Genomic DNA, 72,089 nt, shown 5'->3' on the forward strand with positions numbered 1-72,089 from the left:
TAACCGTGAAGAAATTGAAGCAGTGATCAAAAATCTCCCAAAAAACAAGAGTCCAGGGCCTGATGGATTCCCTGGGGAATTCTACCAAACATTCAAAGAAGAAATAATACCCATTCTCCTGAAGCTGTTTCAAAAAATAGAAACAGAAGGAAAACTACCAAAGTCATTTTATGAGGCCGGTATTACCTTAATCCCCAAACCAGGCAAAGACCCCACCAAAAAGGAGAATTACAGACCGATATTCCTGATGAATATGGATGCCAAAATTCTCAACAAGATCCTAGCTAATAGGATCCAACAGTACATTAAAAGGATTATCCATCACGAAGAAGTGGGATTCATCCCTGGGCTGCAAGGGTGGTTCAATATTCGCAAATCAACCAGTGTGATACAACACATTAATAAGAGAAGGGACAAGAACCATATGATCCTCTCAACTGATGCAGAAAAAACATTTGACAACATGCAGCATCCTTTCCTGATTAAAACGCTTCAGAGTGTAGGGATAGAGGGTACATTCCTCAATTTCATAACAAACCATCTATTAAAAGCCTACAGCGAATATCATTCTCAATGGGGAAGAGCTGAGAGCCTTTCCCTTAAAATCAGGAACATGACAAGGATGCCCATTCTTGCCATTACTGTTCAACATAGTACCAGAAGTCCTAGCAACAGCAATCAGACAACAAAAAAGAATAAAAGGTATTCAAATTGACAAAGAAGAAGTCAAACTCTCTCTCTTCACAGATGACATGATACTTTATACGGAAAACCCAAAAGACTCCACCCCCAAATTACTAGAACTCATACAACAATTCAGTAATGTGGCAGGATACAAAATCAATCCTCAGAAATCTGTTGGATTTCAATACACTAACAATGAGACTGAAGAAAGAGAAATTAGGGAATCGATTCCATTTACAATAGCACCAAAAACCATAAGATATCTCAGAATAACTTAACCAGAAAGGTAAAGGATCTATACTCTAGAAACTACAGAACACTGATGAAAGACATTGAAGAAGACACAAAAAGATGGAAAAACATTCCATGCTCATGGATCGAAAAATAAACATAGTTAAAATGTCTATGCTACCCAGAGCAATCTACACTTTCAGTGCTGTCCTGATCAAAATACCAATGACATTTTCAAAGTGCTGGAATAAACAATCCTAAAATTTGTGTGGAATCAGAAAAGACCCCAAATCGCCAAGGAAATGTTGAAAAAGAGAAACAAAGCTGGGGGCACCACGTTGCCTGATTTCAAGCTATACCACAAAGCTGTGATCACCAAGACAGCATGGTACTGGCACAAAAACAGACACATAGACCAATGGAACAGAATACAGACTCCAAAAATGAACCCTCGGCTCTATGGTCAACTAATCTTTGACAAAGCAGGAAAAAACATGCAGTGGAAAAAAGACAGTCTCTTCAATAAATGGTGCTGGGAAAATTGGACAGCTATATAAAGAAGAATGAAACTTGACCACTCTTTCACCATCCATAAAGATAAACTCCAAATGGATGAAAGACCTCGATGTGAGACAGGAATCCAACAAAATCATAGAGGAGAACATAGGCTATAACCTCTTTGACATTGGCCATAGAAACTTCTTTCATGACACGTCTCCAAAGGCAAGGGAAACAAAAGCAAAAATGAACTTTTGGTACTTCATCAAGATAAAAAGCTTCTGCATAGCAGAGGAAACAGTCCACAAAACAAAGAGGCAGCCCACGGAATGGGAGAAGATATTTGCAAATGACACTACAGATAAAAGGCTGGTATTCAAGATCGATAAAGAACTTCTCAAACTCAATACCCAAGAAACAAATAATCAAATCAAAAAATGGGCAGAAGATATGAACAGACACTTTTCCAATAAAGACATATGAATGGCTAACAGACACATGAAAAAATGTTCAACATCATTAGCCATCAGGGAAATTCAAATCAAAACCACATTGAGATATCACCTTATGACAGTCAGAATGGCAAAAACTGACAAGGCAAGAAACAACAAATATTGGAGAGGATGTGGAGAAAGGGGAACCCTCTTACACTGTTGGTGGGAATGCAAGTTGGTACAGCCACTTTGGAAAACAGTGTGGAGTTCTCTCAAAAAGTTAAAAATAGAGCTACCCTATGACCCAGCAATTGCACTACACGGTATTTACCCCAAAGATAACAGCCGTAGTGAAGAGAAGGGCCATATGCACCCCAAGGTTCATAGCAGCATTGTCCACAATAGCCAAACTGTGGAAGGAGCCGAGATGCTCTTCAACAGATGACTGGATAAGAAGATGTGGTCCATATATACAATGGAATATTATTCAGCCATCAGAAAGAATGATTACCCAACATATGCATCAACATGGATGGGACTGGAGGAAATCATGCTAAGTGAAATAAGTGAAGCAGAGAAAGACAATTATCATATGGTTTTACTCATTTGTGGAACATGAGGAATAGCAGGGAGATTGGTAGGAAAAGGAAGCGGAAAATGAAGGATGGGAAAACAGAGGGGGAAATGAACCATGAGAGCCTATGGACTCTGGGAAACAAACTGAGGGTTTTAGAGGGGATGGGGGGGATGGGCTAGCCCAGTGATGGGTATTAAGGAGGGCACGTATTGCATGGAGCACTGGGTGTTACACGCAAACAATGAATCATGGAACACTACATCAAAAACTAATGATGAATGGTGAATAACATATCATAATAAAAAAAATTTACTCTTTATAATTTAATTATCCTTTTGAATAGATAAGTCACAAATATACTCATGAATGAGGAGCTAATTATGAAAAAAACAATGTGGTGCAGTAAAAAGGCCATGATTTGATGCTAGTCACTCACCCTTTCTTCAATCCATCTACCTATCAACCCTCCACTTATCTTCCTATTTAACAAACACATCAAGTGTTTACTAAATACAGGCATACTTTGTACTATTTGTTTGCTGGATTTGAATAGATAAAATGCTATACACTAATGAAGTCCCCTGGGCAACACTGCTTAATATCCTCAGTATCCTCATCCACACACTTATTCTTCAGGATTGTAAGGAAGAGAGATAGTATCACTAAAGCACAGTGCCTGACACTCAAAGGCTATGAGCATATGGGACCAATTATTAGTTTTAAAGAATGACTTTTATTCTATGATGACATTGTAGAACCTATATTTGAAGCATTCCAAAACTGAAACATTTGTTTGAAATTTTAAAAATTTATCTACAGAACCAGTATTTACAAACTAATAACACCATAATTTGATGACTAGAGAACTAAAGAGTTTATAATTCTGATGATAATTCACATCAGGAACCGTAAATATTACATCTGTCTAAGCTGCCATTTTTGTTACAAAGGCATAAATTAAAATAATATTGAATAAGAAATGTACAGAATAAACATAGCTAGTTTTCTCCATCTCTGGTTAGGCTGCCAGAGAATGGAAGAGTTTTGCCTTGTTAGAGAGGATTTTACCTTTTGCTGCCACTTTTTCTCAGCTGTTCACTTTTCCTGTTACTTGAAATTTGGTTACTCCTGCTTTGTACTTATTTCCAGAATTTTATGGAAGTAATCTGCAAAAGGCATCTAATCCTGATTATGGCATTGAAGAAAGTTTCTCAATATGAACAGCTCTTTTCAAGCATATAAACAGTTAAAATGCAGCACATATTCTTGCCATTCAAAACTATATATTATTTCCCTTTGGAGTAGCCAAATGAACTGTGAAACAAATTTTCCTTCCTTTTAAAAAAATTTCAATTTTATTCTGAAATATTTCAAACAAAAAGAAAACTACTAGGAGTTATACAACAGATATCTATACCAAGATTCTGCCATATCTGTCATATTCACTTTAGCTTTTTTAAAATAAAAAAAAAAAAAGAGATAAAGGGACACAAAAAGTTACAGCCCTCTTCTCTCCCATTCTCTCCCCTTCTCCCTCCATAAGAGAGAAACACTGTCTTAAAACTAATCACTCCAAGACATTTAAAAAATATTTTTTGTACATATATGTATTTCTAAACCATATAGTCTAATGTTTTTGTTTAATATTATTCATAAGTGGTATCAATCTGAATTTACAATTTCATTATTTATATTGTATTGTTTTTTGCTTGTTCATTTTTTTACATTGCATTGTTGAGGGGTATTCATGTTCCCAGGCACAGATAAAGTTCATTCATCTAAACTTCCAGATTCTACTATCTTACTGTATGCATAAATCTAGGGCAATAAGGCTGTTTCTAGTCCATCACTTTATTTATTTATTTTTAAAGATTTTATTTATTTATTTATCTGAGGGAGAGAGAGAGAGAGAGAAAGAGCACAAGCAGGGAGAGGGGCAGAAGGAGCGACAGAGGGAGAAGCAGAGTCCCCGCTGAGTGGAGCTAGATACTACAACCCCTGGGATCATGTCTGGAGTCCAGGGCAGACACTTAACTGACTGAGCCACCCAGGTGCCCCTCTATCATTTACAAACAGGGTGCAATGAACACCACTGGATTTGTCTTTATGTACATGTGTGGGAGCTTCTCAAGGAAGACACTTAGTATTGGTTGCTGGGTCTACAGTCTTTACATCTTAGACTATGCCAATTAACATTTCCATCAGTATACATAAGAGATCCATTTTCCATTTTCCTCATATCTTTCAAATAATTCATGTGGTAGGATATTAATTGTGAATTATCTCCTATTTTCATCTGACTTAGCATTTTTCTAAATACTGGTGAGATGTAGCAAATTTTTATAGTTTTTGCCATATTCTACTCTGATTCTGTGAATTTTCTGATGTCTCCAACTGGAATGTTCTTTTTAATTTCTAAGAATTTTTTTTGTTGTTGGCTATAACACTTGGTCAGTCATATGTGTTAAAAATATAACTCTCAGTTTGTGGCTGGTCTTTTCACTTTTATTATGATGGCCTTGTCATACAGAAGTTATTTAATTTTAATGTGAAACTGTTTCTTTTCTTTTATGATTTTTGGGGTTTTTTGTGGCTATTTAAGATAATTCTTGCCAACCCCAAGATTCAAAGTAAAACAGCTCATTCTAATTTCAATTCTTAGCAGAAAATATGTGCCTTCATTGGATCGAACTGTTTAAATTTTCTCTCATTTTCCATTATTTAATAATTCCCTTGAATTAGTTATTTTCTAAAGTGCTTTAAAGTAATTTGTAAGAAAGATTCAATATAAAATAAAATTGTCCTGTTTTCAATGACAGTAAGTAGAATATAATCGTTTACTGCTGGACTCCATCCAAGTTTTTCTTAATTTTGTATATAAATTGTCTAAATGCAACTCAGCTATATTAATGACAAAAGCATTTCTTCATTAAGATTTAATAAGTGTTTATAGAATAATAAAGAACTTTTGTTGACATTTTGTTACCATATATGTAAAACATCTGGCAATTATAGACATTTCAGAGTATATCTAAAGAGTTTACCTTGAGCAAAGCAAAATATTTAAAAAATATTTTAATTAAGATTTGGAAAGTGTGGTGCCCAGGAGAATGACAAAAACTGGACAGAACACAAATATCAGAGGTATACATATGTCCCCAAATAACCTAATTAATTTACTAACTCTGACTGAACCCACATCCTTCTTTGGAGTACCACAAGATGAGATTTATAACTGGACATTTGTTAAGTGTGTAGATCTTTTGGGTTCCTGGACCCAATTCCAACATGTGGGGGGATGGGGCCTCCCACACAGCACCAAGCAATTCTCAGGCACCCTGAGAATTCAATCTATTTCTGACACTATCCACAGATAGAAGCAGAGTCCACAGGTTAAGAGCATAGTTCCACAGGACTGACAACACACTCCCACCTTACCTCGGACCCCAGTTGCAAGCCTTGGTTGTTTTCTGTACTTCTGACTGACTAGTTATAAAGCAGAGGTTCCCACAACCTACTTCTCAGGTCCAAGTAATTTTTAGAGTGGCTCACAGATACCAGGAAAACATTTACTTACTAGATGACCAGTTTATTTTTCAAGGATATAATTCAGGAGTAGTCAGATGGAAGAGATGCATGAGGCAAGGTATGGGGAAAGGGTATTGAGTTCCCATGCCCTCTCTAGATGTGCCACCCCTCCGGCACCTTCATGTGTTCGCCAACCTAGAAGCTCTCCAACCCGTCCTTTGGGATTTTGCGGAGGCTTTGTTACATAGTCAGGGTTGATTAAATTATTGGTCATTGGCAATCGATTCAACCTCCAGGCTCCTTTCCTCCCAGAAGGTGGGGGAGGGGACTGAGAGTTCCAGCCCTCCAATCACATGTTCTGGCAACCAGCCCCCATCTGTAGGTGGAGTACAAAAGTCACCTCATTAACCTAACAAAAACACCTTTATAACTCTTATCACAGGAAATCCCAAGGGTTTTATGAACTGTGAGCCAGAAACCTTGGACATAGGCCAAACCCGTATCAATACATATAAATCACAATATCACAGTAGGGACAGAATAGATGATCTTAGTGTGAAAATATGAGATATATCTTCTCTGATATGCTAACACGTATTGCTAAAAACCAAACAGGCCTAAAATTGAGTTGCTTATGCTAAGCTCCACATAACCAAATCAAGACTCAATTTAATGATATTTTTGGCTCTCCTAGAAATGGAATCTTAAACCAGTGAAGGGGCTAAGGGTAAGCTGCCTCAAGATGGGCCACTTTGGCATGAAGATTATTTTGAGTTAAAAGCAATCAAAACCCAGCAGAATCATGAAAATCTATTTACCTCTACCTCAACTGCCTAAAAAGAATTTAGACAGAGGACCTACTCCAGGCAGAGAACTATCTCCACAGGTAACGACATTGTACTATGAACTAGTCATGGTAGATAGGGAGGAACATGGCAAGGCCCGCTTGATGGAAGTCCTCTATATCCCCTTGTTTCTGGGTGGCCCAGCAAACATTTGTTCATCAAACATTTATCTTTTTTCATATTCCTATGGATTGTATTCCTTCCCTTTGAAGTCCCAGACCCATATCCCCTACTCCTTAGCTCAAGATGTCATATATAATATACCTCATTTTGCCTGACTATCTTTGGAATTTCCATGTCTACGTGGATTCCCTGTAAGTACAACATTAAATTTGATTTTCTATTGATCTGTCTCATGATACTTAGTCCAGCTAGAAAGACCCTGAAGGGCAGAGGATATTCTTCCTATCCAATACAGGTCTATCAGGAATTGATTGATCAGTGCTAGTTAGGTCATAGGTTACCTGATAGATCACTGCCATCCTGTAAAGGAAAGTGACCTTGCAATAACCAGTTCACTTTTTTGGTCCAATATAACTCTTCCTTATTTCTGCTCCCTTCTCATTATAAAAGTCTTACATTTTGTACAGCTCCTCAGAGATTCTATCGACCAAATTGGATGTTGATCAATTCACGAATCATTGAATAAAGCCAGTAAGATCTTTAAACTCTACTCAGTTGAATTTTGTTTTCTAACAATATCATTCATTCATAAAAAACCATTTAGAACAGGGTCTAGCAATGTAAGAATTTTTCTCTTTAAAGATTTACAACTTATCAAGAATAAATCTGATCAATGTATGTGGTTTACTCCAAGTAAAGAAGCCCAGGATACTCATTTTCTGCTGAGGGTCCTCTTTTTAAAAATCTGTTATTCACATCTTACTCTTTTGAATAAGATATGATGACCACTAAAATTAACTATTATAGTTGTAAATACAGTGGCAAGATATAGAATGATCTATTAAAATATTTTCTGAAACTTAGCAGTGAAGTGATACATTTACTAGGTATTATTTACATTGTTAAACTCTAACAGTTCTTCAACATTTGAATAACTAAATAATGATACGGTTCGCCATATGTTTCCATTTAATGAAGACTTGTATTGATACTTAAATGCTTCATTAAGTCATAAGCTGCCAAAATAAGTAGTTTTTCTCTTGTCATAAATGTGACATGGTTTAACTAAGAAGTCTTGTCATTTTAAAAATTAAGAATGCTTTTATTCTGCATATGTTATAAGCAACATCTCAATATTTCAGGTTTAGATACAAAACATTTTTAGGAGGCTGACATTGTAGTTTGGGAATTTTTGTGCACAATTTTCTTGTCAGTAGAAGGTTGTATGAGTTGTTAAAACTATCATTTCATCATAAACTAAACAAAGTTTATATGCAATTTTCAAAAGCTTCTTGAAGTGACACCTGTTTCATTAATAATAATAAGCTAAAAAAAAGTCCTAGTCTGAGCTGTAAACACCAAATAAAAAACTGTAATTTCACCAAAATCATATTTTTTCAAGGCAGCAAGTTACCTTGAAAATGACAAGTTCAGTAAATGACGAGTTCAGATATTCTGAAAACACATGTGGCTTGGAACAGTAATATCGGATTTTGCCTCTCTCCCTTTTCAATGAAATACCTAAGACTGACTTGATGATACAATCCTAATGCTTAATTGGTATGTAAAGTCTAACTGGTGTTTATTTTGAGCAAAAATAAAGCTTTTAGATCTTGATATATTATTTTCTAGGAGATTAGTTTGGATGAGATAAAGTTCAGGAATGAATAAGTGATTATTTCAAGGTTGATTCATTAGATATGACTGCTCTTAAAGAAAACTGAAGGACAGTTGAATATATATAACAATGGACAAAGCAGTGTGTTTTTGCAAACCTCGGTTTGCAAAAGAAATGAGGCACTACTATGTTTCTATACTTGAGTACTAATACATTTGTATTATAACGAATATATTTGAACATGTGGAAAATGTTACTTGAGTGGCGCCTGAGTGGCTCAGTATGTTAAGTGTCCAACTCTTGCTTTTGGCTCAAGTCATGATCACAGGGTTGTAGGATGGAGCCCTGCATCAGGCTCTGTGCTCAGCTCAGAGTCTGCTTGTCCCTTTCCTTCTGCTCTTCCTCCCTCCCTCCCACTGCCACCCCCCCTCCCACATGCACATAGGAGCTCATGCTCTCTTTCTCTGTCTCTCTAAAATAAATAAAAATCTTTCAAAAATATGATGGAATATTACTCAGCCATCAGAAAGGATGAATATCTACCATTTACATCAACATGGATGGAACTGGAGGGGATTCTGCTAAGTGAAATAAGTCAATCAGAGAAAGACAATTATCATATGGTTTCACTCATATGTGGAACATAAGGAATAGTGCAGAGGACAACAGGAGAAGGGGGAAACTGAATGGGAAGAAATCAGAGAGGAAGACAAACCATCTGAGACTTTTGAATCCTGGAAACAAACTGAGGGTTGCAGAAAGGGCAGTGGGAGGGGGTATGGGGTTACTGGGTGATGGGCATTAAGGAGGGCACGTGATGTGACGAGCACTGGGTGTTATATGGAACTCATGAATCACTGACCATTATATTAAAAACTAATGATGTACTATACATTGGCTAATTGAATTTAAATTTTAAAAAGTTACATTCAAAACAAAAAGCAGAACAACAAAAAAAGAAAATGATATTTGAAATTTAAAAAATACAGAATCTGTAAACATTCAGGAATCTGAACTTGGATCATATCTTTTTCAAGTGGAATTAATGTAGCTTATTTTATTTCAGATCCAAAAAAATGTTTTAAAAAATATAGAAGTAAATATTTGTATTTAGATATAGGGGTCACATTTATCTTTTTTTTCTTGTTCATTTCTCCATTATTATAAATGATTCTTATATATCTGCTAATGTGATAAGAAAATACAGTGTTTGCTTGCAGAAAAAAATAGAAAAAAATAGAAATAGAAATAAAAAAATAAAAAAATAGAAAAAATAGAAATCTATCTATCTATCATCTATCCATCTATGCATATACATGGAACAAAAACTGGGATGCTTATTAGATAGTCAGAATATGAAAACGAGTATAAGATGAGAAAATATAGTAGGATATGTGGCTGAATGCATACTCTGCCGGAATGTATACAAATCAAAACAGGACATCAAACAAACAACACAACAGCCACAATATGTAAGCCAAACAAAACATACTTACAGTTTAAATTTAGGCCTAAGTCCACCGATTTTTAACCCCTGCCATAGAGGTTTCCAATTAATACAACTAGAATTTAATAAACAATTTATCATTATAATTCTATATCTAATGCTCTTTTCAATATACACTATTCATTTACATTATATTAAATACTTCATTTTTTCCTACTTTTTTTTCTCTCTTTTTCAGTTTCCTCTCTTTCTATACCCCAGGTCTAAAAGACCCATGAACTATAAAAATAAATGACAAACCATGGTAGAAAAAAAGCAACATTCTTTTGAATAGATACTAACATGTTTCTCAGTAAGTCAAATAGCATTCTTATGAAAAGATCTCAGAATGGTATCTCAAGAACTTCAGTTTTTTTTGTTTGTTTCATTTGTAGAAACTGAAGAAGGTTTGTCCGCAAAGCCACTTAAGACAGTGAATTCTGAATCTGGCTGTCCATTAGATCCATTAGAATTACCTGGGTTTTAAAACTATGGCTCCACCTTTGTTGATTCCAGTTCAGTACATAGGAAGTAATTCCTAGAATACGTACTTTAAGATGTTGTTAGGTAACTCTAATTTAGAACCACTGGCCTAAGGCCTTGGCTATTCACAAGGTGGTCCATGCATGAGCTACCTGACAGCTCAGAAATGCATAATCTGAAGCCTCACCATAGATTTACTGAATCAGAATCTGATTTTCACAAGGTTTCCAGGTGATTCATGTGAACATTAAAGTGTCAGGTACTCTGGATTAAAAATCAAGAAACCCTTTTGGAGCTAGATAGCCTCTTACTAGGACTATAAATGAGACTTGCTCTTGTTAGATTCCAAAGGTGACCAGAGACTGATTAACGAGGACTAAAAGAAACCATGTCTTGAGACTGACACTGACCCCAGAATGCTGATGCATTAGTTTACAATGAGAAATGACACCTGTCACAAAGTCCAGATTATTCAAATCAATACAGTTAACATCTTCTCTTTCAATGGAGACAACTATATGAGAAGTCAAATCATAATCAGAAGAAATTTAGCGGATCTCACCCAAAGTTATTAGGGAGGATAGCTAGAGGAATTCTTCTAATGTAGCCACTGAATGAGAATAATTCTTCCAATGAAAATTCCTCCTCTGGACATTGTAGACTGTGTAGCAGCAAAGTTCTTTAACTCTCCCCCCACCCCCGGCCGTCTGTATACTATCCTGTTTATCTTCTGTGGATATTTTCATTTCGATGTCTTTACCTGTAAAATTTAATACTCTTTTCTGGATCATATATTTAATACTGATGGTTCTGCTTGTTAAAGATGCTTAGAATTTACTGACTGCTTCTCAACTGTCAGGCATTATTTCATTTAATATTACTATTCCCAGGTTTTGGATGAGAAAATAAAAAAATATATAGAGATAAGTAAATAGCCTGTTTTTCACAGCTAGTAAATGATGGAGCTCAGCATTCAAGCACAGGCTTTTGAGTCTAAGCCCATAAAGCATAGCTTGGGGCGAACTCCTATATTACCAAGTGTAGAATTATCCCAGATCTTCTGATTGAAAGAAACACTTACTTATTTTGCATTATACATTTAACTCAGTGCTTTGGGGGCTAGCCACATTTCATCTAGGTGTTGTCTCCATAGTTTAAATTACATTTTTCATCATTCCAACATTTTGGGGAAATTCTTCAGTGTAATTCTCAAGTACTAACAATTATCTTTTCCAAGGTTATTAAATGCTTACAAAATATTTATTTAGTAATGCTTTAGGTTGGATGAAGACATAGTTAAAGAATCTCAATAATTGGGCAAAATGAAAAGAATGAGATTAAGTTACTTCAGATTTATTTTTATTACTCTCTCCTTTGTGCTGTTGAGTTTAGCAATGAGGAATTTTAAAGAAGAGATCAGTGATGGATAATTAACTATTCTCTATTTTCTTGATTCTGGGGTTTAAAAAATATGTTCTCAGCAACACAAATATTAATTAGATGCTAATTAATAATTTCACCCATGAAACATTTACAAAACAAATATGCAAATCCTCATAAACCAACCTGCACTCTAGTGATGATTAGGCTATCATTATATTCAGGAGCAATTCTGATGAATGCATAAGATTTTAAGAGTATGACCTAATGCTAATATAGTGAAAACTTAAAACATTTTTTTCCTGTTTTTGTTTCTCTCTGTAGTTCATAAGGATGACAATACATTTCTAAGACTCGTATTTAAACTACCTTTATACTTTATGATTTCATTTAATCTTTAAAATTGTAGTTACCAATTTGATTTAGATCAATAATTCTTTACATTTTTGGTTCATGAACTGCTTTCAGAATATAGTGAGAGTTGTAAACTATTCAACAATAAGTAATGTACTATCCATGTAAACAGAATTTTCCACACAATATAGTTAGTTCAGAAGCTTCTCTAAACTCATACATGGATTTCACATGGATAGCCTCTGATATAGATGGGAACTAGGAGATTGGTTCTAGTCTTATTTTTACCACTAATAAGATATGTGATCATCAACAATTTACATTATATCTTAGGGTATATGATTCTTGACCCATAAAATTAGAGAGCTGATTGTTAAGGTACTCTCCACCTCTGAGAAAATGAATACTAACTTTACTCTTAAATGTGGATATAATGATTGCTTTTTTAAAAAAATAAATTTATCAGCTTAGATTCCAGATGAATATTAACTTTTGAAGTGCTCACCTTGGGTGGCCATCTGCTTACTCTAGGGATAATGCAACATCATTCAAAAGAGGAAATAGTGCTCAAAATATTTTAAAAATCATCTTTTGAAAGTGCCAGCCACAGAAGCTTTTTACAACCCAGTATCATGAAAACACTTTGTAGAAAGACTGCTGAGCAACTGTTGGGATTCTCTGAATCACCACTAAAAATCAGGAAGCTCCAGAAAATTGATGCTGGGCAAGATTCCCAATATTGTCGCAATAATAAAGATGTATGCATGACAGAATATGGACCCATGCATTTGATATCAATCACAGGTGAAATCTGAATTGTATTATAAGCACAGAATTTCTAAACAATCATATGCTAGTAGTCAGAGGAAGTTAACTTAAAAGAAATTATGCCAAACAAGTTTCATTTCCTTTCCTGATAGGGTTACTAGGTTAATCGATCAAAATTGCATTTTATCACGGTGTTGGATAATCTCTGCTGTACCAGGCTTGATAAGAGGAGGAGGATATTTGGGTAAAATGATAATGTAGTAAGTGGATTCATAACTAGAAAAAAGTATCTTGTGTAACATGTTATTGGGCTCTGTATTTGTGCCTTCCTTAGCTATACATTGATGAGTTAGATGGTAATATAGATAACAATGAACTCTGCAGAAGAGCAAATTCAACAAATGATAGAAACAACATATCTTAACACTTTAATAAGGGAAAAATCAATTTTAGCATAGTATATATTTTTAGAGAATCAGTGTGCTACTTTGTACTTGAATCTAGACACCCATACAAAATTCAGTCATCCATCAAATATTCACTGGACAACTATTAAACACCAAGAGCTGTGTCCCATGCTGTGTAATATCTTGGTACTTCCCAGCATGGAATGCAAAAAATGGCATATAGTATCATCCCTCAGGAAATTCAAAGTTCTACGTTGGAGGCTAAGTAATAAACAGTAATAATACAAAAAATGGTAAGAGCCATTAATAACAGCATGCACATAGTACAAGGGAAGAAAGAGCAAAGGAATTCTAACTCTGACTTGACGGCTGAATCAGAAGATGCTTCACATAGGATGTACTATTTCAGCTCTGGTTAAATAGAAGTTTCACAAATGGATAGGATACGAGGTCCAGGAGTCTGATAGGGATGGCATTCCCGGCAGAGAAGACAACACCTACCAAGGTGTGGAAGCACGCTGTACTTAGGGGAATTGCAAGTAGCTCCAAATAAATTCAAGGGAGTAGAGAAAGTTTAAACTGGAAAGGGCCGATAACAGTCAAGTAATGGAAGGATTTTTGTACGTTCTATTAAAAAGTAGTGATTTTTTAAGTGGGAAAAGGAGAAGAGAACTAAACTTTAACTTATTCCTGTCTTATGGCAGGCATTCAACTAGATGCTCTTCACTCACTCAAACCACTATAACTATTAATGGGAAAGCCCCTTATTAATGGGAATTATTCTTATCCCCATTTGCAGACAAGAAAACTAAAGCTCAAAAGATTAAATAAATTGCTAACGTTTATTTTTTTTTGTTTGAAAGATCACTATAGGGAATACTGGAAGAAGATGTATACTGCATGGAAACACAAGAAAATTATGAGCTTCGTGTTGGATATGTTGTTCAGACATCCAAACATTTCCAACTAACTATGGGATATCTTATGTGGGATGTGTTGACATACACGGCTGTGATGGCTATTGTTTTTGTCTAGTCAACCTCTTCTCCCCCTCCCAGTAACAGAGCCTACGTTTCTGCTTATTGAGTAAGAACACAATAATTTGAAATAACAAAACAAAACAAAACAATCACTCACGCTCCTACCCCCAAATATTGGTGCAAAAATGGACACCGATCCAGGCAGAACCAGTCAGCTCCTTCCTCACTAATTTTTCTGCTGTAGCCAAGAGGAAAGAGTGCCTTTTCCCTACTTTATCATTGAAGCAAAAAAGTCACCATCACAAAACTGCCTGTAGCCATGTCTCCAATCCATGAAAAAAGTCAGAAAATGAAGATGACTACCATAAAGGTCCCACTGTAAATCCCAAAGTCCCCCAAATTGATGTGATTCTAGAAGGTTTTCCTTTGAGTCTTTGCTGTGCTTCAGTATTTTCCAATAAATTCCCTTTGTTGTTTAAGTCAATTTCTACTCTGCTTCTGTCACTTGCAGTCAAAGGTGTCCTAACTAAACACTAAACTCCAGAGTTTCTTCTTCCATTTCCAAGTGGAGATTAGCTAGATGATTTCCAAAGACACAGTGCCTCCTTGCCTTAAGCTAACTTTGAAGTCATTTCATTGTTTTCAAAATCCAAACCCACCCTCAATGGAAACAGTTTGATACTAACCAGCTATCCCAGGAAAGAGGAGGTCTTTTTTTTTTTTTTAATTTGTTTAGGCTGGGCCTTTTATTCCTGTGACTTATTCATCTTTATTTAAAAGCAACACAGATAACATAACTGGAATAACTATAGTGTGCCAGGTGACTACATTCAAAGGAGTAGAATTCATTTCACTTGATTGATTTGCTATCTTGTTGATTAGACTTAAAACTGAAGATCCTGAAATCAGTATTACCCTATATATTAACTGACTAGAATTTAAATAAAACCTTGAAACAAAAAAAAATTAAAAAATTAAATTGAAGAAAAAAAGACACATAAATCAGACAACACATCAGGCGCATTTTATATTTTATTCTCTTCCATCCCTCTTCTTTCTGTGTATGTACCTGCATGTATATATCTGTGCGTATTTATAAGTATGTACGTATGTATATAATTTTTACATTTTTCTTACTTTAGGTTTATACTCTTTTACTTTAAACTTGGAAATATTTAACCTTTAAGCATCTCTCCAGAAATCACTCAACTAAAATTAACTATCCCTATTTAAACCTTTTCAAGTTCTTATGAAACAAATTATCTCTAGATTAAAAATATTTTTCTAGTTTCTTCTCTTTAGTTATTGAAAAGTGTTTATTCTATTGTATACGTTGAACTTCGGAACAGATTTTTTAAATTATGATAGAAGTTTAACATTGTCAGCTTTATCACTCATACTTTGATAAAAATGTCCTTTTGGGTTTCACATTTCTAAAATTTCCCTTAATATGCTTTAACTTCATTATAAGACTCTTCTATCATCAACGCTATTTCATGACCACTCTGTCTCAGATACTAACTATAACAACAGGTTCTAATTATCCTTGTTAACACTTGTTTCTTTGCCTTCCAGGGACACTGCCATAATGTGGGTGGAGTGCATTTTGCTTGCAATGCATCTCAACTTTCAGACTGTCATGCATGCATGCTGCATCTACTTCTATCAATCTCCTATTTATTTATTTATTTATTTGAATTATATATGACTTCCATTTGAAAAACACAAGGTACTAAATATAAATACTTTTTTCTCACTATGAATGTTAATCCACCTCCGTAGCATAAATAGAAAATTATTAAATGTGATTTGGTTAAAACGAATCAAGAGTGAAATTCAGTAAAGGGGGGCTAAATAAATAAAAGGAGAGTTAACAGTATACTTAGAGGCCTATCTAGCCTAGATCTCTGCCTTTTGAAATAAAAAATAATTCATAGGCTCCTTACACCTTGCCTAATGAAGTCAAACTTTTAAGCAAGGTACTGAGTCACTGACATAAGCTTCCTTTCTAGTTCAATCTCCTATTGAACCCAATCTCAGTCAGTCTCCTTAAACATGCTTTACGCTTTCTTACCTGTTTATCTTTGTTAATGTAGCTCCATTTTCCAGAAAAATTTCACTCTGCCAAACTGCCAGACTATAGAAATATCTGTAAGTTTATCTTTACGGTATTTTGATACTTTCTCTATATTCAAACATGCTTTCCTTAGATTAAAAAACAAATGAGATTGAAATGGAGAGTAAGAGAAGTGAAATTTTAACACTAGTAACACTTGGTGACTTTCTTACTGAATTAGATACATTCTGCTTTGTAGTTGAAGTTGGTATATAAGCCTTATCTCTGATCATAGGGTCTATTCATTATTTGTCTTTCTTTTTTCCAAAGACATTTAAGATAACTTATAAAACAAATGACTTTTATTTTATCTTATTTTGAGTTCGTTCTTTCTTTCTTTCTTTCTTTCTTTCTTTCTTTCTTTCTTTCTTTCTTTCTTTCTACTAAATAGATGAGAGCTTTTCAGGGGACGTACAGAGATGAAAGCCCAAGTCTTTTCCCTCTTTTTCCACTGAAATTATCCAGAGTATTAACATGGGAGAAAATCGATGAAGAGGATTGTCATAGGTGGGAAAGGATACCATCTCTATGACCCAAATATTCCTAAGAAATTCTTTCAGATCTAATACATGTGGGTCTAGTTAAATTGTGATTATCAAGTATATTTAAGACCTCTCCTTGCTAAAATTTATCTAGTTCATTAGACAAACAGAAAAGGCTGCCTTGAGAAAAAGAAAATAAAATCTATTGATCAGGAGGAACAAGGATTGGGGACAACAGTGGGTATGACTATTCCATCTGGATTCTTTGCTTCCCAAATCAGCTCTTATAAACCCAGCACTAAAGCAGACCTGTGTTTACACAGCAGGTATCTGCATCATAAAAGCAGCAAAGGGATATGTACTAGCATATGTCTAGATTGTTGTAATGCATATAAACAGGTAGGGCTTAGAAATGGGAGTGGGGATGGGGCCCCTGGGTGGCACAGTTGGCTGAGTGTCCACTTGGGTTTTGGCTCAGATCATGATCTCATGGGTCCTGAGATTGAGCCCTATATGGGGCTTTGTGCTCAGCAGGGAGTCTGCTTAAGTTTCTCTCTGCCGGGGCGCCTGGGTAGCGCAGTCGTTAAAGCGTCTGCCTTCGGCTCAGGGCGTGATCCCGGCGTGCCGGGATCGAGTCCCACATCGGGCTCCTCCGCTGTGAGCCTGCTTCTTCCTCTCCCACTCCCCCTGCTGTGTTCCCTCTCTCGCTGGCTGTCTCTCTGTTAAATAAATAAATAAAATCTTAAAAAAAAAAAAAAAAAAAAAAAAAGTTTCTCTCTGCCACTTGGTTGGTTCTCTCTCCTTCTCAGATAAATAAACAAATGTTAACGGAAAAAAAGAAGAAGTGAGAGTGGGCACTGAGGCAGAAGGAGACCACACTATTTAGGTAAATAATTTATGCTGCTATGTATCAGTAGCATATCAAAGATCTTCTTCAATATCTATACATTAGTGAATAGTGTTGTGAATAGCAAAAACAGAAAGGACTGTGAAAAGCCACTTAGTGGGCCTGTTTTGGAGGGCCAGGCCAGCTATAAATATGGGTAGAAATAAGGATATGTAGCAGACTCAACACTATCATCAATGAGACAAAACAGAAGCAACAGGCTGACGAGCCCTGCTGGTAATGCCCACTTTTGTACTGCTTGGTGGTTGTAGGCTGGTTTCCAAGGTAGCAGACTTAGTCATGCCAATTGTGTCGTGCAGATTCATGGCCAACATCAAGTGAAAATATTTCCATTGGCCATGAAGGTAATAAAGGAAACTGCTCCTACTTGATACCAAACATCAAGACTGTATATACTTCTACTCTAATAAAAGTGAGTAAACAAAAACAATAAACAACTTGGTGCCTATACCAAAAATCTGCAAAATACGTGAAGGTAAATATAGCACTCAGGTTACAGTAGGAACATATTTCTAAAAATACTTAGTATAGGAAGGAGAAGAACATATGGTATTAAAAACTTTGCTTTATGTAAAAAAATATCAATAAAACATAGCCCTCTGAAATAAGATAAAGTTGAGAGGACAAGGAAATAGAGTTGAAGTGAACTGCACACTTGCTTCTCCTGCAGCCATCCATTCTTTGCAGCTATACTTTGCATTTCTGTCTCCATCTTCCTTCACTCTCACCTCCACTCAGCCACTTACTTTCAGGGAAGCTAATTCTATCCTTGAGTATAGGCCTGTGGCTGATGCTTCAGGCCTAGCTTTACCAAAGCAATTTTATATCCAGGTTATAGATGCTGATTTGGGTGGGCTCAAGGCTGGCTTCATAGGGCAACCTGTGCAGTTACACTAGGTCCCTGTATTCAGAAGGGACTTGCACCAGGCTTAATGCTCTGTTGTTGCCATCTTGAAATTCTTAATTCATTACTTGAACTTGTGTTTTGCAAGTCAAGTCAATGAGACAACGAAGCATGTGTGGGAGAAGAGGACGTACCTGCTCTTGTATGGCTCCCACTAGTCGCATATAGCATTTGCAGTGTCTCATGAGCTGAGCACAGAATGCCAGTGGCCCCATGATGTGTGGGAGTTCAGCAAGTCTCAAAGTTAGTACAAGGTGTTTTGTATCTATGACTGAGTGAGAGCACTGACAGCCCCAAGAGGTCATGCCTTCCATTTAAACCAGACTTTGCTCCAAACAGAAAGAAGGCAGAGTTCTAAGAAATGATTAAGGAACCCATCATATCTTTTCTCACTTATGTAACTTCTCTTATTAGCCAACCACTTACATTAAAAATGATGATATAGAAAAATAAATTAGAAAGATAGAAAAAGCCTTTCTTCATCATGAATACACTGAAGGTAGAGTGATAGTAGAGCATATGCAGAGCAAGGGAAAAAAATAGAGAGAGAGACTAACCAAGAAACAGACTCTTTTTTTTTTAAAGATTTTATTTATTTGACAGAGAGAGACACAGTGAGAGAGGGAACACAAGCAGAAGGAGAGGGAGAAGCAGGCTTCCCGCTGAGCAGGGAGCCCAACGCGGGGCTCAATCCCAGGACCCTGGGATCATGACCTGAGCTGAAGGAAGACACTTCATGACTGAGGCACCCAGGCGCCCCAAGAAACAGACTCTTAACTAGGGTCTGGGAACAAACTGATGGTTACCAGAGGGGAGGTGGGTGGGGGGATGAATGAAATAGGTGATGGGGATTAAGGCCTGCACTTGTGATCAGCACTGGATGATGTATGGAAATGCTGAATCATTATATCATACACCTGAAACTAACATAACACTGTATGTTAACTATACTGGAATTAAAATAAAATAAATTTTTAAAAAGATAAAAAAAGAACTAAAATAAAAGCATTGGTTTTGTACAGGTTTTGACAGTACTGGTAGGAATAAAATATGTATGCAAATACCACCTATAAATTGTGCAACTTTGATGATTCTGCATAGATGTATATACTGCTCTATTTGCATTAAAGACTGGCATTCCACAATATAAAGATGATTGGTAAAAATGCTTACTAATAATTTAAAATTTTTGTTTTTGTTTACTTAGAATCACATTCAATAGCAAATATAAAACATTGTGACAAATCAAGTAAAGACTACAGGAAAAATGAAAAAGCTTTATATTTTACCATACTTGATAGCATTTTTTAAATGACTTTTGAGCTCTCCATTTTCATTTTGCACTGAGCCACACAAATTACATATCCAGCACTGGGTAGGGAAGCAAATAATCCAATTTGGGCCAAGAAGACTGTAGATGATGTTTGCTGAGAGCCACCAGGAAAAATGTTTATTTGCCTTCTGCATGTTTCTAGAAGAGACACAACTTCTCTTTCCTTGGACATGTAGCTGCAGAAATACTGGGAAGTACTGAAACCCTAATTAGGATTCACCTTTGGATGAAGGTGACACTATTGGACGGCAAGAAAGAAATAAGGCTCTTGAGTCTTGCAATAACACCAATAAATACCCGTTGAATGGAAGACTAAATGAAGTCAACAGATCTTAAAAAGTTTGGGTAGGGTTTTTTTTAAATATAATTTGTTAACTGCTATTTGTATAAGACTTAGATGAAAAAAGAGCTAGAAAGTCAGAGATCATTTAAATATAGAACTAGGAAAAAATTAGAAAATATTGTACAGAAGATGAAATGTTATAACAGAATCAGAAGCTGCATTAAAATAATAAGAAAAATCCACAAGCTGGATAAAGCAAATCAATAATGCAAAACTTGAAGTGCTATCTGCAGATGCAGAGAATGGCACAAGTTTAAAACAATGAGAGAAGGTTGATATAGAGGGTAGGTAACAGTTATCCAACATATTTATGATACATTTTCTAACAATAATCTAAAATATTCTGAGTACAAGAAAGATTCAAATCCTTTCAAAAGAATTAATCAAGTTATAAGCAAAATTAGTAAAATAGACTAGAACTTGAAATAACCCAGTGATATTTTGTATCTCAAGAATAAAGAAAGAATGTACAAGCATCGAAGCAGAGAAAAACAGATTATCTTCAAAAGAAGTAAAATCCAGCTACTCAGATTTCCCTCGCCAATAGTAAATGTCAGAAAACAGTGGGGCAATATAAAAATAGTTTTGAGGAAAAGAGTTATGGTTCAAGATTCCTAAACCCAGCCAAGTTGTGATTAGTATGTGAAGTCAACACAAACATACACTGCCATATATAACACTCAGAAAACTTTCTATCCATAGACTTCCTAAAAAATAATTTTCAAAGATGCAATTCAGCCAACCTAACAATGAATCAATATAATCAGCATCCCCAAGTCCTCTAAACTTTAGAATTACCTTCCTATTAATGCACAACTAAGTATTTTTGGAGATTCAATCCAAAGAATGTGGAGGGAAGATAATGTTCTCCCAAATATTTCTCAGGCTCCAAAGGATCTGTTTTATTAACTTAACTCCCTTTGAACTATAGCTCTTGCCATCTCTTTCCCATATCTACACGGTATCTCAGATTTTTGCAGTCTGATTTGTTTCAAAATATGAATATAATTTTTTTTATTTCCCAAGCTTTTGCCAACACAAGGTTATTACTCAAATGCAGTGACTAATAAAATTTACTAAGGACTTGAGGGCTTCATAAAAGAATGACAACACAAAAAAGAAAACCTACAATCCACATAGATATCTGTTCCTAAATTCCATTGTCCAGTCCCCACAGGATCTGTGCCCAAGGTCTGCCCCTATGTTGCTGGGAATCTTCTCATCACAAATATTAGCCTAAAATTTGTTCTCATTCTGCAAGTCGTAAGGCTCACTTTATAGATCAGTCTAGGAAACCAAAATATCAGTTAACAGTAATTTCAGTACCTAAGGACATATACTCTTTAGTGTTTATTATTCATTCCTTCAATCATAAAACAATTTTTATTTTTACTTTTCAATATTGCCTTTAAAAACAGCCTTTTGTCTCCCACTGCCTTCTTTTGGCCTAGGTAATGACTCAATATTTTTTCCCCAAACAGTAAAAGTGTCCTTACCAATTAGGTATATTTGTATTTAGACCTGTAGAAATAACACACACACACACACACACACACACACAAAACCTGCAGGCTCCTAATTAGATTTTCTTTACTGAGCTCAAAGTTACCTGTAGAATTCTTTGTTGTGGCTCATGTTCAAAACACCTCTGCTTTTATAGTCTTTCAAGATAGTACATAAATTAAAAAAAAACAAACAAAACCCAAACAAACCTATTTGGAATTCTACTCTACTTTGGCAATGTGATCCAAAGAAGATATTTCTTCCCTCCCTTAATAAACTACAGGAATAAAGGCTCTTCTTTTTCATCCACTATAAAGAATTCAAGAAACTTTACAGTATTTCAACTATTTTTGTCATTATAAGTAATGCTGGCACAAAGAAATTATTTTCTTTCTTTGCATTGATAAATACAGAACATAGATTTAAGTCTGTAGTTTTAGAACTGCTAGGAAAAAGGATGTATATTTTTCAGTAGAGTGAAACAAAGTGTGATCCTTATTAGCAAATACAGAAACATCAAGAGACCATTATAAACAAAAAGGACAAGAGAAGATGACATATCGACTATAACAAAAATCTTTCAAATAGGGTAAAAATTAAAACCCAATCTGGGCTGTCTGTGTCCATTATATTAATATTCAGTAATGGACAAAAAACAAAAACAAAGCCCAAAAAACTGAAGAAAAACAAGTAGGAGAAGACCTAAACTACAATGTATCCACATTAGAAAATATGTAGCAGTTAAAAAGAATTTGGTTATGTTACATATTCTATGCATTCAAACATGGAATGTTCTTCAAGACAATAAATTAAAAATCAAAGTATAATATCTAAGGCATATTTTCACTTATTTAAAACAAAATAAAACTCTGTATTTCATATGTACAAATATATGTAGGCAAATGTATATAGAGTTTACATCCCATTCAGAGAGATGACAGGTGTTATGTCTAAAGAGGGAACTAGAACTGAGTGGGATTCAAGGGGACTTTCGTTGGATACATACTGTTTCTATTTTTTTACAGAGAGAATTTACTTACCTCTTAAACTTAAACTTACAAACACATTAAAAAATTTTAAATAGGAACAACAATGCCTATTATTACTTGAATTAGGAGACTTGTTATTTTAAAGTTATTGTTTCTTCCAAATTAATTTATAAATTAATTTAATTCCAACCTGAATAGTAACATGATTTTTTGTTTTACATTTACGTTGTTTCTTTCTTTTTTTTTTTTTTTTCCACAGTTAAAAACATCTGTAAATTATTCTCATTGACCCTTGACTCTGGAGAGGGGACTCGGTGATGAATTCCCTAACATGGAACTTCTAGCTTAATATTACCCCAAAAGGAAATCTTCCTTTGATGCTCAAACAATAGTTCCTCCTGTGACAAATGGAGGAGGTGGCTTTCCCCAAACTCTCTATTGTTAGAGATGGAACTTTGTGCTAAGAGAGCATCTTTATCTCTATGGTACAAATTCTGTGCCTTTCACCAGTAGTTGCTTTGTTTTGTTTTTTAATTCTGTCTGTATTGTTCTCAACAATTCAAAGGGTATATTTTCTCTTCCCACATCAATTTTTCATCTCTGTTTTCATTTAGAGGCAAAAGAATATATTTTATATATTCTGGATATTTTATATCCAGTAATTTTTGGGATATAAGGCAATAAAGTATATTCTCTCACTTACTACTTCTAAGAAATATAGGCAATATAATTGAATCAAAAGAGAGTTGATGAAACAAGCAGTAGGTCTTACCTTTCTATTAAATAAGAAGTAGAATGACCGTTTGATGAACTGGGGAGAACTGATCCTGTGTCACCATATCCAGGCAATGTTAAGAAGCAGATTAAGGAGCAGACGTGGGTTCAGGTCCGAGATGGCGATGTAGGAAGATCCTGAACCTACCTCCTTCCAGGAACACATCTACAGCTACATATGGAACAACGTCCTCTAGAAAAACAAACAAACAAAATAAACCTTAAAAACTAGCAGAGTGACTCCTTCACTCAGAGGTTAACATGAAGAAAACCACATTTAAACAGATAGGAAAGGCTGAGAAACAATCTTACCATAATTTCCCCCACCCTGCCCTGTGGCCTTTAAGTCCTGCACCTGAGAGGCAGTCCCCAAAATCTCTGGCTTCGAAGACCAACAGGGCTTGCACCCCAGAGATCCATAGTCTTTGGTGAACTGAGAAGAGGGACAGCTATTAAAGGGCCATGCGTAGGCTCACTGGCCCCAGGGCTGAGCGCAAAAGCAGCCCTTTGAAAACCACCCAGACTTTATGTGAAAGAGGCTCACTTGCTAATTTTAAGCCATCAGACAGAGGGAGAGGGGATACTCTCTGGGGAAGGAGGCTGGTGGATGCCAGCTTCGCACTCCCTGTCTGCCTTGTTAAAGCTGGCGGGTGCCATCTCTTTTCCCCTTTTCTCTTTTTTGGCAGGTGCTATCTTTGCAGTCCCCATCTACATCCCTCCAGCTGGAGGGCACCATCCTAACACTCTCCCTTGCCACACTACAGATTGCCAGTGTCTCTCAGAAAGGAGCTTATATACTCATCTGGAGCCCCAATTTTTATAACTGCTGCCCAGGGCATACCTTCAGATTTCCTGGTTCTGGTGGCCATTGGAGCTTACACTTGTGGTCCCACAGGATTGCATGTATTTGCATTCTTTAAATAAATTTTTTATTCAAGTATAATTAACATTTAGTTTATATTAGTTTCAGGTATACAATATAATGATACAACAATTCTGTACATTTCTCAGAGTTCATCAAGTATGCTCTTTAACTTTTTTTGAGAGAGAGAGAGAGTGGGGGAGGGGGAGAGGGAGAGAGAGAATCGTAAGAAGGCTCCACCCCTAGCACAGAGCCCAACATGGCGCTCGATCTTATAACCCTGAGATCATGACCTGAGCAAAAATTAAGAGTCAATGCTTAACTGACTGAGCCACCCAGGCTCCCCAAGGTAAGTGCACTCTTAATTATATTTGCATTCTTTAAAAACTGCCCTGAGAGTCTGGCTTCCAATCGGCCTGAATCTAGACACTGACTGAGATCCTCCTCTTTGAGACACTGACTGGTCTTGGCATACCTTCAACTTCTGGGAGCTATTAAAAATAAAATAGGCTGCTTTGACAATTACAAAGGCTTGAGGGACAACCAAGAGCTATGACAGGGTTGAACCGTAAGGTTCATCTCCTACACAAGGCCACTTTAAGACTGGGAGAGATGGCCTTTTCATCTAATGTATAAAAACCAACACAGAGAGCCAAGCAAACTGAAGGAACAAAGGAGAATATTCCAAACAAAACAACAAGATAAAACCTTAAGGGTGGCGGGGGTGGGGGGTCTTAATGAAACGGATAGGTGATTTACCTAAGAAAGAGATTCTCTCGTGCTCTTGCAGTCAAATCTTGGTTGGAATTTAGTCATCTGAAAGACTAACCTGTCCAAAATGGCCAATGATTTGATGGTTGATACTGGATTTTCGCTGGGGTGTCAGCTCAATTGTCAACAGGAGGATCTATGTGGCCCTCTCCAGTATGGCGGTCTCAGAGTAATTGGGATTCTTCCATAGTGACTCAGGGATCCAAGCACAATTCTTCTAGCAACCAAGGTGAAAGCTGCCTCATCTTTTCTGACATAGCCTTGGAAGTCATGCAACATCACTTCTGCTGTAACCTTGTAGTTTCTATCTCATAGTTTGTAATTTTATAATCTTTGTATCTAGATTCAATGTTAGGAGACATAAATTCCACCTTTCCATGAGGAAAGTGTCAAGGTTACAATGTAGAAGAGCACCTGTCACAGGAGATACTTAGTCCTCTTGGAATATGTGATCTAAAGAGACTATGGACTCTAAGAAACAAACTGAGGGCTTCGGGGGGGGATGGGATAGACTGGTGATGGGTAGTAAGGAGGGCACGTATTGCATGGTGCACTGGGTGTTATACGCAACTAATGAATCATCGAGCCTTACATCGGAAACCGGGGATGTACTGTATGGTGACTAACATAATAAAAAAACATTAAAGAAAAATAAATAAAATGTAAATCATGTGGCTACAAAAAGTCACATATTTCACATGTCATATGTGAATGAAGGCAATTTTACTTCCTTTCCTATCTGGATGTCTTTTATTTCTTTTCCTAGGTTAATTGCACTAGCTAGAGTCAATAGTACAATGTTGAATGGCAGTGATGAGTGTAATATCTTTGTCTTGTTCCTGATCTAAGGGGGAAAAGTAGTCATTCTTTCACCATCAAGTATGATGTTTATTTTATTTTATTTTTAAAAGATTTTAGTTATTTGTTTGTCAGAGAATGAGAGTGATCACAAGTAGGGGAAACGGCAGACAGAAGGAGAGGCAGGCAGGCTCCCTGTCAAGCAACGAGCCCGATGGGGGACTCGATCCCAGGACTCTGGGATCATGACCTGAGCCAAAGGCAGATGCTTAACTGACTGAGCCACCCAGGTGCCCCAACTTAAATATTCTTTACTGAATTTAATTTAGAATAGTAATAGCAATAGATGCTATTGGCTATCGGTCTGCTACATGCTACATGCTGCATACTCTGCTGGAGCTGGCCTGTGCTCTACCTCACATATTCACAAAGAAACTGCATTATAGCTTTGCTTCATTTTGCAAAGGAGGAGCTGAAGATCAAAGGAGTCATGTAAAGATAGAATGCTGCATAACCAGGCTTGGAATTCAGGTCTTTTCCTTCCAGAATTCCTCTTCACTGCAGTTTCTTTCTTTCTTTTTTCTTTTTCTTTCTTTTCTTGTTTTTCCCCCCTAATTTATTTATTTAAATCATCTTACAGTTATTCCAAACTACAGGCATCGAGCAACTGAAGACCAGAAAATTGGGAGCTAGAGTTCAGGTAGATGCTTAACCGAATGAGCCACCCAGGAGTCCCAACTATGATGTTTATTAAACACAGATTATCAGGTTGAAAAAATTTCTATTTCATTTGCTGAGAGATTTTGTTGTGGCTTTTAATCAGTAATCGATGAGAGATTTTTGTCAAACACTTCTAATATTCTTCTTTTAAGATTATCACATGATGTTCCTTTTTTAATGTGCTGTAGTAAATTACATTAATTGATTTTCGAATCAATACCAACCTGATTTTCCTAAGATAAACTCACTAGGTCATGTATAATCCTTTATGTATATTGTTGGATTCCATTTGCTAAGATTTTATAAATAGTTGTGTCTATATTCATGAAGAACAATGGAATGTAGTCTTTTTTCTTGTAATATATTTTTTTTGTTTTTGGAATAAGCCTAATGTTCCCTGTGGAATGAGTTGGAAAGTATTTATTCTTTTACAATTTTCTGGAAGAGTTTGTGTAGACTTGGTTTTATTTCTTCCTTGTTAGAATTAAAAAGTAAAGCCATTTGGGCTTGGACCTTTCTTTTCTTTCTTTTCTTTTCTTGGAAGGGTTTTATCTACAAATTTTTAAAAATAGATGTCTATTGGGGCAACCTATTTCTTGAAAGAACTTTGGTAGTGTATCTTTAAACAATTTTTTCATTTCATATAACTTTTAAAATTAATTAACATAAAGTTGTTCACAATATTTTATTATCGTTTTAATATCTGTAGTGATATCTGTCACTTTTCTCATTCCTGATAATTGGTAATTTCCATTTTCTCTATTCTTTTTTTCTGGGGTTTTAAGGCTTATGATTTTATTAATCATTTCAAAGAAGCAGCTTTTGATCTCATGAGTTTTTCTTTGTCTTTTCTATTTTCTGTTTCATTCACATCACCTCTTAGTTTGTTTACTTTCTTTCATTTGCTTATCTGGAGTTTAATTTGCTCTTCTTTTTCTAGTTCCAAAAGGTAGGATTGAGGTCATTGTTTTTAGACCATTGTTTTTTTCTTCTGAGAATTATCTTACCTATATCCCACCAATTTTGACAGACTGTTTTCATTTTCATTTAGTTCCAAACATTTTATAATTTTCCTTTGACCAATGAGTTATGTTGAAGTGTTTAGTTTTCAAATATTTGAGGATTTTCCAGATATCTTTTTAATATTGACTTCTAATTTGATAACACTGTGGTCACAGAACAAACTTTGTATGATTTGACTCCTCTTAAATGTAATGAAACTTATTTTACGGCCCAGAATTATGACTTAGTAAATGTTCCACATGTATTTGAAAAAGTTCTGTTGTTGAGTGTATTGTTCTACACATGCCAGCTACTTTTGGTTGGTTGATAGCATGTTTCTGGTTGGTTGGTCAAGTCTTCTTTAAACTTGTTGATTTTCTTTCTATTTATCTCAATTACTGAGTGAGATTTGTTATGTTTATAATGGCAGATTTGTCTATTTCTGTTTCCACATCCGTTAGTTTTGGCTTCATGCATTTTGAAGATCAGTTATTAGATATATACACTAAGGATTGTTACATTGTCTAAGTGAATCAGTCACTTACCATTATTACTCTCTTTACCCTTGCTCATATTCATGTTCTGACATCTACCTTGGCTGATGTTAATATAGCCACTTCAGGTTTCCTTTGTTCAGTGATAGCATAGTATGTATATGTCCACCCTTCTATTTTTTGTCTATGTGTGCCTTCATATTTAAAGTGAATTGTAGATTCACAGTAAACACCTAAGGGTTTTTTAGGGTAGGGGCATAGGAAAATATGTGTGGAGTGCCTCCCAACTTTTTAAAATCATGGTAAATTAAAGGGAAAATGCTTGTTTTATTGATTCCTTCATCCTCTGGGCCAGTAGGGAATTGATAACATACTGTAACCCAGAAAAGGAACATGGGTTAAAAACTCTTGAACCAAGAAACTGTGTGATTTCCATCTTAAATTATGAGAAGTCTGTTGGTTCCATTTCCTGAAACAAAGAAATCCGGAGGCAAGGTTGTCAGGGAGAGGTAAGAGAAATTGTGGCATCTTTTGTTTTGACACCTGCAAGAGTCAGTAGGTTTGGTTTTTTTTCCATACAGGACTAGATAATAAATATTTTAGGCTTTGCAAGCCATGCAGTCTCTGTAGCAACTACTCCACTCTGCCACTGTAACATAAAATCCATAAACAACACCTAAAGGAATGAGCATGGCTGTGTTCCAATTAAACTTTATATATGGTCACTGACATTCAAATTTTACATAATTTTCACATGCCACAAGACATTAATCTTGTTTTGAGTTTTTCAACCTAAAGTATTGAACTCATTCTTAGCTCAAAAAGATAGTGGGTCAGATTTGCTGAGTTGGCCAGATTTGCGGACTCTTGCACTAGAATGGCAAGTTAATAGCTTCATATAATGATAAGGAATGACCATATCCGGAGGACTACAGGTAGAGTCAGAATCAAAGAGATAGGAAGATTACGACAACATGGCTGTGAGGAGAGAGAGATGACATGGAAAGGAATGGAGTCACAGGGAAGATTTACTTGCAAATTTATAGTCTTCCCTATAAAACAGTGACTCAGAGTATCATATAGGTCTCCATGGCATTCTACTTTACTTGCTTCCCAGAAGTCTTCACCTCTGCTCAGAGAAGCACTACCTCATGTACTCGAGTGATCCGCTAGACCACCCTTTGTGACATGCAGACCAAATATCATAGTTGGCTTCATATTTTCTCTCAGCAACCTCTTAGGTACAAAAATGAACTAGAGATAGTTCTTCTAAAAGCTATGAATCCTAGCTCTCAAAAGATGGCAGGGATCATTCTTTTTTCCCCAAAGGACTTAGATGTTTAACATCATATTTAAAAAAAATTTAAGTTAGAGATTAAAACAGAATTTTCTTTTAAATATCAATTTAAATGTTTCTTTCTATCTAACCCCTCAATTCCCATGCACTCTTCTTTCCCCTGCTATCACTTGGCCTTAAGGGAAACTAAAGAAGAAAAAAATAGTTGAAGAAAACAGATTTGGAGTGTTGTATCTAACAGGTGGCAGCGAGTAGAAATAAAGAGACCAAAATTACCAGATCCTTCTCTATCTTTGCCCCCCACCCATACCCCCCAATTTTGTCTCATGATAAAGGCTAGTACATTAAAAAAAAGATGGAGTGCTTTGGCCTTTAGGTTTGATGGGACAATGTGTTCAGGTTTTTCAAATTAACAGCTGAACTCATGGCCCTAGAGGTTTTTTCAAAATTATTAAATCAATTTTTTAGAAATACTGTAAATTTATTTAAATTTTTGTGTGTGCTGTGTGATATTTCTGGTTCTCTTTCACACTTAAAGCTCTCATTGAGAATAAAACAGTTTTCTGCATTAAACTGTAACATGATTTGGCATTTATATATCCTGTAGGAGAGAGTGAAACACTACCTGCTTTAAATTGTGATTTCTAGGAGGATTTCTGGATATAGTAAAGCCTCAGATACCAGAAAAAATAAAGACTTTGAAATTGCCTTGCCAAGGCTAAGATTCATAGGTCTATTTTTACTCAACACCAAATAAAGGTACCATTTCTAATCCAAGAACTTCACTCTGCTGTCTTCTAGCACATTGACATTTTCCACAGGCATTTCTTGTTTTACTTGATGTATTTTTTCTAGCTTTTCTTAATATGATATATGAGAATTTTGGTTGATAAGCATTGATATCAAAAATTTTAAATTATGGTTAAATTGTGGCTAGTCAGCACATTGTCAAAGGTGATTTACTATTTTCAAAGCTTTACTGTACTTGACTTTGATTAAAAAAACAATCTAAATTTCAAGAAGAATTCAGAGAATTTTTTAAAGTTGTACAATAAAGCAGTGCTCTGAATGTAATATTAAACAGAACTTTTCCAATACTGCAAGAGATCTCCATTGCCTTCCATATGTAGCTGGAAAAAGAATAGTTTTGGTCAAAAGATTTAATTTTCCTATAGCTAAAACATGCTGAAGGATAGTATGATTTCTCTAAGTGCTAAGTTTACTTAACTATTTTGAGGTATTTTGCACATTATAATTCAACTCCAAATTAAACTAATTCATCCCATTGTGTTTTCAACCATATGAGGTCAAATTACATCTTTCATAATTATTTTGTATTCATAGGTTACTACTTTCTAAGATTACTTACTTGGTTTCAAAACAGAAAACATTCAAAACAGACATGATTACTATGAAAAGAAGATTTTTAAATATTTGATTTCACAAATTCATGAGAAGGCAAAATTTTCATTTTGTTTTGGTTTTCCATTTGCTTCACTTAAATTTTCCCAAATTATGCCAAAAATACTTTCTGGTATTATAATAAATGTCATTCCTGATATTTTAGTGATATCTGTGGTGTAATCTTTACTTTACCCTACATTTTTTTTTCATGAAATATAAGCAAGAGGAATTCTCACTTTATGGGTAACATATACTTTACCCAGTGAAACAGTCAACTGAAGCCAATAGCTCTGAAAGTTTAGGAGAAAATGATTAGAAACCGATATGAGCAAAACTAACAATATCAGAGCAATAAATTAGGATAAAATAACCAGATCTATCCATGCTTATTTTGCAGAACATCATCTCTTAACATTTACAAAAGCACTCAAGCTCTATTCTTGGATTAAGTGACATGTCTGCATTTTACCACTTGTTTAGAATGGCCCGTTGGTTATATCATTTTCCCAGTATGATTAGACTAAAACCCCCAAATCCAGTCTCAATAACAGCCCTGTTATTCTTATACATCCCATAATCCTAAAAGGAAACACAGAGGTAAAGGTTACAAAAGTGTTTTCTCTGCCACACCATGAAATCTGTCCTACTTGCAAGTGAAAAGGCTCCTGTAGGACCCTTTCTTGCCATCAAGAATCCAAATTAGCAACAGCTTGCAATGATAATCAGTTCATTTCAGTGTACTCAAAATGGGCTCATTATTATTAATTTTTGCCAACTCCCAAGCAATTCATGAACCATTTTTAGATTTTCAAAAAGCAGTTCATGAATCAGACAAAAAAAATTTAAAAGGAACCCATCCCACAATGAGATGATGACTCAGAGTCCTTTGCTGTAGCTGTGTCAACTGCCGAGCATCTGAAATCTGATGAGGATGGGGCTGATGGAGAAAAGGCCATGATGAGCATGAAACAATGTGTTGAATTTACATGTTAAAACTTCTTGTTGGTTTTGGCAATTTTTGCTGAGGATTATTGAGAAATCCATAACATCTGGATGTGGGGGAGAAGCTCCACTAAAATGATGAAGTTTATATTGGTCGACAAGACTATAAATGGAAAAGAAAGTAGTTTCTTAACACAGCTGTTTCCAATTTTGTTAACATTTTAGGCCAAATTCATTTGAAAAAAAAAAAGAAATAACATAAAACTCTAATGTTTGAGATATACTTTACAAGTCTGATTTAATGTACACATGCTGAAGACATTCTTGACTCAAACTAATATATCCAGAGGATGGACAAATGAACCAGTGGTCTAAGTCTAGGCCCTAAACCTGCCTTTGAAATGGACACTAGCAAGCCATTTTGCCAAGAAATTTGGATTTCAAAGTCAAATAATCCCTGTAGGTTAATTTGTTTTTAAGTGAAATAAAACCATCAGATTCCTGGCACTGTCTTATGTTTCAATACATATCATATCTCTCATGTCTTAAAATAATTGAATGGACAGATCATTAACTGATTTTCAAATGAATTAGATATTCTCCATTCTTGCCACTGACTGGGTGACTTCTTATTCATCACTTATTTTTCTACACTTTATTTTCTCCCTCTGTAAGATGGGAATTACATAAAAAGACAAATAAAATACATGCAAACATATTTTCTTGTGTTCTTGAAAGGAACACGGCGTAAGTCAAATACAGTAATATATGTACACAAATGTACACATTCCTACACATACAAATATATATATTTATATTTATTTATGTATTTAAATCAATACTCTCTCTGGCTTCCAAATTCCCATTTTCTTATCATTAGTTTTCTGACATCTCTTTTTTCATATTTTAGCAGAAAACCCATGGCAAACATTAAAAAATTCTCTATTTCATTTTCTCTTTGCCTCTTATTTCCTTCTTTTCCTTTCCTTTCACTTTTCTTCTATTGCAGCCTTCAAACAATCTTTCTCGTCTCTTACACAAAGAACAAAAACAAAATAGGAAGCACAAAAACAAGTAGGCTTTCCTATGATTTTCACTTATGAACCTCTGAAGTCATTATGCAGTTGAATAAAATGGGAGCAGCATCTCTGTAAAATGTTCTATTAGCTTGTTGATGCTTTTTGGCTAAAGATGACTCTTAAATATTGATGACAATTCAAGATTTGGTAGCGGCATGAACATACCAGTATCAGATAGATTTGTTAATTCTCCTTGACATAAGTAAAGTCTGGGATAGCAAGATGTTTTAAAGATCATCAACAATATGATCAATACAGATTGCCAAAATCAATTCTGGAGTCTGACTCTGCCTGCTGTGAGCAGTTGTCACAATGTTCTTTGAGAAAATTGGCAAGAAATGATAAGGATTCTGTCAACAGACACCCATCAATAGAAAATAATCCCCCTGAAGAAATATTGTACTCTTTTTGCCTTTTCCTTACAAATAGGTCATAAATAAGGAAAGTCTGGTTGAACCTTGTAATTAATCAAGTTGATATAAAAGAACTTATATAAGATCTTTGTTATAAATAGATTAAAAACAGTAAGTGGGAAAATGTATTTCTCAATTTATAGAGAACTTAAGGACTCAGAAGCAGTACCTACTGTATGAAATGCATTTGAAGTCTCTATAAGTAATTTTTGAATTCAGTGAGATCCCTTCTATAGGTATGAAGTTTAACACTTTGGGTAGCTATTGATTGACTTTGGTATCATTTTTTTTCTTAATTTTCATAGGTTTACCACACCTAAAAGCAGCTAGATATTTGGTTTCACAGTTTTCCTAAAATTTTCAGTTGAGACCTAAGGATCCTAGGAGTTTATGAGTGTCTCCAGGATACCGGTGAATTCCCCAAACTGAATAAAATTTGTGTGTGTGTGTAATACTTATACTGCTTACAGAGACAGAAATCCTAACAACTGGCTGACACACCAAGGCATCTATGAATTTTTTTTTTAAAGTATGGAAGGAAGGAGAGAAGAAAGGAATGAAGGAAAGAACAGAAAACAGTTATCTGGAACAAAATGATTTTTTAAAAATTGTAACTTAACCCTACCTAGGCATTTATTTATTTAAAAAAAGAAATGCTTATTGAGTGCCTATTATGTGCCATCACTGAACTATATCAATAATAAAAAGCTCCACACTTAAAGAGCTTATATTCAAGTGACAGGAGAAAGACAATAAAGTATGTCAAGCTTTATGTGGTGCAAGTCTAACACATAACCCACCAATAACTATCCATTTTGCAACTATGGTATTAGGAAACAGTATAAAATTGTTATACACATAAAGAGGCTTTCTTTTTTAGCAACTACTTTCTAATATCCTCTAACAATTTCATAAGAATAGAATCAATGCTGTGTTTTAAAGAGTTGCCTCTTTTCCTGGGCACTACTGACATTTGAGCCAGATAATTCTGTTAATGAGGAGCTATCCTATGTATTGGCTTAGCAGCAATCCTCGCCTGTACCCACTAGATGCCAGTAGCGTCCCCATCCCCAGTTGTTATAACTAAAAATGTCTCTAGAAATTGACAAATGTCCCCTGGGGGGCAAAAATCACTCCTGTTGAGAACCATTACTCTGAAGGATGCATCTGTCAATAGTTCAAGCCAATGGCAAGGTATGTAGTGATAAATGCAGTGTTTTAATTGTCATGGAGAACTTCACATGTTTCAGAAAGAACTTAGTCTTGAGGGAATCAAATCTGGAATCCATCAGTCTATCAAACATATACTAAAAATACATACCTTCTCCTTGAAGGAAGATTTCTCTCTCTTTCCCATTTTCTTTTTCTTCCTATTTGCTTACTTAACTTTTGCCTGCTTTTCTTCCACACCCAAGTTATTACAGGGCCACAGGCATTCATTCTCTTACTTAAACAAATTGGCTTTGTAACAATAAAATCTGGCTGTTTAAAATGTAACTAATATTGGAAATACTTACCTAAAGAAGGATTTGTAAGTAGTATCTAGATATGCAAGAAAATTTAAATAAAACTTAAATAAAGACAGATATAAATTTGTTGGTATCTTTCTTTCTTTGAAGATTAAAATTTCTAGTTATTTCAGAAATTCTGAGCATAGCAGTATTAGCCTCTTCTGACTATCACTGTCATCCTTGTAATGGAAACACCTCACCTTCATTTCAAGAAAATAAGAAAACGATACAGTATTAAAATCAGTAGAGGAAAATGAAGAGAGACAATTTAAGTAAAAATAAACTATTGGGACTGCATCAAGATAAAACGTTTTGGCACATCGAAAGAAACCATCAACAAAACTAAAAGGCAATCTATGGAATAAAAGATACTGCAAATGACATATCTGAAGAAGGGTTAGAATCCAAATATATAAAGAACTTATAAAACTCAACACCCCAAAAACAAAAATTCCAATTAGAAAATGGGCAGAAGACATGAACAGATATTTCTCCAAAGAAGACATACAGATGGCCAACAGACACATGAAAAGATGCTCAAATTCACTCATCATCAGGGAAATGCAAAACTACAGTGAGATATCACCTGATACCTGTCAGAACGACTAAGATCAACAACACAAGAAACAAGAGGTGTTGGTGAGGATGTGGAGGAAGGGGAACACTCTTATGCTGTTGGTGGGAACACAAACTGGTACAGCCACTCTGGAAAAAAGTATGGACTTTCCTCAAAAAGTTAAAAATAGAACTACCATATGATCCAGCAACCACACTATTAGGTATTTACCCAAAGAACACAAAAATACTAATTCAAAGGGATACATGTACCCCGATGTTTACAGTGGCATTATCTACAGTAGCCAAATTGTGGAAACAGCCCAAGTGCCCACGGACTGATGAATGGATAAAGAAGATGTGGTGTTCACACACACACACACACACACACACACACACACACACACACAGAGGAATATTAATCAGCCATAACAAAGAATGAAATCTTGCCGTTTGCAATGACATGGATGAAGCTAGACTATTACACTAAGCGAAATAAGTCAGAGAAACACAAATACCATATGATTTCACTCTTATATGGAATTTAAGAAACAAAACAAATGAGTAACGGGAAAAAAAGAGACAGAGAGAGGGAGGCAAACCAAGAAACAGACTCTTAACTATAGTGAACACACTGATGGTTACCAGAGGGGAGGTGGGTGGGAAGATGGGTAAAATACGTGATGGGGATTAAGGAGTGCACTTGGTGTGATGAGCACTGGGTGTTGTATGCAAGTGTTGAATCACTATATTATACCCCTGAAACTAACATTACACTGTATGTTAACTGGAATTTAAATAAAAACTTAAAGCAAAGTCAAACAAAACAAAACAAAAAGAGATCATATCTTTTACATGGGTCACAATAAAGATATACTTTTGAAAAAGAAATGTTAAAAAAAGAATAGAGGCAAGGAAAAGAAAGAAAACAGGCAAACAGAAGATAAGAAAAAACTAGATGTAAAACAGAAATAAAGAGTTCAGAAGAAAGTAAATGGAAATGATTTTTTTTAAAGGAGGAATAAATGGAAGCCTATGCTAGTAAAGAGAACAGAAAATTGTACTCACTGAAGAAAAATGAGTTTCTAAAGTAGTAGGCTACATAAATTTACTACTGGTTTCCATACTGACTTGCAAATAGATGTTTAGAAATTGACCCTAGAAGGACACTCAAACCACATATAAGACTGACATTAAACAGGGCCATGATTCTTTTCTTATCCAGGCAAAGCTTGTCCAGCTCCTCAAACGAAATGACAGTCTTTATAGACTCTGTCTATACTCTAATTTATCAGTACCTTCCCACACACATTCAAATACCTTGTCAGCTCTGTTCACCATCCAGAAGAATTGATTCACCCACTTTTTAAACTTATTATTGTTTCTTAAAGTTAAATTCGCTTTTTTGAGCAGTCATACGCATTTTTTTACTCATGAATTCTTATTGCAGATTCCTAACCCAGGTCTTTCCCTTGTATTTTGTATCCTGTATACCCCTTATATTTCGACGAAACAAAATTAGGTTTAGATTCCAAATGTAGGTTTTATAATTACCTATACTCGATTGAGTATATTACTCAAGGGTATTCAGTTACTCTGTTCAGACTTCGTCATTCAAAGCATTTGCAATTCATCCTGATTTTATATAACCTGCAAATTTGAATAGAGTGGTAGGCACAATTGTTTTTTGCCCAACAGTCCCTCTGTTTTCTTCTTGCTGTAAAAGTCTGCCTCCCAGTGTAAATAGAGGTTGGAAGAAATATTCATTTCCCTAGCCTTCTTCTCTAGCTCATAAACATATAATTTAATCCTGGCCAATGGCGTTTGACCATTGGATGGCTCCTAAGGGCTTTGTGGAAAGGTTTTGCTCCATAAACATTCAACGGGTAGGCTGTGCCTGCATATATCTGGAATTGCTACAGCTGTCTTGCAATCAGAAGGGGAGACAACACCGATAGACTGAAGGTAGAAGAATGGAAAGAGAAAAGCCTGGAGCCCAAAGAATTCCAACTGATACAATACCTATGTCTTCTATATCTTCATCCATGCTTTCTTTGTATGTATTTTTCAATATATTAATTTGGATTTTGGGATATAAGCATATTTAGAGATGGCTCTTTTGAAGAGTTTACCCATCCTAAGTTTCAGATCCCTTTATTCAGTCCCCTCTGCATTTTCAATTAATTCCGTCACTTCTTATCTATGACTCATCCTGGAGCTACGGAGTTTAGTCAAAGTAAGAGAAATATGCAGAGAAATAATATTTGAAACCAAAGTGTATGGAGTGTATGGAGACAGTATCTGGAGGAAAGAAGGGACAGTCAAGAGTGATAGCTCTAGAAATCCCTGTTTTTATTGGGCATAAAAAATTAAACAGTGAAGTAGACTAAAGAAGCACCTGAGAGGAAGGGGGACAGAAAAGATGGTGCCATATAGTTAACAGGAAGTAGGCAACTGTCAGAAAGAAGATTTAATAGATTCTTGGATTGGATCTTCCGATGTCCATTTTGGCCTCATTCCATTTAGCAAGGCTAGGGATTTAAAATCTATATTTCCTAAATTCCCTGGCAACTGGGCTTCTGGATGTGACCTGCATTCTATTAGATGCTCTCATACAATATCTAAAAGGCAGAAGAGAGACAGAGGTCATCTTCCTGTAACTAGTGGCTGTTAAGCAGTGGACCGACTCCACATTCCAGTGTCTAGTTGCCAGCCCTTGCCGGTGGGTGATCTTTGCAGCAGGGGCAGTGGCAGGAGCAGCAGGAGCAGCTGCAGATTCTTGACATCTGCATCATAGCAGCATGACTTTCAAACCAATGATGCAAAGGCAGCCTCCTGAATTCTACTCCACCGGAACGTCTAACAAGTTTTGAAGCATTTAATTCCCTAGAAAAAATCCTCTGCAGTTTAAAATATCTAAAGTGATACAGAAATATCAGCAACACGGTCAAATGACACTGAAGGGTTAAGATTATGACTATTAAGAGAACTCTGAATGCCAATTAAAATATCTAGAGAGCATTTCAGCGCACTAATGAGAGCACAGACCCAGTTATCAGGAACTAAAGAATATAATTCAGAGAAATGTTACAAGTTAGAGAAAACAAACTTGAACTTGGATAAAAAAAAGACATGTGCCACAACCTGGGTTGAGACATATCCTAACCAAGCGACATAAATAAGTTCATTAAATCTCTCTCCCTCCCTTCACCCTGAACTCTTGGCTCTACTTATCTTTGAGGATTTCTCTCTCTCTCCCTCTGTGTGTGCATATCTATCTGTCTCTTTCTCCACGGGTGAGAGGCTTCTGACAACCCTAAACTCACAATATTCCAGCAGCCATTCATGAAGTGCACAGAAAAACTCTGATTCACTCTTGTTGGTTTACCTGCCCACTCTTGGATTAATATGTTTTCAAAAGGGTTTTGTGTGTTACTTTTCAGGTTATGTCAGGTGCTTTCCTCTTTGATTGGTAGCTTAACTAAAACCAAAACTTCTGCAAAGAGGGAAATACTATTACCACATGAATGAGGGAAAGGATGATGCTGAAATAAAAACCAACAGAATTCTTTTACAAGGATTAACGAAGTAGGGGAAAAAGAAAACACTAACGCCTTGAGTGAGATTAAGGCCACTGTAGGATGTATAAGATATTAAGAAAACTGATGGGTATACAGGCTGGGAGAAAGAAGCATTTCAGAGGAAAGAATGTCGTTTTTTAATGGAAGGAAGACGAAGTATTTGCTCAAAGCTTCTAAATGGTTAGGGAGGTGGAGAGAGCTAATTTGGAAAATAAAGCAAAGAATTTGCTCACCTAAATATACATCTATGAATTGCCACAGATCATAGATTATATATATATATATATATATATGAATGGTCTAGAAACATTTTAAGTAGAGAGGGGAAAAGCTGAAAGCTTCTTTATTATTCTTAAAAGAAAACAAGATCTTTTGCTGAGATTTATGCTTTAGTCAGGCAGATGAAAACCTTAGTAGAACCTTAGGGAAAGAGGATATTTTCAATATCTATGATGATCTATACTACATTTATTAAAAACAAATATTGGGGGGGGGGGGCCTGGGTGGCTCAGTTGGTTAAGCCTCTCCCTTCAGCTCAGGTCATGATCTCCAGGTCCTGGGATCCAGCTGGCTATACCAGGAGCCTGCTTCTTCCTTTGCCTCTCCCCCGATTTGTGCTCTCTTTTGCGCTCTCAAATAAATAAATAAAATCTTTACAACAACAACAATAACAAATAATGAAAGAACCAGATTAGAAAGTGAAGTACTCCTGAATAATGGTAAGAAATAACGGGTGGTTGTTTCAGTTAAAATCTCAGCACAGCGTTTCTTAAGTTACATGACGACTCAAAGAATTTTACCCTTAGCATTGCCTTGATGACTCAGGGGGAGTTCAAGAAATAAATGCCACTGGAAATGAGTCCTATTGGAGGAAAAACCTAGGTTTTAGCCGGGGAAAGGAGGCTAGAAGGGCAAGCGAGAAAAGTTAAGGACAGAAACACATTAAACCAGCAGCGCGAACTGGTGGCCCATGTAGTGTACGCTCATTTTGACGCTTTTACCCTGGCCTTGCATTTCCTTATTGATCAAAATTTCCACGACTGACTATTTTTCCCCTCAGTTCCGCCACCTACCTGGTCTCTGAATGCACTACAGACTTCTCTCGAAATTTTCTGTGTCCGGTATTTTTATGGTAAGCGTTTCTGCCGCAAGCGTCCTTGCCGCAAAACTAATTCGCCGTAAGGCAATTTTGCCGTAAAAGATAAAATTACGAAAAAATGAAAGACGGACATTCATTAAACAGTGTCTAGTAAAACATTAAAAATGAGTAACAAAATTATACAGATTTTATTGCGAAATAGAAAATATTTGAATACTTTTATACTGTGTGTAGATTCATGGTAATACTGTGCAAGTAACTGATTTTAATTTGTGGATACCTAAAAACTTGTCTTCAAAATCTTCCATTCATAATATCATAACAAAAATTTTTATCTGTTTTTGTGCGGGTTTTTGTTTGTTTTGGTTTTGGTTTTTGCCTGTTAATTCTTCTTAATCAGCACCGCACTGTTTCTTTTTTGGTAAGATATCTTCCTTCCTTAAAAGAGGTTCGTATCAGTTTCCAAATACCAGGATGCATGTTTATAACTGAGCTTTGCATCGCTTCATAAAACCTTTCCACACTGTTGTTCGTTCTTGGCATATTTTCACATGTCCACTGATAGACGTTCCAAAGTTCTATGAGAAACCTGAGTTCAAAACTCTGCACCACTGTACAGATAAGGGCTAAGATTCATATAATATGAAAGCAGGAGTACTACACCAATGGAGAGATGAAACCAACCATCAGCCAGCTGAAACCAACAAATTGTCAGACCAAACTGTCAATCAATAATAATTATTATTTTTTATCTTTTACAACAAAATCACCTTATGGTCAACTAGCGATGCGGCAAAAGTAGTTGTGGCAAAGATGCAGTTTTCATTTTCGTTACCTCATTCATGCTCACAAAAATTCTGTGCTCATAATAGATTTTCCCATTTACAGATGAGCATTACTGGATAGAGGGGTGGACCCAGTAAGCAAAATCATTGTCCAAGATTCCCTTAATGTTGTCTCCTAATTATTTGCTTTCCATTTAGAAACCATGCTGTGTGGATGGTGAGGGAGCATAAGGTCTGAACTAAAAATTTAGCTTTAATACGTCTTCTTTCTCTCTTCTTCTAAAATCTAAGTTATGATCTCAAAGAACCGTGGGCTTGGATTCAGGATATCTGAATCCTTACACATTCTATTCTTTGGAATCTGTGCTACAAATTGTGAAAAATAAAACAAGCCTTATGAGTAAAGACAAATAAAGCAACATTATATATAATGGAACAGAATTAGAAGAAATTAAAATTTCCAGGCATAAGGGAATGGATAAGCAAACAGTAATAAGAAGACACCATGGAGCCATTAGAAATATTTATGGAGACATAAAAAATTAATTAATATAGTAATTGAATAAAGCAAGATATGTCACATATGCTAAACAATGTATAATAAACAGTATGTAAATGAATGCACTTATTTAAAAAGAAATTAAAACGTGATAACACTTTTGCTTAGGTTATGGTACAACTGGTTCGGCTTCCCTTTTCAACTTTTCTATATTGTCAAGATTTTTAAAATAAGAATAATAAAATACAAGTAATAGTCATTAAAGAAAAATAATTCTCAGAGTTTAGAAGAATGCCAACTACCAGAAAAAGTACCTACAGCCTAATATAAGCTTTTAAAATTGACGTATGTGAAAGAGGGTGATAAAAAGCTATGTAGAAAAATAATACACATACAAAGGTCTTAAAATGGAGTTAATAGATATTGAGAAGGATAATGGGGTCAGTAGGGAAGAGGCCTAAAAATGTGTTTTTCAGAGGAAACAAGTATATTTACTGTTTTGTTCAAATTTAATATTTTGCTACTAGATATTGACTGCCTTATTGTCCATGCAAATAGAGAATAAGTTACCCAAAAAGAGGTGTCAAAGAATTTGACTTTTCTTTCTCTCCTTTACTCCATGTGGCTACTGCTATTGACCTAACTGCCAGAAAGAAGCACACTGCAAGGAAGATATTACAATTTTAAGAGTTAAGGTTAAATAAATTAACATTTATAAAGTTCTTAGAAAATAGTCTGGCACAGAAGGTGCACTGTTTAAGCATTTTTTATATAAATACTTTACTTTTGAGTAGCCTGACATTTTGCATTAAAAAGTCTTTAAACAAACAACTTCTCAATCCCCAAGAAAGTAACTTGGAAATATACATTCTTTCTAATGCTTCAGAACAACCAATAAAAATAAACAAACAATAAATAAGTACAAAGCAAATAACTTTTTTATTTTGCTTCATTAGACTCAATGAAAATGGGTATATTCCAATTTGGATTTAAGAAAAAATGAGAAGGCACATTATCTTTAAAGCTACCGTAAATTACCAGCTTAATAAATTACAAGGAATGTGTGTAGCTATTTATTCTTCTGTTCATGAAAAAAAAAATAGTTACCATGGCAACTACCAAATCTCATAGTGTGTGTGCTACCTCTATGATATGATCACTTTTTGTAATACAGATATGAGTAATGTATCATCTGGGCTCTGGTATTAAATGTTTTGAAATGCTTTAAAACATACATGTTGCTGATATACATATTCACTATTTTTGACTCCCTTAGCTTTCTGACATTAAACACACTTTAAATTTTAACATTTTTGTGTTTCAGATATATTCTAAATGTATAACCACAAATATCAAATCTCTGAGAATTGTACAACTGGAGTCAACCCCTCAAATTTTTCAATGATTTGTAATTGGCTTTCCATGAACACTAGAAATGGATAAAAGGAAGATTTTTTTCCTAAAGAATTTTAAATGGAGTTCCATCTTGTAAAAGAAACTAAACCTTCTGTAAGTAAATAAAATACTTTCTGTATTTTCTTAAAACAAAGAAAAATAACCATTTGTATTAAAAATTGACCAAGAGGGGTACCTGGGTGGCTCATTTGGTTAAGTGACTGACTCTTGATTTTGGCTTAGGTTACCATCTCAGGCTTGTGAGATCAAGCCCCACCAGGGCTGCCTGGGTGGCTCAGTCAATTAAGCATCTGTCTTCAGCACAGTTCATGATCCCAGAGTCCTGGGATTGAGCCCCTCAGTGGGCTCCCCGTTCAGTAGGGAGTCTGCTTCTCCCTCTTCCTCTGCCCCTTCCCCTGCTTATGCTCTCTCTCTCTCAAATAAATAAATAAAATCTTTAAAAAAAAAAAAAAAGCCCCATGATGGGCTCTTGCTGGTATGGAGCCTGCTTAAGATTCTATCTCCTCTCGCTCTGCTCCTCCCCACCCCTGCTTGCACACATGCTCACTCTCTTTCTAGAATGAATGAAGAAAGAAAGAAAGAAAGAAAGAAAGAAAGAAAGAAAGAAAGAAAGAAGAAAGAAAGAAAGAAAGAAAGAGAAAGAAAGAAAGAAAGAAAGAAAGAAGAAAGAAATCAAGATGCTGTTTTCCATGTCTCCCTGTTCCTGTTACATTTAATGCAGGGTCAATTTATGAGATACCTAAAATACAATATACACGTGCAACGTTTGTTCACAGCTCTTATTAGGCAAAATGAAATGAATCCCTAAGTTGAACTTGTGCTTAGAAAGTGTTGGGACATAAAAGTCATGTCTCACTAGCTGATTAAGCTCAAGCTTCAACAGAGCATTGATTCATGTTTTGTCATCTGTCCTGGATTCCTATGGAAAAACTCATGGGGAGGTTATTCTCTCTGAAAATTTTACCAGGTAAATAGCAGGGCTTGGACTCCTGGGGTTGCTGATGGAATCTCTTTCATAAAAATTTTACCTAATCAAATTAACCAAATTAACATGGTTAATTTCTTTGTCTTCTTCCACCCAAAATTAAGCCAGAGCAGGGATAACCAAAATGAAGTAGAATTTTCACAAATTACAAGATGATTTTAAACATTATAGATGGTGCTACTCTTTTATTTGATTTTTCCGACCTCCTCACAAAGAAGGAAGGGCTTTATTACACTTAATTTTTAATGGACCTAATTTAAAATTAAAATATTGTTACAAAATATCACACCTTAAGATAATTGTGTATGGCCTTCACTGTTGCAAAACCAAGGTAAGGAATCAGTATTATTAAGAAGGTATTTGGATGTTATGCCAAATTTTCGTATTTTCTTCCATGCCAAATTACTGCAATGCTTATTTACCTCACTTTGCAACTGGAACAAGTGTCACTTTTATTCTTTTACTAACAATATACGTGTGTGCATGTGTGTGCATGTATATGTGTGTGTGTAGAGAAAAAGAGAGACTTCAGTTCCACCTTCAAAATCATATTCTTACAAAGTTTACATTGTTCTATAGTTAATCAATGTTTTTGACAGATACATAAATTTGATGAAAAAAGAAAACAGGCATTTAAGGTATAGAAAGCCCTGTACCAAGGTTGCTTGATTCTACTGTTCTGGCAGCTTTTTCTCTTTTAGAATTCCATAACCTGATTTCTCTTGCGTTTATCTAACAATTTAGAGTTTGCACCGTGCTTTCAGGGACATGATTCCTTGTGCTTCTTATGACACCTCTGTGAGGGAACAGGGTTCATGGTATTTATTTTTTATTTCTGTTTACAAAGACTTAAAGAGGTTCTATAAGGGGAGAGAGAGGACAACAGAATCAGAGTAGGAGAAAAGTAATAAAATTAAGAAGAAAAGTGAATGAAATGAGATGGAAAAATATTCCACAAGCCCTGAGCAAATACATGGAGACAAACCATTAATAGCCACAAGGCATGACAGCAGGATAAGCAAGGAAGCAACTCGGTGTCTGAGAACAAAAGAACCATACAATAGCCTTCAGGTCTTCACTGGAAAGCATGTTGAGAAGAGCCCCTAAAAATAGGAGGGGTTTTGCCCTTTTCCAGAACCAGGTGAATGCAGGGGCCAACACTGAGATGTCAGAAAGGCAGAAGCAGGACAGCTTCTGTGATCTATCAACCTGATCCAGCAGGTCTAGTCCAAGACAGGACCCATACTGGGGAGAAATTTAAGGGAATGGAACAAATATTGAGGAGGAATAAGGACAACAGACACAGACAAGGAAAGGGAAGGTCTAGCTCTGGGCCGTTCAATAAAGTAGCCAATAACCCCATATGGCTCTTGAGCACTTTGAGGCTCGTCTGAACTGAGATGTGCTGTAAACTACACAACAGATACTGAAGCCTTAAAAAATATACATAAATTACCTTACTGATAATTTTAAAATATTTGATTACATGTTTAAATGATAACATTTTGGATCTATGGGTTACTTAAAATATATTAAGTTGATGTCACCTCTTTCCCCATTTTTCTTCAATGCGACTACTAAAAAGTTTAAAACTATATATGTGCCTCATATTTGTGGCTCATATTATACTTCTATTGAGCAAAATAAACCAGAGGTTGGTAAACTATGACTTGTGGACCAAATCCAACCTGCCACTTAAAAAAATTTAAATATTGTTGACATACAATGTTATATTAGTTTCAGGTGCACAACATAGTGATTTGACAATTCTCTACATTGTGCTGCTCAACATGATAAGTGTAGTCACCTGCCACTTTTTTTTTTTTTACATATAAATTACATCTTATTAGAACACATTCTCTTTTGTTGAGATACTGCTTGTGGAGTTGAGTAGTTGTGACAGACTCCGTATGGTCTACAAAGCCTAAAATATTTACTATCTAGCCCTTTAGAGAGAAAAAGTTTACCAATGCCTGGTCTAAATCAAGTAGAGGAAGAAAACATAGCTCTAAAATCCCAGGAATCAAACTCGTTCTTTCTGAACACTATACAAAAACAGTATGAAAACTCTAGGATATTAGAAAAGCTTTCCTGAACCCTGCCTCATTTTAAAAGTTTGGCAAATTAATTTCATATAAAAATGAGCAACATAGAAGAATCAAGGTCAAATCTCATGCAAAATCAATATACAAAGAAAAAAATAAAGAACAGAATAATGGCCCATAGCAGAAAGATAAACTTATAAAACTAAAATGGCTATTTAAAAATGAGCTAGAAGACATCAAGACTATGTTACAATCCTTAAAAAAAAAACAAAACCCATACATCAGAATTAGAAATGTTCAGAAATGTGTGATTGAACTCAGGAAATAATTAGAAATAAAAGACAAAAATCAACTTGGAAATAAAGACTAAACTAAAAGAGGGATTAAGAACATCAGTGTACCTTAAAAGAAGGAGGTGAAAAGAGGAATTGAAAAACAAACAAAAATACTAGAAAGAGAGGAAAGATTCATGAGAAAAGAGGCAAAAATACTATATATATATATATGTAATGGGTCTTCTGTAGTCTGATACTGTCTCAAGTCTGAGCTGAAGACTTATTAACAGAATAAAGACAAATCAAATCTTTTAAGGTCATCTGATTAGGGAAATGCCCGGGATTAAAATCCTCTCCCCACCTTCCCAAATGCTAGTTTCCATAAAGGCTAATGTAATGGAAATGGAGCTTTTGAAACAACTCAAGATTATGAGAAAGACATGCAATCATTTAGCATAAAAAGTTACTCTAGATAGGCTAGCCCAAGGATTGTTACTGCAGCGAAAAGATCCTCCTGTCTTTTAGATAGTATACCACGGCCAAATCATCATGGGTCCTCCCCTCTGCCTCTTCCAGTTTCAGAATACTAGCACTCCCTTTGTTTTTAGTAGCAGAGTTGAAAAGAACAAGAGCCTTGTCATGCTACAAACCAGAGAGAAAGAGAGGTGAATATTGGGTAGAGGGTAGTGATGTGTTCAACAGGTTCACAGTGTTATGAGTGAGGAAAGGAGCCAGAAGGAGAGAACAAGAGAAAGGGGCTAGAGAACACACATATGGATTACTCTGAGTCCAGGATTAACTACACCACTCTCCCTGGATGAGCCACAGGCTAAACTAAACAGAATACAAATTCTACTATGAACCTTCGTACCTTTATGGAGTCTGTTTGGCTTTTGCAACTTAAATCTGATGTAAAGGATTGATGAAAACTTCTGAACTCTTTGAGTGTGCTTGACTAATCAACAGTGAGAGTACATTCATGTTGCCCCAGGTAGTGGCTGATATTGCTAATAATACCCATAATAGTCATCCTGGACTTTTAATAATATAATACTTTGCAATAGACATAAAATAACATTTTAGCAGGGCACCTTGTTGCACAGGTTAAGATCACATGTTCCTACCTTCTTTGCAGCTAGTTATGGCCACGTGACTAAGTTCTTCACAATGAGATGTGAGCAAAAGAAATCCACATGACTTCTTAGCTGTGCCCTTTAAAGAAACGCCTTGCCCTCTGCTTCCTCTTGCATTCTTGCCACAGACTAGAACACGGAGAAGGTAGGACCTAAGACAGTGACAGAGAGGTAAGGTAAATGGTTTTATGGAGGCATCCTACTTAACTGTACCACCTGCCAGGTCAAATTTTTCAATAAATACTGGTCTCTATTGAAGTTACTAAATGAATATCATAGCTAATATACTACTCTTCTTTTCTGTACATGATCAAGCCCTTGCACATGGGCCATAAGAGATTATTGAATTGTGGCAGGAACCAGTTGCACCTGAATCAAATTACACTGCAGCATTGAACCAAATGACAACTCACCATGGCGGCCAAACTCCTAGAAGAAAGGTGCAGATGAATGGAATTAGATCAAGTACTAACTCCAAATATTTTAGAAGAAACTCAGACATGCTAGACACTCTCTCTGGAGAGCAAAACAATAGAGCCAATGTATGGGTTTCTTAGACCCTGCACATCACACTACTGGGAACAGCGTCATTCAATAAGGATTCACCTCTTATTTTCATATGTTTAAGTGGTAGCCTCCACCATCTGTACTCTCACCTTTTGTGAAGTAAAGGGAAGAAAGAAGAGTTTCATCTGATATGACCCTAAACTGAGGGATAAATCCAAAATGGTTTGTCAGTTGGCTAGTACGTCAATCTAAAGTAGTGGTTAAGAATGTAAGTGAAGCCAGTTTGGCTGAGATGGAATCAATAGTGTGACTTTCAACAATTTATTCAACCTCCTCCTGCCTCAGTTTCTCCATCTGTAAAATGAGTAATAAGAGTGCCCGCCTTATGTAGTTTCTGTTCATTAAATGAGTTAATACATGCAAAACACTCAAATCAGTGGCTGTCACATAGTAAACAGTCAAAAAATGTTAGCTAATACTATTATCTCAGGTAACCTGAGGGAAAATAGCCTCAGACACCCCAAGGGCTACATCAAAACAACAAAGTGAAGGTTGGGTATTTCTAAAAAATATTGCAGTACTGGGTGTCCATGAAATAGCCAACCACTAAAAATGACCCAGTGTTCTCTGGTGGATCAGTTAGGTGTCTTGTCAGTTTGTAAACTGCAATCAGAGTTCGAGAAGATCCCATCATGGTGGGGAGGAAGCCTGCTAAGACCCAAAACACTAAGGCCCAAGTCAGAATTTGTTAGAGAGAGGTGAGATAAGATCATCAGCTTACAAAGGCTTTAACCAGAAATAAAGCAGGACACATAAATGTGAAAATTAGTCATGAAGCACTAAGTTTTAAGTTAATCAGACCCTGCTAGATACTACAAATGATGATAAAAATTGAGGAAAAGACGGTAACTTCAAACAAAACATCGGCTCTCCTCAGAAGGCTTGAGAGATCTCCTAATATTGAGTTGATTTTAATGAAAAAGACACATCTCGGTGGGGGAACAGTTTCTGTGAGTGGAGTGATTTGGATTTAGACACCCAAGTTGTCTTTACGATTGAAGGTCATGGAGAGAGGGGAGCACCTGCCTTTGAGAGGACTCAGAAGGTTGTAGTAGGGAGTTAGGGTGCGGGCTAGCTTTTCTCTCCCTGCCCTCACTGCCTGTTTCTTGGAGTCTGGTGCTTTCTCAAGCTAAAGTCAGGGAAGAGGGCCTTTTGAACTATATCTCAAAGAGATAGTCTTCTGGAGTAATGCAGTACCGGAGATATACAGGTGGGGGATTAAAATTCAAAATGTGATAGATCTGATGGTCAAATATTACAAATTGATCTTATACTACCATGAAGACCATAATGACCTACTTTTAACTCTTCATCTATCATCTCCAGCCCCCATCCAGTAGTGGAAACTAACAGAGCATATATTGACTGCCAGTCATACTAAGGTCCACAATCAAGGGATGGAAGGTGGGTGTGGGAGCTGGCTCAATAGGAGGGAAATGAGGAAGTTACCAAGACAAGGGACATTGGAAGAGGGAGAGATGTACATGGAGGGCACACAGAAAAGGACTATGGTACTGGGTTGAATTTATATAACTGAATTCTACAGTATCAGATCATCTTGACTGTTCTCTTTTTAAGGCAATCTCAATTTTTAATATTTCTTAAAAATGTGACATTTATAATTAAATATAAAACTTAAAATAGATTCTGAATATTACATAGCACAGTATAATATCCATTTTTGTAATCTAGATATTATGCTTTTAATAGAATCTCAGATTTTAGAGTCAGAAAATATTTTAAAGAAAATGAAAAGAAAGTCCAATCAATCCCTATACCTCCAGTTCTCATTCTACAGGCTAAGGTACAGAGAGCCAGAGTCACACAGCTTGAACAAAACCTGGTAGCTATGTAATAGAGTGGTGATGAGAATCTGAATCTCCAAATCACATAACAGGCCCCATAATTAATTCTAAGATCACGTTATTTTTTCCCCAAATCATAGGATAAAGCTTATGGTTCACTAAAATCCATTTTTTTCTTTCATTTTAAGTTGTACTGTTCATTTATCCAGTAAATACTATCAGTTATTGGCTCTTTTGTTTACTTAAATAAAAATATACTTTAAGAGTAAAAAACACACATGAATATATCAAGTGCTGAATCCCCTGTCTTTACAATGCTTTAGAAATGCAATTGTACTGCAATATAACACCTGAGATAAACATATTTACTTGTAATTATATATTTATCAGAATAGTTAAAGATTGTACAGCATCGTGTTTGGTTCTATCATGAGATTCTTGTGGCAACAAAGGTGTCTCTATGACTATATGAAACTTTAGAAAAATGAACATCTAAAATCTATCCTTACCTATCTACATATGTAACATTTGAAACCCACCATGCCTAGCTCATACACAGCACTCTCAAGTATTTAATCCTCATGAAACTTTGTTTTATTAACATTTTTTTCCATACTAGAAAACATCATTATTGGGAAGTATCTACGGTCAGCTAACTTTGAGACAGAATGACTTCCTCTAATTCCAAATAAATTTTCACATGCTTTTAAAAAATTATATTATAACATCTATAAAATATATAATAAATGAGATAAAAACATAATGAAAACTCACGTAACCCCTGCCCATCTTGATCAAGTCTCAAAATATGGCTATCTTGCTTTAGTTTTTCTTTTTTGTCTGCATACCTTATATTCAAAGCACCTTGTATACACTTTTCCAATCAAGTTCTCTCTCATTTCTCCCCAAAGTTAACCACTCTCTTAGATTTGGTGTTTATCATCCATGGGCATATTTTTATACAATTACACTTAGTAATTTTAAAACATAAATCACATAAGTGTTATGTTTCCTAAATCTGTAAAGACTGTTACATAACACTCTTCAGACTTTATATTATTATGATTTATCTCTGTTGATACATTCAGCACAAGTTCTACTTTAATTAAGATTTTTCTTTTGGCTATGACATCAAAAGCAAAGCAACAAAAGCAAAAATCAACAAGTGAGATTACATCAAATTAAAGAGCTTATGCACAGAAAAAAAAAAGTCAACAAAATGAAAAGGCAACCTAAAGAATGAGAGAAAATACTTGCAAACCTGATACTGCAAACTCCTGATAAGGAGTTAATATTCAAAATTTACAAGGAACTCATACAACTCAATAGCAAAAAACCCCAAGTGATCCAATTAGAAAATGGGCAAAGGACTTGAATAGACATTTTTACAAAGAAGACATAGAGATGGCCAACAAGCACGTGAAAAGGTGTTCAACATCACTAATCATCAGGGAAATGCCAAATTCACAATCAGCTATCACCCCACATCTAATAGAGTAGCTATTTATTTATTTAAATATTATGTATATTTTTATTAGTGATACTTTTTGTTATTATGAATATCAGACAGTTGAAGAAATTAGTTTTTCATTATGATAAATACATTCCATTAATTTGCTATTCTTTTTTTTTTTAGAGAGGCAGAGAAAGAGAGGGTGGGGGAAGCGCTGAGGGAGAGAGAGAATCTCAAGCAGGGGAGCCCAACACCTAGCGGGGAGCCCAACACAGGATCATGACCTGAAACAAAATCAAGAGTCAGATGCCCAACTGACTGAGCCACCCAGTTGTCCCTCTTATTCTTTTGACAGTATATTCTCATCTTCAAATTTAAGAAAAATTTATTTAAATAAGTTTTTGCTTAGAGTTTTACTTTTATTACCAAAGGGAAAAAATTGATGACCATTATATCCAACTAACTTGCTCACTGATGATCATAGCAGTAGAAACTGTATATACTGTCTACCAAAGGTGAAGAAGGTGACCATTTAGAAACAGAGATTAGAACTAACTCTAGTGGTTCATCTATTCACAAAGTCTGCTGCTTCTATTTGTATCTACTCGTAAATAGTAAAAGTAGCCTGGCCATCTAGGAAAACCTTTAACAAGTACTCGCAGTAATTTCTTTGAGATGGAACATAGATTTTTATTTTCTAAAAATGTTATTTATACTCCAGGAGTTATTAAAGTGGTCTGAAAATACTTTAATTATGGAAAAAGAACCCCTCTTTTCAAGTCTATTCACTGAGTCACAGGATAAGTGTGCACAAAATAAAAAACTGGTACATAAACACATGGTGATAGAAAGCAAGTCATCAATTTTGGTAGCATGTATGTTTAGACATTCAAGGTATATAACACCCTTTGCTATAAATTCTTCTTCAAAAAAGTAAAACATCATCATTTAGACTATAAATGTAAAAATGCTTATGGTGCATTATTCCTCTTCCCCTGGTTAGGGACAGAAGCAGATATGCCACAATGTTTTTTATTTCTACTATTCAAATCATATTAATGAGAACATCATTTTGGAAAACTATTTATATTTGTCTTATGTTAAATTTTATATATAATATACTTATCACATTTTCTTTATCCATTCATCCATCAACGGACACTTAGGCTGCTTTTATGTCTTGGTTATTGTGAATAATACTGCAATAAACATTGGAATGCAGATATCTCTTTGATATAATGATTTAGTTTCTTTTAGATAGATACCTATAAGTGGAATTGCTGGATCATATGATGGTTCTCTTTTTAATTTTCAGAAGAACCTCCATACCATTTTCCATGGTGGCTGCACCAATTTATATTCCCACTGAGAGTCCACAAGGGTTCCCTTTTCTCCACATCCTCATCAGAACTTGTTATCTCTAGTCTTTTTTAGAAAATCTAATATATAGAATGGTGACTACAGTTAGCAATACTGTATACTCGAAAGTCACTAAGACAGTACATCATAAATGTTTGCTCCACAAAAAGAAAAAAAAAGGTAATTATGTCAAGTGATGGATATGCTAATTAACATTATTGTGATAATCATTTTGTAATATATGCATGTATCAAATCATCACACTGCACACCTTAAGCTTACACAATGTTATACGTCAATTATATCTCAATAAATCTGGAAAAAATAATTTAGGTATTTCCAGGTAGTTGAATAAAGCACAAATTCATTCATCTTACCTGTTGCCTAGTAGTCCATTGAGCTAATTTATATATTTATACTTCTATTAATGGACATTCAGATGTTGGGAATTTTTCACTATTATAAACAAGGCTACAAATGAATACTCCTTTACATGATTCCTAGTATACTTCTGCAGCTTGGCCTCTGTTATATTTATGCATCCACGTTTGAACTTTCTGGGCCATTGGGCATAGGCAAATTCAATTTCTGTAGAAATGGCCAAATTGCTCTCTCATTTGGCTTTATCAACTAACCCTCAATTCTTTTATTTTATTTTTTTTTAAAACACCATAATTTAGGGGCGCCTGGGTGGCACAACGGTTAAGCGTCTGCCTTCGGCTCAGGGCGTGATCCTGGTGTTATGGGATCTAGCCCCACATCAGGCTCCTCTGCTATGAGCCTGTTTCTTCCTCTCCCACTCCCCCTGCTTGTGTTCCCTCTCTCGCTGGCTGTCTCTATCTCTGTCGAATAAATAAATAAAATCTTAAAAAAAAACACCATAATTTAGACCACGGTATGATTTATACCATAACTCAAAGGTATGATTCCATTTTAACACTATACGACACTACATGTACCAACTTTTAAATATGTCTTACAAATCAGTGCTTATTTCCTGCCTAGCAGAAGACAAAGATAGGGATGATATATTTAGACAAGTCTTAGAATTTATAAAATAATGGGTTTTCAAGAGAATAGAAAGGAAACAACAAATCTAGAATTTTTTCTGGGTACACTTGCAGAAACAGTAAAAACAAACTTCTTGGCTACAATTATTTTCATTGTGTCTTGTCTTTCAGTAATTTTGTATCTTTTTTACATAATGGCAGACAATTCAAAAATAGGGTAGGAAATGCAGAAATACATCTTACATATGACTCCACATAAAGTTTCATATATTAAAGCACTTATTAATCATTACAACATTTTTATATTTAGTCTGTACTTAATATTCAAATCTGCAACAAAAAGCAAGGCTAGCAAAAATTTTATTTTCATATATAAAACACAATTGTGATTTTTTTCTCCCATGTTTCTCTTTTTGATGATATGTTTTTCAAAATTAGTACTTGGAGAATAAAGATGTAGACCACATAGGCACTTCTTTCTGCTTAGAAGAGACAGAGAAATGAGAAAAGAATAAACCAAAGTAAAGAGTTTTCACAAATGCTCTGAATAAAGCAAGATGCTGCAAAATGCTATCACATTAATTCAATATTCTAGGCAAGTTTTATTTTAAACAATTTTTTCTACCTTACCTTGCTAAATGCTCAAAGATCTATATGCATATTTTTTCTGTATCTTATCTATTCTATTCAGATCCCATCCTTTAAGTATCTTGATATGATTATAATAGCAAATTGCTTATTTTTAAAAGCTAAATCAGCAATAGCTTCAGTGGTATACTGTCATTATGCTAGAGACTTTAGACACTGAGGTATAACTCAGATGTTTGGGACATAGAAGTATTATTGCCTTTCTTTCCATTTAATATAATTGTTCATTCAAGAAAGCCCATCTTTTTTTTTTTTATCTATGCAATGTAACTCATAGCTTTAAAAGTTTTTGCCCTTCTGTTTTGCCAAAATAATTGTTCTTAACTAGCAACACAAATGAAGTCATCCAGTCGCTTACCACCCTTGTATTACCCGTTAAATTAATTGTCTACTGTTCTGTATTCTTTTGTTTTATTATCAAACCAAAAAGGAAAAGACTGATCTTGCCCTCTCCTCCATTCATATTGTAGGTGCCACTTATCCCAAGCCAGGTGTGCAGAATTATTGCAACGATCTTAAATAGTATTTTAAAGAAAAAAATAAATGCTTTAAAAATATCAAAAGATTAAATGACTTGTTATACAGGAATGCACTACAATTTTTTTTTTAATTCCAAAGTGGGAATATGTATACAAGGAATACAAAAGAGGGTGCATAGTATCTTGAGATGGTCTTCATAGCAATAGTTTGTGGAGTGGATGAAATGTTTATCTTTCATTCCTTTGGATTAAATAATAATGCTAAAATAAACATATAAAAGTTTGAATATTTTCTTAATTTTTTTCATTTTCTCTATATTCGTCTTATACCAGTATTAGACTATCTCAATAACCCACACAAGAAGTACTCACAATTGCTTAAAATTTGTCACAATAGAAGTTGAAAGTCAGTGGAGAGCTCATCCCTTTAACTCATACATCTTTAGTTATATTTTTAACTTTTGGTATTGAATGTGAAATGAACCACTCATTTTATAAGTAGAAAACTTCACAGGGCAGGCAAATTGCTAAACATAACAATTGAAAAATTATTTCCTCTTTGGGAAGATTATTTCAACATTTATTTAATATAGGGTAGTTTATCAATTATTTGTAATTTTAGAAGTGTTAAATAAGATTCTAAGGAATCTAGAATACTAGCCCTACTTCTGTCACTAACAGTGTATTTTAGGAAAATGACTTAGTGTCTCTATTTTAAAATGTATAAATATTGCAAATGTAGACTTTAGTAACATAGATTTGAAGATTCGGAATAGGCTCTCTGGCACAGTCATAATTACAGAGTGTGCACTTGGCGGTGGGAGGAGAGATGCCAACGGGTTGAAGGAGCAGGAGTATAGAACCCAATGCCTGTGCCCAGTTTCACAGCCTGGACATTCACGGACCTTCTAATCTTGACCTATCTGAAGGTCAAGATTATAAGGCTTGTCAATTTGATAGGTTCAGGCAAATCTCTGTAAAAATGTCCCCTTTTTAGGCTTCAAATAATATCAATATGAAATGAAAGGTGTTTTTAATGAATTGAATCTGTTTTGCACTGCTAAAAGAAAAACATGGAGATATATATATATATCACTTTTTGTGGAAGTGAAAAGCAGATAATAATAAAATTTCCTTTCCTATAATAACAAATATGGTGATAGGAATACATCCTCATTAATACCTAATGAACTCAGACAGCCTTATGACATAGCCTCCTCTCTTTTTCCCTCATCTTAAATTTATTGTCTATTTTTTGTAGTCTTTACACAAATTTATGCACCTAACTGCTGCTGTGATGGTACCATTTCATTGTGGTCAATGGAGGACTCCACATGATCAAAGTCTTCACTACCGTTGCCTTTCTTCTCCTCAAGGGAATCATACAAAAATGCTCCACTTCCTTCTTTACAATTTACTTCTAAAGTCAGTTTATTTTTTATGAAATCTTTTTATTGTATAAACACATATATCTTTGTAAATATCTTATTTCCCTCCTTTCTCCCCAGATCTCACAAACTCACCTAAGAAGAATCTCATTCCCTTTTCTCTTCACCCTTCACTTCTTTCTTCCCCCCTCTACGCAAACAAATCTGATCTAGTCTAATAGTGCATTAAGCGTCTAGTGTCAAGGAAATGGAAGTCTGGTGTTCCATCACAATGAGACAAAACAGAATCGGTGTCATTGCTTTCTGTAACTCTGACTAGACCCAGAATCTTTTACAAGCTTCAAGTAACTGTTTTCCTACTTGCAGTTATTCGTTCTTCTCATCACTCTGTGAACATTTCTGAAGCACCATGCATTCCTACTGTGTTACCTAGTGGCAATGTGGTAAGAAGCCAGGTACAGTTCCTGACCAGAAGATTAGGAAAACAAATACACTACAGAAGGACTCACTTTCCACTTGATTTACTTAATAACATTTATTATAGCAATACTGTTTAATTATTTTTTTCAGGGCAAATAAAGTTTACTAAGTCATATCACAGGTTAAATAGGTTGTGTGATAACTGGCAACTGTTTACATCGAAAAAATATTTCTATAGCTCTGTTTTCTTTAAAAAAAATAGTCTGAATTCCAACACACTGCTTACAAACGTGGTTTTGGAGCACAACTCATTTATTTGTAGCCTGCCTGTAATACTATCTTGAACTTTAAATTGCACCTTTTCTTGGAAGGACTCAAAATATCTCCACGTGTAATATCACTGGGTCTTGTTTGTTTATTCTCTGCCTCCTTTCACAAATGATTTGAAACAGTTCATACATCTAACAGAATAATAATAATGCAATATAAACAAGGTAAAGAGGTAGGACTAGGAAAAAATGTAAATAAAAGCAGGATCCAAGCCTGGAACGGGGTGGGGCCAGGTAAGCCAGCACATGTGTGTAGATGATAACTGCCAGCTGAGTTGCCAAAGGGGACCGTGAAAGGATACTGGGCATTTGCACTAAAGACTCTCTCTCCTTTGGAGCCTCTTCTGAATTGCTGCTTGAGAGAGAATCCATATAGGCTTTGGAAATTTGACGAGTAGATGAAAGTGTTGGCGTTCTTTCAGGAAAACTTAGAAGGCTTTGAAAATGATCCCTAAAACACACAAAAGTCACATGTACCTAGAAGTGCAAAACCCACTTCACAGTGGCCCACAGCAAAATCTGAGAGCTTATCTCAATAAACCACTGGGGGTTCTCTCTAACACATAAGTTTTTGGTTTCTTCAGTCCCTCAAATTTTATCATGCAAACCTGACAAAGATGATGAGGGGCTGGAAGACTTCTCAGAGCAGATATTTTCAGGGAGCTAACACAGATAAACAATAATATGAATTATAATGATACTGTGGAATAATTAACTTTGGGTAATATATTACGATGCTGAAACTTCCAGAAAGAATTAATTTCTAAAAGTGTTACAAGGAGCTCAAAGTGTAGATTGCTACGTAGGATTTTTGGAAATCAAATGGCTAAGCTTAAGAGGTAATCTGCAAAACTACAGTTTCATTTTTAAATAGTGATTTTTGGAATCAAATACCTAAGCTTAAGAGGTAATCTGCAAAACTACCATTTCATTTTTAAATTTTCATTTTAAAAGATGGTGAGAGCAATTGCCTTTTACCTCACTTAAAAGTAAGGGGTGACGTGGTCATACCATATGTAAATAATATGATGTTATTTAATCTTAAAGTAAATTATCTCATGAATTAGAATAAGACAATTCATTGTTTTATTTTACAAAGACACAACTGAACTCATAAAGAAAGAGACTGCAGTGAAAGTGAAGACAAAGATAGAGGGTGCTGTGCTAGGCATGCGGTATACATGACTTAATATTTGCTGACCAGTTGGTTGTTTCATGGCTACATGTGTAACAGTCAAATCAAACCTGCCAATAGGTTTAAATAACTCAGCTTTTTTACACGCATAATCACAAACCTCATAGTAACAGAAATTTAAAATATCGGTGTCTTCCATTTTCATAGCTGTCCTCATATAGCAGTCACTGAACCCTAAATAGCTGTCAATCAGAAGGTCTTAATGAATTTTGAGTGTTAAATGAAAGAGAGTAAGTTTCTAAAATGAGTCACACATGTATATACTCCTTCCCTTGGCAGCTTTCAGGGTCACTTTAGAATTTGCTTTGCCAAATTAATTATCAACTTAATAGGTGATGAACTTTTATAATATGCATAACGTTCCTTAGCTTCTAAAATATATTCCACATTGTAGCAAGTAAGAGCATTTAACTCAATCATATTTTTGTAATATGACCCCAAGATTCCTATGAAAAATCACTTTGACAAACTAAAAAAATAATCCTTTTTTACTTTTGCCCAAATATATTGGGGCTCATTATCCATATAAAATGTAATAAATTCTTGGGGCGCCTGGGTGGCTCAGTCGTTAAGCGTCTGCCTTTGGCTCAGGGCGTGATCCCGGAGTCCTGGGATCGAGCCCCACATCGGGCTCCTCCGCTGGGAGCCTGCTTCTTCCTCTCCCATTCCCCCTGCTTGTGTTCCCTCTCTCGCTGGCTGTCTCTCTCTCTGTCAAATAAATAAATAAAAGCTTAAAAAAATATACATATAATAAATTCTTCAGTATATCTTAAAATGCCTGTCTTAATTCCTTCCTTTTTCCTTTTTCTTCATTAAACCTACAAAAGTGAAAATCAATTACCCTGATGAAAAAACCCTATATTTAAATTTCAGAATGCTACATAAAGTATGACCCTCCCCCCCAAAAAAACCCCAAAACCAGTAGAATTAAAATAGTTAATAGTTCAATTTTCCAACTGTACTGAAGTAAATTCTATTCAAGATGTATTTCTGAGCAATCGATAAAGCTGTTTTCAAATAAAACATTCATTTGGAGATAGAGAAAACATTAAAGATCGGTTTGTTTGTTTTACATAAGCAGTTTTTTCTTTTTTAAATTTCCATGCAAAATAGTGCAAACACAAATGTTTCTACTGAAAGTAGATGATAGAATATTGACTGACACTGTTTTGTAGCTACTTGTGTTGTTATAATTAAAAGATCTAAAGCTTTATTTGGGGAAAAATTCATTGTGAGTATAATCAATCAACCAATATTTATTGACCATCTGTTATAGTCTTAATACTGAACAAGTGGTTTTTTTTGGCTTGGGGATGAAGAGATATTGAAGGAACAGAGAATATGGGGTCTGTTTTTAAGAGAAGTAAAAACATAGGTTTTTATTTGCAACCTATATAAACTGATACTCAACTCTTTAAAACCATTTTCAAGAAAACACAATCCCTCTCAGAATAAAAGAGAAACCAAAAGAGTTAGAACACCAAAGATTTAGGAGCTGTTCTGAATAGTTAATAAATATTATGATCTGGCTGAGATGTGATTAAAACCAAGCGTAGGAAGGGTCTACATTCATTGAAGTGGTCATTGTCACATTGCCATTTCTGCCACAAAATAGTATTTCACCCTTGAAATACTCCATTAGGAAAGGTATAAGTCAGCTACTTAGATATGGTTACGCAACTCTTTCTTTCAATGCTAAAAGTGGAACCGCAGTTCCTGTTTTTCTTTTCCGCGAAAGGAGGTGAAAATTTGACAGCTCAAAATGAAGCAAAAACTCAAGATAAAACAGACACCATTTTGTGCCCACTCAGTCTTCTTTCCAGGGTCATACATGTGTAAGTAGCTGTTTGTTTATAGTCAAGACCTTCTGTGGGTAAATCTGGCAGGATATCAAAGACATTTAGCATAGATATTTCATTTTCAATGCATGTGTCTATTTTTTCCCCTGTTGATGAACCAAATATAACACATGCAGATGATTTTTAGGAATTTATTTTAAATCATAAGTATTTCTTTTTTTTTCTTTTTTCTGAATGTTCACAGTAGCTAGAGACAAGTATTTGCTTACCACTTCCCTCCCATCATAATATTGAATGGTTAGATGAAATGAAACGCAAAATTGTTAATGTGTTTCCCTCCTCTAATATGTCTATGTGTTTATTAATCAATTAATTAATAATAAATCTATCAGTTTATCTAATAACCATCTACTAATCATCTATTTATACAACCCATGGCACAGTGTTTAAGAATTTAGGCTTTGAATTCCGTTAAACCTGAGTGTGAAGGCGGCGTCTAACTTGTTATGAACCAAATGGCTTTAGTTACATTAATTACCTTTCCTAGTCTAATCGTCTTATCAGTTAAACCAGGCAGTAGGAATATTCATTTCATTAGGGAAGTGAATGATTATGAAGATTAAATGAGATAACTCAGGCAAAAGGCTTAGCACATTGCTTGGCATATAGTAAATGTTCAATAAAATTTAAGAGTTATCTTGTTTTTTAATAACAATAATCATTTTCAGAATAATAGATCATAAACATGAGGTAGAGATCAAAGATCTTAGTTTAATACCTTTAGTAATATTTCACTTATTTATGAGAAAATCCCATAGTTTTATAATTAACTCGAGGCAAAACCAAGAGGTAGTAAATTTTTCCTTGGTCTTTCAGCTTCCCATTTCTGATATTTTCATAATAATAATACTGTTGTTTCTCTTTTCTTAATCAGAATAACATGTTTTCCTGTGTTCTTTCCTTCCAGTAGCAAAATATTTATATTTATAGTTTATGAAGACGTGAAGTCAATACATTATCTCCCTGTAACATAGTCTGGTGGAGGGTTTTTTTTTGTATTGGTTTTGTTTTGAAATGCTGTCTTGACCCAGTTGGAAGCCCTGGCAAGAAGACAGTCAGTTTCCTTCAAGCAATTGATTAAGTTCAGAACCCAACAACTTCCCTTTTGGGGCTCCCATACACCAGGACCACTCTGCAGATCATTAATTGCCCCGGGGCCAGGGAACATATAAGTAGGGGACAGGTCCTATGCTCCAGAGGTAAGAAAAATCACTAAAATTAGCCAATCTAGAGGGAACCTGAATAGATTAGAGAGATAGATAGGCAGACAGATAGACATTCAGACAGTAGTACAATTTCACTCCAACTGCGACGTAAGTAACATCTACACAGGATAGGTGTTATTGTTTCTTGTTCAAAGAAAGAGGGGTAGAGTGGTTTCTGCATGTGCATAGAAATAATAACATGAATAAAGATGGAGTGGTGTTAAAATGTGCAATGGAGGGTATATATCTAGGAGGGTGCAGTGTGAGACAAAGATGGACAGGTAACATGAGATCATACATGGGTTTATAAATTGGGCTGATTTGTTTTTATTTTATCCTCTATGTAGACCAATACTCAACTGGAGGCAATTTTGCCCCTCAAGAGACACTTGGTAATATCTAGAGACAAATATCTTGGGAATAGGACACCACTACAGCTAGTGAAAAGCCAAGGATACTGTTAAATATCCTATGATAAACAGGACAGCATCCTCACCACCAAAAAAAAAAAAAAAAAAAAAAAAGATTTTCCGGCCAGAATGTCAGTTGTCAAAGATTGAAATCCTGGACTGTGTATCAGTGGTCTCCAAAATGGGATGCTTGAACATGACAGGTGATAAAAGATAGCACATTAGGGTGCAAAAATAAAATATTAACATTTTATAGTTATTTTATCTCATTTAAAGAAATTTTTGAAAGTATGCTTTGGCATACAAAATCTATACTTAAAGTATAGACTAGTATATTATCTATATATACATTTGTAGTACCTGTTCAACGTTTTTACTAATGGAGTGCATAGCCCAAAACTCTGTAGACCCCTCCTGTCAAAAATAGGAAAGCATCAAAAATTTAAGTGGGTAGGTTATAGAGAATTAAATGTGCTGGTTACGCGGGAAAAGAATGGAGACAAAGAAGACTGGAAGCATGGAGAAGAATTAGGCTCCTACTGCAATATTCTAGGCAAGAAATGAAAAGTGCATGATTTAAGGCATTGTCACTGGAGATTAAATAAGGAGATCATTCGAGACACTTTTTGGTAGCAGATTCAACAAGAATTATTGGATGACAGATTGGGTTTGGAAATCGAATAATCAAATAAGAAGGAGATGTTGGAGAGAAACTAAGGTTTCCAACTTACACATATTCATTGTTCTTTCTGCCTCATATTCTAGTTGATAATATGCAGGTCTCTCATGAGAAAGTGTGAGAAAATCCAGTGGATATCTTCTATTTGAGAGAAGTATAATAAGTATGTTTGGATCATTATCATTTTGATTTTCTAATCTCTCTGGAAACTCAGGCAAATAGTCAGATGAAGATTTGGAGGCTACTTTATCCGCTTCATAAAGGTAAAGTTGAAAGTTTTGAGGAGGTGACCACAAAGACCAATGTTGTTAGTAATAATATACTTGAAATGCTGGGAATTCTCTTGTTTATATAGTTTTCTTTAATTCTCCACACAGTAACCAACAGAAAGAAAGATTTGGATTGATGCAGAGCTGAGAATTGAAAGGATTGGTAGGGGTAAGAATATAAAGTTTAGAAGGGAAGACTGCAGTAGAAAGATTAATAGACATGATTTCAGGCTGGGGGGTAGGGGGAAATTGAAGAGAGATTACTTTAATTGAATAAAGAGAATATGGAAGGTTTGTGGACAAGGCCTTGGTAATGGTGAAGAGCAGGTCTAGCTGGATTTATGGAATGGGAAGAATGGAAAAATTAAGGATTGTGGTTCAAGAGTACAATTTCTGGGTCTACAAAATTTGATTTTAAAAATTATTTCCATAGGACTATATAGAAGACTCTCATATATATATCAACATACACACACAAAAATAGCCTATGAAAGAAATTTGGAAAATAAACCGCTCATTACAAAGAATGAGTAGAAAAAATAATGAAAGGGAATGTAATATTTGGTCTTAATAAATGTCATCTTCTAAATTTTTCTCTTCCTACACAGTTTAAGTAGTAATAAGTATGTTTCATCTGGCCTTCCAGCTCTCTCAGCGTATCAAAAAAAAAAAAAAATTCTTTAAGGCGAATCCTGCAACTGTATTTTCTCAAATAGAGATAGAATAAAAGAGAGGGATGGGGGAGAGAGAGAAATTCATCATAGACACATTTGCTGAAAAAGTCTGGCAGATGAACAAAACATGATTTTTTGAGAGGTTCTGTAATGGATAGTTCTTTTTCTCACTTATGTACTTATGTGAAACTAGGAAAGATAGTAAAGTGCAAAAAAAAAAATCCACCAACTGAAAAAAATTACAAAATCTTAGCAGCTTTGACTGCAGTGACTTATAGTTAAGTTATCCAAATGCACTTAAGGCTGCCTTTTTATTTCCTTTCATTTTGACACCATAATATAATGTTTCATTTCTCAAAATCAGGATGCGAATCAGGTAGATACAGTTAAATTGATAAATTCTACATCTATGATTTTCTCTTCAGCAGTAAAAATAATGTCATATCCTAAGGTCAAAGATTATTAACCACAAAACATTAAAACTGCCGAGTTTAAAATATTTGTTCTATCTCCTAGAGGAAGAGTCCAAAAAGCACATTTGAAATTTTCACATTTTTCCCCCACACAGTTGTTGGGCTACAGTTTTATTTTTAAGGCATTAAACAAATATGCCCACTTTAAGGAGATTTTATAAACCATTCAATTCAGTTTAGATTAACAAGATATCGAAATCCATAATAAAATATGTTGTTGAACTCTTGTTGTACTTAGTAATTTCTTCATAGCTTTTTGCGTGCTTGATGTATTTCCCTCACATTATTTTGGAAGGGGAAGTATAGCAAAAATGGGTTTTGATGCTAACAAATACACTGAAATCCTTCTAGTTACCCAAGATGGCATACCAAAAACATGTTTTCTTAATAATCTCTACTTGTAGTCATTTAGAAATTGTGGGAACTCTAGGGAGGCACATAACTAGCTACCATTAGAATAGGAAGTTCACTGGATCCTGTCATCCACAGAGTTTATTCTTTTAGTCTTGCTCCCCCAAATCACTACCCACAATTTACTTTCAGGGCTATGTTCCCTAAACTATTTTTATGATTGTCAAGGACAAGTTGTTCTGATATTCAAACTGTGCTGTTTTCACATTGCTCCATTAAGAAGAGGTTTCCTAGGGACTAAGGAATCTGTTTGTTTTATTAGATTCCTTGTGTTTGTGGTGTTTCTTTTAATGAGATGATCAGTTTGTGGCTAGGATTATGACAAGAGTCCAGAGCCTATTTGTTGGGATAGAGGTTGCCTCTCCATGACTAACAAAATCCTTTAGTGTCTCTGACACCCTCTCTGGCTATAAACAAAATACAGAATAAGGCTTTGAGTGGGTGATAATGAAGAGCTCTCTAGAGCATTCATCCCACTTCTGGCCCTATCCTATGAGGCTGAATCTTACATGGCAGTCTCAGAGCAGTAACCTGGATGCCTACGCTGGATTATTAATCCTAATTTTCAAACCAAAATAGAAACCAAGAAATGAGAGTTATACCAAACTAATTATAATCTAGTTAAGATTCTGATATTACAGCCCAAAGGGTAAAGCAAAGGATTTTCCTTAACAGATTAGAAATATTGGAGGCGCCTGGGTGGTTCAGTCATTAAGCATCTGCCTTCGGCTCAGGGCGTGATCCCAGAGTCCTGGGATCGAGCCCCACATCAGGCTCCTCCGCTGGGAGCCTGCTTCTTTCTCTCCCACTCCCCCTGACTGTGTTCCCTCTCTCGCTGGCTGTCTCTCTCTCTGTCAAATAAATAAATAAAATCTTTAAAAAAAACAGATTAGAAATATTGAAATGCAGTTTATGTACAGGGGAAAGGAAGGAAATCAGAAGACAAAAAGTTTCTCAGAGATTTCTAGGTAAAAAGGTTGAGAGTGGGAGAGACTTTGCACTTTTTTTACATGGGTGAAATACAGTATAACGTGAGTGTGGAAGCAAATGTCAGTAAGTATTTTGTGTGCTGCCCTGAAACAGCCACTCTTCAGGGTCCTCATGGCGGGTAGGGGGGCAGTTTGACCGATACTTGGGAAAGTACTGCTCTAAAGTTTATCTTTTCCCCTCTCCCTTATATATAAATCAAAAAGCACTAAGAGATACATATGGAATGATGAAAAAGCATTGTGTAGTTAGCAAAACAAATGTGCGGCCTTCAAGAGTTATAGCAGATTTCAGAACAGTAGAGCTGAATGAACTAGTCATCTTGGCTGGCTCCTAAAATAGGAAACTGAATACATGACTGAATCTCTGAAAATGCTAAATTCAATATCTGGTTTAGTAAAAGACTTGGCCTTTTTAATTGCAGGAAAGCATTTAAATCTTAATCTGTAAATGAAGAAAAAAAAGAAAGAAGGACTCCGTGGAAAAATACGCAAGAACAACATGACACATAAATGCAAAATAATAGCAACAAGGGCAGTATTAGTGCCAAGTAAAACTTTTTTTTTTTTGTCAATTAGTTTAATGTCAAGATTGAATCATTTCAAACTCTCATAAAACACGACTTTACTAATCGCTATCAAGTGTGGCCCAGTGCAGGGGAATCCATATGTCTCTCCAGTTCCCAGATCAGCATTACACAGATTTCCGAAAGTGCTTTCTACTAATGTCCATGAGCAGATAAACAGCACTCAGCAAATAACATTCACAGAGTTTCTGTGGCTTCGTTTTCTTCACTCTTGCTTCCTACTCCTATAGTCTCCGTAGTAGCAAGGAATTTAACCTGCTGCTTACAAGAGTGCTAAAGAGCAGAGAGTATCTCTCTCATTTAAGGTCATGAAAGGGGGGTGCCTGGGTGGCTCAGTTGGTTAAGCTTTTGCCTTTTGTTCAGGTCATGATCCTGGGATCCAGCCCCACATTTGGCTCCCTGCTCAGTGGGGAGTCTGCTTCTCCCTCTCAGGCTGCCCTTCCCCCCTGCTTGTGCTTGCTCTCTCGCTTGCTCTCTCTCAAATACATAAAAAATCTTTATAAAAATAAATAAAGTCATGAAACCTAGTATGCACAGAGCAACATTTTAGCTGTTTTTTTTTTTCTTTTTAAAAGGGTTTTCTTAACTTCTGGACAAAGGAATTTGGGCACCTGAGTTCTTTTAGCTTTTGGACTCATCTAAGAGACATTTTATATCTATTGCTTAAACACCTTGAACAGTTTTTTTCTAATCTCACCTGAATGCTAAGAGGAAATTTATTATCATTTCTGATGTGTCAGAGAAAATGTTGTATCTTAAGTGGTGTCTGACCATGCATGAGAGGCCCTTTTTATCTCCTAGGGAATAAAAACCAGGCGTGTGCTACATGGAAGAGATACATCGCTCATCATTTTGTTTCTGAGAATTGTTTGGGAGAGGTTTAGATCCTTTGGGGAAAGCCCACTAAATGGGGAAAAAAAAGAGGAAAGAGTCTGTAATTTAGATCTGGCATCCCTGCACATAAATTTCTATGATTTGGTCAAGTTCAGTTTCCTCTTCCACAAAGCTATGGATAGTAATATATATTTCTGTTAGTAAACTAGTATATGTGAGTGCACTTGGTAATAGCTTGAGCCATAAACAAGTCATAAGTTTTGAAGAGCAGAATGGTCAAATATCAGCAAATTTATATGGTTGCTAACACATAGCAGAGACTCAAATTTGATTGGATGAAAATCCCTAATATTTTTTTCTTTCTTCTTTTGCCTTTTGTTTTCTTCTCAAAATTTTGCATATGAAATATTTGCATATTTGCATATAAAAATACTCTTTTAAAACTCCTTATCTTTCCACTAAGCGTAATATCTGGTTAAAGCATACCTCACTGAATACGCATAGACACATAAAAATGATTAAAGAAGTCACCCACAGTTTGCCTCTTGTCCAAACTCACTGAAATGGATCCACTGATATTCGTGCTGGCTAATATTTTCTAATAATCTGCAGAGTTTTTTACTCCTTTTGTTATGTTTGGAAAATATGAGCATTAGATAGCATGACTGTGTGTTCAGACTGCCAAATGCCAATAGGAGCAGACTGCACAGCAAGAGAAGTGCTTTTGTTTGACAATGTGTTATACACTATTGATAATGATTTCGAAATTGAAGTTGGTACTCTTGCCTTTTGCTCAGTGATATGAAGTTTTTAAATTGTCTTTATTTCAATTAAAGAGCAATGGTTAGTGCTGTTGTTTATGTTCATCCCGCCTGTCAGTGTATGTGTGTAATTATAACATGTAAGGTTTTAGTCTCCCAAATGGTTTTGAATTTTGTCCAGGACAACATATTTCTGAAGGTATTTGCATTTATTCACCAGAGACTATTCATGATGTTGCTTGTTTTCTTGATTAAATAGTGTTTATTCAGAGCGTCCTATCTCTTCTCTTCCTGATTTCTAAGCTAGGAGCACTCATCATCATAGCCCGTGATAGACGCAGGATGGACCCACAGGACTTTGGGATTTTCTTCCTGGCAGCCTTCGACTAACATCAAGTAACTTAAATTTTTATTGCTCACATTACACTTTAAAGAGAAATGTGGAAAGAAAAGAGTTGGGATTCTCACTTTCTACCAATATGCAAATTGCTTAGTCTACAAATGTCAGATTTTAAGAGTAAACGACTTTCATTTTCATCACAACAGCTTCTCTAGCTAATAAGTGACGATAATTGTACTTGTCTCATGCTTGAAACCAATGCTGAAGGTCATGCAAAAGGCTATAGAGAAACAGGTAAAGAAAGATTATTGATTCACGTGTGTTTGCATTTCTGTGCATTTGTCAATGTGCAGAACAAAAGTGGGACATCCAGCCTTGATCCAGAGTAAACTGTCAGATTTCAGTGAGCCCCAAAGGTGATACAGAGTAGGAATTTCTACCTTAGGTGGTTCTCAGTGAATTACCCTAGAGACAGTTGCTAGAAGGCGGAAAGTAATTCCAGGTTATCATTTCAAGTTCCTAAGAATGGATTCACATGGTCTACACTGTCCTAGTGAAATGGCATATACATATTAGAAGCTCTCGAATATCCCTTCATAGGGATCTGACAGGAGAATCCTGGTGTGCATAAGTGGTTAGTATTTGAGGATTGCTGAGGATCTAGCAAGGATATTAGGGCTTTACTACTCAAGTTCTGTTTTCCTCTTACTATAAAAGACAACTTAAAATATATGCACTTCGTGGAGCTATTAGCTGAGGAAAAAATAGGTACCCAATAAAGGAGAACTTTTTATAGGAGAACTTACTAACTGGACACTAATTCCCGTTTACCACTTAGGACTTTGTAACTGGAGAGGCGCATGCTACGGCTCTCACTGGTAAGAAGTGGGCAGAAGAGCCTGAAGAGGCATCCATTTTTGTTTCATTCTACCATAGAGTAAGAACAAAGTACAGGAAGACAAATCTTTTTTTCTCTTGCCCTGTCCCAGCTTCCTTACCGTGGGGTTGGCAGTATAGAGCCTGGAAGTGGAACAGCCAGTATGTCACCCTAAGAACAAAAGTCACATCCTGAGAATGATGAAGTAGAAACCTAGAAGGAGCCTGGGTTCTTGATGGCATCATTTGGCCACCGTGCCATCCTGGGACTGCACTTCTTGGGGATTCTTGTTGTTAAACATAAATAAGCTCCTTAGTTAAGCTACTGTTGATCAGATTTTCAATTTCTGGTAACTGAAAATATTTCTACTGAAACAGCCCCCACCACTCCATGCTCTACACTAGTGGGTTTTAGACTTTCATGTATACCAGAGTTACCTGAAGGTCTTGCTAAAATGGTTTATTGGGTCCATAGTAGGTCTGTGATGGCACCCGAGAATTGCTCTTCTAACAAGTCCCCAGATGATGCTGATAGTCCAGAAACCATGCTTTGAGAACCATTGTTTAGAAGAACGATTTTCCTAAAATAAATTTTAATGAAAATCATTTGCTTAAAATACATTAGTACTGCACCCAGACCCTTCAAAGCAAAAGCCAAGCTCCTTGCAAGGACATCTAGCTCTGTTTCTCCATCTTTGTCTTTCGTATCTCTTCCATGTTGACCCTAAGTTCCTGACACACTCAACTGTCTGTGGTTTGTTGATAACAGCCTATTACTCTCTGTAGCCATTTCCTAATAGATTTTTCCCTCTGCATAGAATATTCTCCTTTATTACTTTCTTGGCCATTCTCACTAATCCTTCAAGACTCAGTCTTCACTTGGCTAAGTCCCTGAGTTAAATACCTTATACTATGAAACAATTATTTATTTACTTTTCAGTCTTGTTCATGTGATTTTCTTGGAGTGCAGTCTACGGCATTCAGGCATTCCGCTCCATAGCCCTAGTGCCCAGCATAGGTGCTGAAACATAGGAAAGAGTACAAAAGCTTGCTGAGTGAAACACTATTTGCTGAAGCATTAACAATGCTATGTGTTTATGATATAGCTCTTTTTATACCCTTGGGCTGTAATAGAACCTCCCTCTTTCTGTATAGATCTGTTTATTGTTTATAAAATATACAATTTAATACTTTATTATAATCATTTTCATCACTGTGTAAAAATAAATTTGATGGGTGACCTTTGAACGTAGTCCTTTGCAAGGGACAAAGCCCTTATTTTCTCTCTCTCCTTTTTTTTTTTTTTTTCCGATGCAACAGAAATTGAAACCAGAAAATTCTCACAGAACAGATGCCCTTGCAATTGAAAAGCACTCCCTCTAATAATGCTTGGCATAATTTTTGTTAGGTTTGTATCTCTGGTATAATTACATGATGATTTTAATGGAAATTATAAAGAAGTATTTTACAAAGGAACAGAATATTTTATGTGTAGTTATATGTAAATTTACTCTTATAAATATGCAAGCTTTCTTTCTCACATGGGTATTTGCTTAAGGATCACTCTGATAAATGCAAACAAGACTCATATTATTTATTAGAAGATTGCTGAGATATATAACAGTAATTGTCATACCACTCTGTAGAATTCACTTCCAGAATCTGCTGTTGTTCCTATTGACATAGTAAAAAGTGCCACATTTAAAAATTCTGTTGAGATATTAAAATATCTAAGTTTTTATTTTCTTCAGATGCATAAATCATTTTTCTATGCATGTTGTTATTTACCAAGCCAATCTGGCTTTCAAATGAGGCAATAGCTCTAGTCTGTACAGTATGGTTTCTGAAGGTATCATTCGTATCAGTATTAATTCAATAGTAGATAAGAGAAAAATACTAAAAGATAAAGGAAGTTTAATCTTTGGAATCTGGTATTATATGATACAATATATTGTAAGATGAGTGTTTCACTACCTGCTATGTTTCCCCAAAATTAAGTCTGAGGTACAAATAACATTAGTGCCCGTTTCACAACAAGATATACAAGATTATTCTTTCCTCTTATAAGCTTAATAGCAGCACTTCTACAAGAAAATTAAAAAACAAAAAAAGCTTGAGTTTAGTTCACTTCAATTAATACAACAAGCACTTGTTAAGAGACTTCGACTTCATTACGACTGCTTAGAGAGAAGCACACAGATGCATAGATGCATAAAGACATATGGGTAAACATTAAAATTATTTTGCAATGCTTGGTATTTTAAGCCAACATTAGAAGACCAGTGGCCTGGTTTCAGCCATGGCAAGTGTCCATTGCTTATTTCCTAATTTTCTGTACATCAAAATCGTTGATTATTGAAGAGATGCTCTTGTTTTCTAGGTGAAAATAAAGAAAAGGTGTGATGGGTCCCTGAAGTTCATACTTAGATATTGTCATAAAGACTACCTTTAAATCACTTAAATTCTGAGGTATGGTCAGAAAATGTTAGGAGATTAAGTACATCTCAAGATATATAAATCATGTATTGTTGAATTCTCTAAGACAGACACACTCTCTCTCTTTTTCTCCATTTTATGGCATGATATGCTTTTGGAATAATCAGTTTGCACATTAACACTGAGGCCGAGGAAATTCTAAATGCTTTGATGGTATGGTTGGCACCATCTCTTTATGTCAAATAAATCTCATGCAACCTAGAATCAGAGTCCTCTCCAGGGTAGGGTCAATGGAGAGAGTTCCTCCAGACCCACCTCTGGTCTGTGTTTTCTCATGCAAGGAGCTACTACGGAGAGTGAGAGAGTATTTAGGTACTTTGTTCTAGGGGAACCCATGGCTTTGAAACATTTATAAATCTTCCCCAATTACCAAGCAAATGAGAATGTTTTGCTGTCTGTCTCGAAATACTAAACTTGTCTGTGGCCTTTGTGTGACTTACTTCACCACAGTTCCTGTAAACCTGATTTGTATTTTTATAAGAGTGTAGATGGTACCAACACCTTGTGCTCAGCCACCCTCCTGCACGCATACCTTCCCCGCTGACTGGGCTCTGACAATTCAATGTGATTTGCACCATCTGGGGATCACTCCCTCAACACACTTGATCTAGACACCCTATGCTGGACTAGCACAGCTCCTGACTCGACTCGTCACCCTTAGACCTCCCTGATGGGTTTTGGACTGAATTTTTTAGGAAGGGATGAAAAAGAAAAAACAGGAAAAACTTTCTGTTAAGTCTTCATTGTTTCTACATATTAAAATCACTTACAAGTATTTGGAAGAGTTTTTTGTTTTTTTGTTTTGTTTTGTTTTAAATGGTCCTTTGAGGACAAGTCTCCTGCAGGAAGGCAGGCTTTGATCTGTTCCACGGCCATAGTTTTAAATACCAACAAAGCAATGATCAGGGTTGAGATACACTAACGAGACAATATTATCTTTAGTTTCAGTCCCTGGCTGGACCAAAGAGAAGCAGATAGAGTGAGGAAGCTTGTTTCAATTAAACCATGCATATGATTAGAGGGCACCCAGGAAAACAAAGACAAGATCTAAACTATCAATAGAAGGGGTCAAAACTTAGACTGTCCAGGTCTGATGGCCTCAATGTTGAGGTCCAGATAGATTCTAAATAGCTCTAGATGCTTCAGATCCCACATATAGGGAT

The sequence above is a fragment of the Ursus arctos genome, unplaced genomic scaffold (genome assembly GCF_023065955.2).
Source record: "Ursus arctos isolate Adak ecotype North America unplaced genomic scaffold, UrsArc2.0 scaffold_37, whole genome shotgun sequence".
Taxonomy (NCBI): Eukaryota; Metazoa; Chordata; class Mammalia; order Carnivora; family Ursidae; genus Ursus; species Ursus arctos.